This window comes from Salvelinus namaycush, chromosome 27 (assembly GCF_016432855.1).
Source record: "Salvelinus namaycush isolate Seneca chromosome 27, SaNama_1.0, whole genome shotgun sequence".
NCBI classification, from domain to species: domain Eukaryota; kingdom Metazoa; phylum Chordata; class Actinopteri; order Salmoniformes; family Salmonidae; genus Salvelinus; species Salvelinus namaycush.
In genome coordinates, this window is record NC_052333.1 from 32,521,710 (window position 1) to 32,593,798 (window position 72,089).

The window sequence follows — 72,089 nt, forward strand, 5'->3', positions numbered from 1 at the left end:
ATTAAGTCTATGGTTTGATAGAGCAGTCTGACTGAGCAGTGGTAGGCAGCAGCAGGCTCGTAAGCATTCATTCAAACAGCACTTTCGTGCGTTTTGCCAGCAGCTCTTCACTCAGCTTCAAGCATTGCGCTGTTTATGACTTCAAGCCTATCAACTCCCAAGATTAGGCTGGTGTAACCGATGTGAAATGGCTAGCTAGTTAGCGGGGTGCGCGCTAATAGCGTTTCAAACTTCACTCGCTCTGAGACTTGGAGTAGTTGTTCCCCTTGCTCTGCAAGGCCCACGGCTTTTGTGGAGCGATGGGTAACGCTGCTTCGAGGGTGGTTGTTGTCGATGTGTTCCTCGTTCGAGCCCAGGTAGGAGTGAGGAGAGGGACGGAAGCTATACTGTTACACTGGCAATAGTAAAGTGCCTAGTATTGGCACAAAAGTGTTGAAGAAAGTAAAAGTGCAATATGTGCCATGTAAAAAAGCTAACGTTTAAGTTCCTTGCTCAGAACATGAGAACATATGAAAGCTGGTGGTTCCTTTTAACATGAGACTTCAATATTCCAAGGTAAGAGGTTGTAGTTAATATAGTATTTATAGGACTATTTCTCTCTATACCATATGTATTCCATATACCTTTGACTATTGAAGTCTCATGTTAAAAGGAACCACCAGCTTTCATATGTTCTCATGTTCTGAGCAAGGAACGTTAGCTTTTTTACATGGCACATATTGCACTTTTACTTTCTCCTCCAACACTTTGTTTTTGCATTATTTAAACCAAATTGAACATGTTTCATTATTTATTTGAGGCTAAATTGATTTTTATTGATGTATTATATTAAGTTAAAATAAGTGTTCATTCAGTATTGTTGTACCGGTAATTGTCATTATTACAAATAAATAAATAAAAATCGTCCGATTTAATCGGTATCAGTCGACCTCTATACAGTACCAGTCAACATTTTGGACACACCTACTCATTCACAAGTGTTAATTTTACTATGTTCTACATTGTAGAATAATAGTGAAGACATCAAAACTATGAAATAACACATATGGAATCATGTAGTAACCAAATATTTTTGATTCTTCAAAGTAGCCACCCTTTGCCTTGATGACAGCTTTGCACACCCGTGGCATTCTCTCAACCAGTTTCACCTGGAATGCTTTTCCAACAGTCTTGAAGGAGTTCCCACATGTGACCGACCAGCTCAAAATTGGTCTTATATAGGGAAAATTTGAAATTGTGTGTTCTACATTGTAGCTCTGAAGTCTCTACTTTTATCCAAAATGGTATACAATACACTACAGTTTGTGAACAATGGGAAAGTAATTTTGCTTTGAAAGTTAATAAATTTGTAAACTCACTTTTGAGAAAATGGCCTTTTCAATGTTTTGGTACTAAACCCAGCAAAAAAAGAAACGTCCTCTCATTGTCAACTGCATAAATATTTGTATGAATGTAACAAGATTCAACAACTGAGACAAACTGAACAAGTTCCACAGACATGTGACTAACAGAGATGGAACAATGTGTCCCTGAACAAAGGGGTGTGTAAAAATCCAAAGTAACAGTTAGTATCTGGTGTGGCCTCCAGCTGCATTAAGTACTGCAATGCATCTCCTCCTCATGGACTGCACCAGATTTGCCAGTTCTTGCTGTGAGATGTTACCCCACTCCTCCAAGGCACCTGCAAGTTACCGGACATTTCTGGGGGGAATGGCCCTAGCCTTCATCCTCCGATCCAACAGGACCCAGACGTGCTCAATGGGATTGAGATCCGGGCTTTTCGCTGGCCATGGCAGAACACTGACATTCCTGTCTTGCAGGAAATCAGCTATAATGCTCGTTCTGTGTGTGGTGGCATTGTCATGCTGGAGGGTCATGTCAGGATGAGCCTGCAGGAAGGGTACCACATGAGATACGCACAGCATTGAGATTGCCTGCAATGACAACAAGCTCAGTCCGATGATGCTGTGACACACCGCCCCAAACCATGACGAACCCTCCACCTCCAAATCAATCCCACTCCAGAGTACAGGCCTCGGTGTAACACTCATTCCTTCGACGATAAACGCGAATCCGACCATCACCCCTGGTGAGACAAAACCACGACTCGTCAGTGAAGAGCACTTTTTTCCAGTCCTGTCTGGTCAAGCGACGGTGGGTGTGCCCATAGGCGACGTTGTTGCCAGTGATGTCTGGTGAGGACCTGCCTTACAACAGGCCTACAAGCCCTCAGTACAGCCTCTCTCAGCCTATTGCGGACAGTCTGAGCACTGATGGAGGGATTGTGCGTTCCTGGTGTAACTCGGGCACCTGTGCATGTGTTGTTGCACGTGGTCTGCCACTGCGAGGACAATCAGCTGTCCATCCTGTCTCCCTGTAGTGCTGTCTTAGGCGTCTCACAGTACGGACATTGCAATTTATTGCCCTGGCCACATTTGCAGTCCTCATGCCTACTTGCATCATGCCTAAGGCAAGTTCAGGGAGATGAGCAGGGACCCTGGGCATCTTTCTTTTGATGTTTTTCAGAGTCAGTAGAAAGGCCTCTTTAGTGTCCTAAGTTTTCACAACTGTGACCTTAATTGCCTACCGTCTGTAAGCTGTTAGTGTCTTAACGACCGTTCCACAGGTGCATGTTCATTAATTGTTTATGGTTTATTGAACAAGCATGGAAAACAGTGTTTAAACCCTTTACAATGAAGATCTGTGAAGTTATTTGGATTTTTACCAATTAGCTTTGAAAGACATGGTCCTGTTTCTTTTTTTGCTGAGTTTACTATTGGAGAGCTCTTTGTCTACACCCATTCAGCATCGTTCACACCCTCTTTAGCCCCACCCATCTCTTTAACTTCTTATGGATGCAGGGGCAGTATTGAGTAGCTTGGATGAAAGGTGCACAGAGGTGCCCAGAGTAAACGGCATGCTCCTCAGTCATAGTTGCTAATATTTGCATATTATTATTAGTATCGGATAGAAAACACTCTGAAGTTTCTAAAACTGTTTGAATTATGTCTGTGAGTATAACAGAACTCATATGGCAGGCAAAAACCTGAGAAAAAATCCAAACAGGAAGTGGAAATTCTGAGGCTGGTCGAGTTTCAACCAAGATCCCATTGAAATCACAGCAAGATATGAATGAGTATTCACTTCCTACGGCTTCCACTAGATGTCAACAGTCTGTAGAACTTTGTCTGATGACTCTACTGTGAAGGGGGGCCGAATGAGAAGTGAATTAGTCACCACTGCCATGAGGTGACCATTCTTTGACCATGCGCGTTCACATGAGAGGGAGCTCCGTTCCATCGCTCATCTGAAGTCAAATTAATTCTCCGGTTGGAACGTTATTCAAGATGTATGTTAACAACATTCTAAAGATTGATTCAATACATTGTTTGACATGTTTCTACTGACTGTTACGGAACTTTGGACATTTCGTCAGGTTTTAGTGAACGCGCTTTGTGACTTTGGAATTGTTTACCAAATGCGCTAACCAAAGTAGCTAATTGGACATAAATAACGGACATTATCGAACAAATCAAGCATTTATTGTGGACCTGGGATTCCTGGGAGTGCATTCTGATGAAGATCATCAAAGGTAAGGGAATATTGCATGGTTTGCTTTTTCCGTAAAGTTTTTTTAAAATCTGACACAGCGGTTGTATTATCATCTACATTTATGATGAGTATTTCTGTTGAAACGATGTGGCTATGCAAAATCACTGGATGTTTTTGGAACTAGTGAATGTAACGCGCCAATGTAAACTCAGATTTTTTTATATAAATATGAACTTTATCAAACAAAACATACATGTATTGTGTAACATTTACATTTAAGTCATTTAGCAGACGCTCTTATCCAGAGCGACTTACAAACATGAAGTCCTATGAGTGTCATCTGATGAAGATCATCAAAGGTTAGTGATTCATTTTATCTCTATTTGTGCTTTTTGTGACTCCTATCTTTGGCTGGAAAAATGGCTGTGCTTATTGTGGTTTGGTGTGACCTAACAATCGTTTGTGGTGCTTTCGCTGAAAAGCATATTTGAAATCGGACACTTTGGTGGGATTAACAACAAGATTACCTTTAAAATGGTATAACATGCTGACCAGACCGGACAAGTCGCGTGCGTCGCAAAATAAATTTAGAAATCCATGTTATTCAATTATTGCGCCCACACTGCTCGCGCGCACCAACGAGCGTCTGCGACGCCAAGGACTAAAAAAGAAGTCGTTCCTATTTCTGACGCAGATCGCGCTGAAAGTCATCTCCTCATTGGTTTATAGAAGCATGTACCCACGTGCCATCTCTTCATTGGTTATACCCACGTGGGTGATTGAAAGACGTACTTTGTTGCCGGTCGTGGTAATACAATGAAAGTTTAGATGCGATCACCATATAAGTTCAAAGATGAAAAAGCCTGGAAGGAGGAGAGATGACTAGAAACGATTCGGTTGGCAGTTTTATATGTGGATTAATTGTCGGAGTAGAGGTCCTTGTGCATTTCAGGTAAAATAACAACTCAATGTAGGGCACTGCATCGCAGCACTAGCTGTGCCACCAGAGATTCTGGGTTCGCGCCCAGGCTCCACAATTGGCCTAGCGTCGTCCGGGTTAGGGAGGGTTTGGCCGGTAGGGATATCCTTGTCCCATCGCGCACCAGCGACTCCTGTGGCGGGCCGGGCGCAGTGCGCGCTAACCAAGGTTGCCAGGTGCACGGTGTTTCCTCCGACACATTGGTGTGGATGGCTTCCGGGTTGGATGCGCGCTGTGTTATTAAGAAGCAGTGCGGCTTGGTTGGGTTGTGTTTCGGAGGACGCATGGCTTTCGACCTTCGTCTCTCCCGAGCCCGTACGGGAGTTGTAGCGATGAGACAAGATAGTAATTACTAACAATTGGATACCACGAAATTGGGGAGAAAAAGGGGGTAAAATGTAAAAATAATAATTTTAAAAAATAACTCAATGTTTATATCCCAGGACAAATTAGCTAGCAACAGCAAGCTAGCTAAATAGGACAAATGAATGTTAGCTAGCAAGTGCAAGCTAACTAGCTAAATTGCCATACATGTTTAAGTTAGCTAGCTAACTAGCCAAAGCAACGTTGCAATTTGACATTCATACAAGCCCATTATCTAGCTAGCTAGTATTATTAACGTCGTTAATTCCAGCTATGCTAGCTAGCAATATTTAGCAGCCATGCATTTATTTCACTCGACTTTACTGTCTAGCTAATTGTTTAGCTAACGTTAGCTAGCGAATTGTATTGACAAACGAACATACTAACGTAAACGACAGCTAAAGTTAGCTTGCTAACGACAAGACAGGCCGTTCGCGCTGTGTGGTGACTCGCTAAACAATTTCCCCCACATTGTTGTTGCGCAGGCATGTACAATATTATGTTAGGATTGACTTGTCAAACGTTATGTAAATATGGTATACATGTCATTCTTTACCGTGTTTTGGTGAAGTCACTTTAACCTTCTGTGTGGGTCCCCTCACTTTACAGTAGAGCGGCCTAAGCCTGAAATCAGATGGTCGTTTGGCAACCTAGCCTATATTTACGACACTACTGTAAAGATCGTAGGGAAATTTCTTAACCCCAGCTGGACTGAACACATATTTGACTGTAACATTACTATGACCAGTGTTGGGGAAGCTACCAATTACTTCACACTGGAAGAAGTTAAGCTACACTAAAGTTACCTTTAAGAAACTGAAGTTACTTTGAAAAAGTAGTTAACTACATTCAGCCTACGTGATAAATTATATCTAAATCTAAAATGTAATAGACTACAAATTGTAAGAACAGATCACTCTGGAGTCAGATGTATTATAACCTATTAAATGACTAGTTGGACTACAGTACGTGTAGTTCACTACTCCCCAACACTGACTATAACCAAGTATGTTATGCATAAAGACTGATTCATAATTAAAATGTGTGTGTTTCATTCCATTTCCCCAAAAATAACCACAATAAGACAATATTGGTGCAACAGAAAATGTGTTTATTTTCCCAAAATATGTCCACAACGTCTTTAACAGTCCTGTGTGTTCGGCCCCATACAGGGGCTTACAAAACTGTGCCAGGACATACACATTTATATATAATACTTTTATATGACTATTTACAGTATATATTTATAACTATTTTATCCACATCCAGTCATTCAGGGCAGAGCCCCACCTGTTTTGAGCCCCTCCTGTTGTCTGTTTTGCATGTTATTTTGGTATTAATACGTGTCACATATCATTTTTCAAACAATATAAAATCAAAATAAAATCATTGAGTTAATAAAGCCGCATACAAACATGGTCTCTTTTTTGCTTTCTTGAGTAAGGCAGCTCCAAAATGCAGGTGTTTCAGCCTAGCTCAGTGCTTTCTGTGGTGGTGTGGCAGCCAGCGGGAAATACGGAGCGTAGGGGTTGGTAATGTTCTCTAGTTGCGCCGTGACTAGCTCAGTGTTCTGTCACTCATGGGGACACTACGTCAATGCAAAATCTACAGGTAGAGCTAAAAAGATTCAAGCCCCTCGGGTGCGGCCATAGAGTTACATTAGAAGTGCCCATCCAAGAAAGCTCAAGGTCATTGGCCACAGATAAAATTAAGTAAAATCTCGTTATATCTACCGTAGCTTTGATTGGACTGATCATGTCAACATCCTACTTTCAAAATCTTAGCTAGCAAGCTAGACAAACAGTCATCATCATGAATCACATCCACAATCTACTGGCAAATCCTTTTCAATCTTTGTCATATGAAGAGAAATTATAGATAAAACGTATCGGTGCTCATCTGCGATTGGACATAAACATTACACAACAAGTTGGACATCGCAAATTCAACAATGAGTGATTTGGAAGGAAGGCTAACTGCAAGCGTTGCAAAGCAATCACTAGCCTGCTATTCAGTGGAGTGGGTGTGAGGGCCATGTCTGGGTTTAAGGGTCTCTTTTCCAAGATTAAAAGGATAAACATTCATGCTGTCAATCCAGCATGACTTCTGCCACGTTCAAAACAACTGGAAACTCGGAACTGGGAAATCTCAGACTTCAGTGAGTTCAAGACAACTGGGAAAAAACAAGCTCCGACTGGAAAAATATGTTTTGAACGGTCATCCAACTCGGAATTCCAAGTCGGGAACCCAGGCCTCTTTCTAGAGCTCCGACCGGAAGATCACTGAGGTCATGATTCAACCTTGTTTTTTTTTTCCAGAGTTCCCAGTTGTCTTGAAAGCACCATAAATCCAGAGAATGCCAGACTTTGATGATAAAATTTGATGAGGAATGCTGCGCCACCTTCCTTGGTCCCTTTCCCCCTCATAACTTAGCCTACTGTTCTGACTTGGTGGTGCACATATAGCCTATAGCCTGTTTTAGATAAATGTAATCATTGAATATTGTAAGAGCTTTCATTGTCTGCTTATATGCCCCCTTTATTTATCCTACAGTTCTGACTTGGTGTACAGGGAGATTACTGTAAGCATGGCCCCTGTTCTGAATTCTGTCACTGTAGATTTCAAAAGTGCATAACAAATAGATATATATTAGCTCGCTCATCAATGTCTTAATAAAAATTACAGATTGCCTCTTATCTGCTCGTCGTCCACTTATGTCATAGTTTGTACATCTTAATTGTCAGAAGAAACCACATATGTTTAAGCAAGTCAGCCATATCAGCTATGTTTTTTTAAGAGGCTGAATGAACTGTTTCGCTGTCAGACAAGGCTCTGCTGATCGCCAGGTGTAGCGGTGGTAAGGATTCACTCCATGGTGCTGAAAAGAAAGCTATGCTGTTGGGACAGCTTTATATAGGCCTTAACAGTTTGTGGGCATTATTTGTCACTGTTATAGTGCTATTAATGTATTGTTTAGTGTTGTGTAGTAGCTTTGCTGGCATGCATCTAAAAAAAAATTGGGAAGTTTGCCCCACCAAGATTTACATGCTAAAATCTCCACTGTCTACATCTAGGTGTGTTATTAATGGTAAATCCTCCTTTCATATTTAGGAAGTTCTGTTTCAATCTGTGGTACATTCATGTGGTTTCTCATAGGCAGAAATAAGCCAAAACTGAATTACATCAACAGACCATACTAAGCTCTGCCCAATCGTATGATTTGACCCAAAACAGCTTATTTGAAATGAAACAATGTTCCCATACAGAGATTTCTCATGATGTCTATAATAAATGGGGATATCTTTAAGAACTGAAACTGAAGCACATGGTTTGTAAACAGAAAAAATAAGCTCTAGTAATTATTCTTGAAGAAATTAAAATGAGTCTGCAAAATGTTGTTACACTGTAAAAAGGTTTCTGATAATCAACATTTGGCTATGATTGTACAAGTATGATTTTAAGCAATGGACCAAAACTTGACAATGGATAGCAAAAAATATGAATATTTAAATAAAGTGCACAAGTGCTCATTCATAAATTCACTCGATAGTGGGACCAACAAATACAATCACAAGATGTCCTTCCATTCTACTATAATTTTCTACTGAAAATGTATATTGTGTCTTTGTCTTTATAGTCTTTGTGATTGAGTAGCACACACTTTCAATCTCTCATTCACACACACACACACACACACACCATTCGAGTGGGTCAGACAGCTAGCATGTCAGAAAGCCAGTGTTCGTCAGTGAGTGCATCATCACTGTCTAAGGCAGGCAGTCAGTCATTCAAGTGGAACTGTCTGCTGGTTAAGTACTTGTCCATTTTCCGCGGCATCGGATCTCATTAACCCCTAATTTCTTCTTCTCTGTGCAGGTGAGATTCAAGTGCAGATCGCATCTAAAAGTCATGTCTCTGTACAAACTACTGTAAACTCCACCAGTGTATTAGGTACGTATTATGCTTGTAGGCCTATACACCCATACAAAACGCAGTTCATGCAGACTCATGGACACAGCAAATAATTCAATTTCAAGATCATTCAAGATCATTAAATTATAAATAGAAAAAAAAATAGGAAATTAAGCCAATAAAGTCCAGTACAAATGCCACACTCACATCCCTAAAAACATCCCCTTTCCATAGTACAAACCCTATTCCCCACAACCCTTCACTCATTGGTGTGCTTGGTGACATTTCACCTTGTTTCCTATTTCTTTGCAGTGTTTCTTGTGGCAAATTTGTATGTCTTGTTAAAAAAAAAAAGTTTGCTTAAGTAGCCAAGGCATTTTTGCACCAAGAAGTAAACAAAAATTGTTGTATTAAATCTCAGAGAGGTAGAACCCTGCCAATTCTCTGCAAGGAGATCGACATGTTGATAGAAAGACAGACACATGTAGATATGTGTTGTCTGCAGGTCAGATGTTTTGTAAACAAAAAAAGCAGCAAAAAAATTACTGAAACGCTCAATCAATCAATGGAGAAAAGCTAAAACAAAAACATTTTGGATTTGTGCAATCTTTGAGAGCTCTCAAAGTCAGTCGGACTCTTAAACATAGAGGATGACGTTCTCCGGGGGACAGTGCAGGCTGTCGGAGGTGACAAGGGGTCTGCAGGTGGCCTGGGGTTGAGAGGGCCGGCAGCTTTTGAGATGAGGCGAATCACAGTCGTCTGACGTCAGCTCGGCGATATCGTCTGATTGGGTATCGGACATCTCCAGGTCGCTGCGGATGCTCTCGGGCTGGGCCAAAGTGACATCACGAAGCCCCTCCCTGAGCGACGCCCCTGGCGACAGGCCTAGTGCTGAGCCAAACAGAGCCCCGCCCCTTCTGGAGCTGCAGTCCTGAGGCTCCTCCCCCCCTGAGCCGGGGCATGCTCCCATAGCAGCAGGGGGCGTGTTTAGGTCTTCCTCACTGGTCAAGCAGAGGTGGCTGGGTTTAGTCTCGATGTCCACCTGGATCTCCAGGTTAGTACAGTCCCTAGGAGAACAAAGGAGAACAAAGACGTTTAGATTCACTAGTCACCATATTATCTGCTGTATCCAGTGACAACTTATAATGGTAGGCAAGGTAACTCAAAGCTGGTTTTAAAACGTCGGTCGGGAACTAAATCAATGGCAGAAATAAATATTTCTGAACCACAAAGTGCTGCCTGCATACCACACAGACTAAAGACAAGTCAGACTCAAGAGAGATTCAAGGAAATTGAGGAGTTGCATCAGAGACAACAACAACGTCAGACCGACAGAAACAGATTGAGACTTGATGGCAAATCAAGGAGGAGGAGCAGATTTTCTCAAAATCGTGTGTGTATGTAAGAGAGAGGGAGATTGTGACACTCACCTGTCAGGTAGTGTGTAGGAGGAGATAATGGAGCCTGCCATGCCCCGGGTGCTGGCACAGTCACTACCCGCTCCCAGACTACCTGTCTCTCTGTGGGCACCGTCCTTCCCCAGCTCCCCTCCCTGGAGCTCCAACCTGGAACAACACAAAACATGATTATTACATGGTTATACCAACAACAGTTATTACAGTGTTCAACATATGTCACATTACATTTACTCAGCAAAAACATTTACAGCAGAGGTTATAAGAGCAGTCCTCATTCAACCAAGATATATAACTTTCAAAGGGACAACAACAACTGCAGTTATTTTGTCTAAGTCTTACTTGGCCCCTATTTATACCGTCTCCCTGCTTACAATACACATTCCCCGCCATAAGACATACAGAACAGGTTCTCTTCCCTGCTGGGCCCCCTCCATACCTGTTGTATTTGCCAGTCCTGGCTCCAAGGGCGCCCCCGGCCAAAGTGTTAAAGTGGGGGGTGTCCCCCAGGACCCCGGGGGCCACAGAGAGACCATCACTGGGGGAGGTTGTGCTGAGGCCGCTGGCTGCCCCCTCCAGGCTGCTCTCACCCAGGCTGGGGGACTTGAGGGCCCGCCACGCATCAGCCACTGGGGGACAATTATTTGATATTTTTATTTGATGCATGATTAGATATTTATTTAATTACGTTTGTAACATAAAAGAGAGACATACAGTTGAAGTCGGAAGTTTACATATACATTATATATATACATACTGTATATACGTATTTGGCTGTATATACATATACAGCCAAATACATTTTAATTCAGTTTTTCACAATTCCTGACATTTAATCCTAGTAAAAATTCCCTGTTTTAGGATCACCACTTTATTTTAAGAATGTGAAATGTCAGAATAATAGTAGAGAGAATGATTTCTTTCAGCTTTTACATTCCCATTCCCAGTGGGTCAGAAGTTTACATACACTCAATTAGTATTTGGTAGCATTGCCTATAAATTGTTTAACTTGGGTCAAACGTTTCGGGTAGCCTTCCACAAGCTTCCCACAATAAGTTGGGTGAATTTTGGCCCATTCCTCCTGACAGAGCTGGTGTAACTGAGTCAGGTGTGTAGGCCTCCTTGCTCGCACATGCTTTTTCAGTTCTGCCCACAAATGTTCTATGGGATTGAGGTCGGGGCTTTGTGATGGCCACTCCAATACCTTGACTTTGTTGTCCTTAAGCCAAGTATGCTTGGGGTCATTGTCCATTTGGAAGATCCATTTGCGACCAAGCTTTAACTTCCTGACTGATGTATTGAGATGTTGCTTCAGTATATCCACATAATTTTCCTTCGTCATGATGCCATCTATTTTGTGAAGTGCACCAGTCCTTCCTGCAGCAAAGCACCCCCACAACATGATGCTGCCACCCCCGTGCTTCACGGTTGGGATGGTGTTCTTCGGCTTGCAAGCCTCCCCCTTTTTCCTCCAAACATAACAATGGTCATTATGACCAAACAGTTATATTTTTGTTTCATCAGACCAGAGGACATTTCTCCAAAAAGTATGATCTTTGTCCCCATGTACAGTTGAAAACCGTAGTCTGACTTTTTTATGGCGGTTTTGGAGCAGTGGCTTCTTCCTTGCTGAGCGGCCTTTCAGGTTATGTCAATATAGGACTCGTTTTACTGTGGATATAGATACTTTTGTACCCGTTTCCTCCAGCATCTTCACAAGGTCCTTTGCTGTTGTTCTGGGATTGATTTGCACTTTTCGCACCAAAGTACGTTCATCTCTAGGAGACAGAACGCGTCTCCTTCCTGAGCGGTATGCCGGCTGTGTGGTCCCATGGTGTTTATACTTGCGTACGATTGTTTGTACAGATGAACGTGGTACTTTCAGGCATTTGGAAATTGCTCCCAAGGATGAACCAGACTTGTGGAGGTCTACAATTTTTTTTCTGAGGTCTTGGCCGATTTCTTTTGATTTCCCCATGATGTCAAGCAAAGAGGAACTGAGTTTGAAAGTAGGCCTTGAAATACATCCACAGGTACACCTCCAATTGACTCAAATGATGTCAATTAGCCTATCAGAAGCTTCTAAAGCCATGACATCATTTTCTGGAATTTTCTAAGCTGTTTAAAGGCACAGTCAAAAACTTCTGACCCACTGGAATTGTGATACAGTGAATTATAACTTAAATAGTCTGTCTGTAAAACAATTGTTGGAAAAAGTACTTGTGTCATGCACAAAGTAGATGTCCTAACCGACTTGCCAAAACTATAGTTTGTTAACAAGAAATTTGTGGAGTGGTTGAAAAACGAGTTTTAATGACTCCAACATAAGTGTATGTAAACGTCCGACTTCAACTGCACATGTAGGTAAGAGTTGTTGTTGTATTTTACAGTATTAAGTCTATTAAAGCAAAAATTATAGCTATTGATGTCTTGCTCACCTGTGATTGGACCATCGTCCTCGTCAAAGTCGATCCGCATGCCACGCCCCTTTCCTCGGCTTACGCCACAGCCTCCTCCACGGCACAGAGATATGGGCACAACTCCATAGACATACGCCAACATGATGGGCACACCAATACCCACGCTGACGGCTGCAATCACAGGAGCTGTGATGATTGACAGGGCCACTCCCCCTGTGATGGCCAGGTTCCTCCTGTGGCGATTGGTCTTCATCCCGTCATAATGGGCGTGAATCTATCACCAAAAAAAAGATAGATATTAGTGAAGGTGAGGTGAAGTTATACAGTAAATACACATCCTGAACTTTCACAACAGTCTAACAGTGTAGCCTGGTCCCAGATCTGTGTGTGTGCTGTTTTGCACAATGAGTTGGCAAAACAGCACAAACCGATCTGGGACCAGGCTAGCAAAAAAGGGCTGTTGCAGATAAAATGTCTGTACTGTGATTCAGATACAATTATATTATAAAGCACTCGGGAGAAGTAGGTCATATGTCGTGTAAGGGGATTTCTTTATTTTTTCACAGACTTACAGTGCCTTCGGAAAGTATTCAGACCCCTTGACTTTTTACACATTTTGTTACGTTACAGACTTATTCTAAAATGGATTAAATACAAAAAAATCCGAACGGAGCAAAGTACAGAGAGATCCTTGATGAAAATCTGCTCCAGCACACTTAGGACCTCAGACTTGGGCGAAGGATCCCTGCCAACAGGACAACGACCCTAAGCACACAGCCAAGACAACACAGGAGTGGCTTCAGGACAAGTCTCTGAATGTCGTTGAGTGGCCCAGCCAGAGCCTGGACTTGAACCCGATCGAACATCTCTAGAAAGATCTGAAAAAACCTGTGCAGCAACACACCACTTCCAACCTGACAGAGCTTGAGAGGATCTGCAGAGAAAAGTTCGAGAAACTCCTCAAATACAGGTGTGCCAAGCTTGTAGCGTCATACCCAAGAAGACACGAGGCTGTAATCGCTGCCAAAGGTGTTTCAGCAAAGTACTAAGTAAAGGGTCTGAATACTTATGTAAATGTGATATTTCTGTTTTTTTATTTTATAAATGAGCAAAAATGTCTAAACCTGTTTTTGCTTTGTCATTATGGGGTATTGTGTGTAGATTGATGAGGAGAAAAACAATTTAATCAATTTTAGAATAAGGCTGTAACCTAACAAAATGTTGAAAAAGTCATATTAGTACCACCATCTGAGTTACTTTACCTAGGCCTATTACAGCATTACATCTCTGGTTGAGAGTGGATGGTAGGGAGTTGGCTGAGTACAACTGGTAATACTCTGAAAGGTATTTCTACAGCTGGTAAGTCTTAGGTGCCTGGAACAATAAAGTGTGTGTTGGAGGGCTATAGTACATCATTCAAATGAGTTTAAATTCAAACTCGCAGTTATATTGTATTTCCACAAGGGTGCGCTAAAGAGATATCCTTCAAATTAGGTAATTCTGCAATTCTATCATGACACAACATTTCTTCACAATTATGTTGTTTCCGAAGAACAGTTGTAGCATCATACTGAAACTAAAAAATCGTTTCCTATGGTTTGAAAGCTCATCTATTTCAGGAATTGTATTTCTCAATTACTGGAATATAAGGAGGAAATGAAAGTACCCCCGTGAAATTAAACATCATATTGACACTAACTACATTTTTAAGAACAGCACTGACACATTTACTTTCTACAACGGATTGCTTTTCTGTTAAACTTCATGAAAAGTAAATACTTTCATTATTTTCCTTTTAATGTATATGCACTCACAGTAAGCCACTCTAAATAAGAGAATCTGCTAAATGACTGAGTGTAGTCCTAAATGTGAGTGGGGGGGGGGTCAGTAAGGGGTTGCCCACCTTGCGCCCCACATAGACGGGGAGGCCAATGACCATGGCAGGCACAGCGATACCAGCGATGAGGGTGATGCCGACCGGGGCTCCGATCAGTGTGCCCAGCTGCCACAGGATCTTCTTCTTACGAGTCCATGGCTTCTTTCCCCAGAACGTACACCCTGATGGACTGAGGGAAAGAAGAGAGAGAGATGGAGGGTGGGATATGGAGGCAGAGAAAAAGTAAGAAAAAAGAGAAACGATGGAATGGGTAGAAAATACAGAGGGAGCGAGAGAGATTGTGAAAGAGAAAGAAAAAGGAGGAATGAAGAGAAAACATATAGAATGAAAGGGGGAGAAATAGGTGAAGAGCAAGAGCAGAGGGGTAGACAGAAGACTGATTAGTTCTGGGCCCAAGTTCAGGAAAGGGAACGGGAAAGGGGGATACCTAGTCAGTTGTACAACTGAATGCCTTCAACTGAAATGTGTCTTCCGCATTTAACCCAACCCCTCTGAATCAGAGAGGTGCGGGGAGCTGCCTTAACATCCACGTCTTCAGCGCCCGGGGAACAGATACACCACAGCAACAGAGGAGTGGAGGTGAGGTAAGGCTGTGTCATTATGAATTCAGAGCCCTCTGCTAAACGTCACACAGCAGTGAGACATGCATCACTGCCTGTTATCCACTGTTACAGGATGCTCATATGATGAAAGGAAAATCTGTGGAAATGTTCATTCATTTTACTGTATGAATATATACTGAACAAAAATATAAACTCAACATGTAAAGTGTTGGTCCCATGTTTCATGAGCTGAAATGTAAAAAAAACGGATTTCTCTCGAATTTTGTCCACAAATTTGTTTACATCCCTGTTAGTGAACATTTCTCCTTTGCCAAGATAGTCCATCCACCTGACAGGTGTGGCATATCAAGAAGCTGATTAAACAGCATGATCATTACACAAATGTACCTTGTGCTGGGGACAATAAAAGGCCACTCTAAAATGTGCAGTTTTGTCACACAACACAATGCCACAGATTTTGAGGGAGTGTGCAAATGGCATGCTGACTGCAGGAATGTCCACCAGAGCTGTTGACAGAGAACTGTATCTTAATTTCTCTACCATAAGCCACCTCCAACGTCATTTTAGAGAACTTGGCAGTACGTCCAACTGCAGATCACGTGTAACCACGCCAGCCCAGGACCATCACATCGAGCTTATTCACCTGTGGGATCGTCTGAGACCATCCACCCGAACAGCTAATGAAACTGAGGAGCATTTCTGTCTGTATTAAAGCCCTTTTGTGGGGAAAAACTAACTCTGATTAGCTGGGCCTGGCTCCCCAGTGGGATAATACAGTGGGATAATACACCAAATATCAATTTCAACAATTTTACTGAGTTACAGTTTATATAAGAAAATCAGTCAATTGAAATAAATAAATTAGGCCCTAATCTATGGATTTCACATGACTGGGCAGGGGTACAGTTTATTTCAATTGACTGATTTCCTTATATGAATTGTAACTCAATTTAGTGTAGCCTTCTTATCAAAACAATAAAAAATTTAAATCAGTTATGTTTGTCAGTATTTAGTTTGATCTTAATTCCATAAAATGTGTAGGTATTTCTTTTTTTAAAGAATTTCTGGAGGAATGAAAAAAAAGCACTAGTCTAGCCCCAGTAATGACAATCATGCTTTAAAATTGGGTGGATGTCATGTAGGCCTAAACCTAATGTAGCAGGCGTAAAAGAAAACACCTGAGCGGGAGTTCCCACATCCGCTTTTCAACGGAAAAGGAAGCTCAATTGAATTTGCTGTATCCCTAAAAACCGTATGCATCCGGCTGTTGGCAACTCCACTAAGGGAGGGTAGGCCTATACGTATTTTTGGCACATGGAAAGTAGTCTACTACTACGTTACATACTGTGTTGACGTGAACTGCCGTAGTCTTGAGAGTTACCTGAGGTAGTGCAGGTCAGAGATCTCCTTCATGCAGAGCCAGCAGAACTCACAACCACACACTGCACAGGTCATGTGGTTACAGCTGCCGTCGTTCATCTTGATTATGTAGGCGCCACATCGTGGGCAGGGCTTGATGTCATCAGCTAGAGACGAGATTGAGTGGGTAGGTTGATTAGAGGGAGGAGGATTCGGGACAATGTTGATCTGAGGTCAGTTTTATGGTTTCCCGTTAGGATTTGGGGAGGGTAAACTGATTCTAGATCTGTGCCTAAAAGGGACTTCTTCTTTTACCAGAGACAGAGGAGAATTGGTTTAGAGACATTGACTGCCAACAGCTAGTATTAGAGACAGGCTGAGACAGATAAGAGGTTGTGGTAAGGGCTAATTTATACAGACTTTTTGTTCTGTCCTTTGGAACCTGAGAGGTCTGAAAATTGCTTCATGAGAAGAGGGCGACTAATACAGAGACATAATAATAACATTATGAAGAGTCATCAAAGTACTTACCAGGCCCGTGCTCCTGCATGTAGCTGGGTGAGTGGTTGCTATGCGTGTGCAGGAAGAATGCCCTTTGCTGGCGGGCCGAGTCACAGGTCTGGTTGGGGTGCCACGCCTGCTTGCAGTGGTAACAAAACTCAGCCAAGCAGCCCTCTCTACGACACACCAGCCTGGGGCAGCTGGCACAGCCCGAAGCGATCACTGCAAACCTGGCAGAGGGAGAAAGAGGGAGATGTTTGATTTTCAGAAAACCTTTATTGGCACAATTCGGCTAATGCGAAATCAATTGCAAAGTGAAAACTACATCACTGCACTGAAAGAGAGAGAGGGAACACAGCAGCCTTGGAGGAAGTGGGTAAGGTCAAATGTAAATACACTGTAGCTGTACAAATGGTTACATTTACTGAGCCGTGGAGAGAGAGAGCATGTTAGAACAAAGAGTAAGAGTTAAGGAAAAAGAGAGGAAGGAGAAATAGGCAAAAGGTGATTTCAGGCTGTCTAGAGTAACCTAAATAAAGGGCATGAGAGGAAAATGACCAAGAGCTAAACTTCATAGCATATTATCATAATTGCATCTACACAACCTGATCTCAGAGCATTTCGTATTATTCTGTATGTAAATCCGAGAACTCCATTTAGTATGATATGTTACTGTATGTATTATTTTCTGGATGTCCATCACCCATGTCGTACGATATGTTTACGAATTACAATTCTCATGACATATGTTACGAATTTGCAAATCGTACAAAATATTATGAATTTGCAAAGCGTAGTACATGTTACGAACTTGCTAAACATATGATATGTTAAGAATTCTAGCTAGGTGGCTAACGTTAGCTAGCTGGCTCACATTACCTAGGCTAGGGGTTAAGGTTAGGTTAAAGGGTTAAGGTTAGGGGAAGGTTTAGCTAACATGCTAAGTAGTTGCAAAGTAGCTAAAAAGTAGTAAGTAGTTGAAAAGTTGCTAATTATCTAAATGCTAAATGCTAAACGTTATGCTAACGTTGTCTGTGATGAGATTCAAACTCACAACCTTTTGGTTACTAGACGTTCGCGTTATACGCCCACCCATCCACCCCGACCAACTATTCTTTTTAGGGTAGATCGGCTATAATATTACAGATAGATTGTAGCTTCCATCAATGTAATTGTCTGCATCATTTCCAATCCCCCATATATTTTTTTGTAAATATATTTTCCTTTATTATTTTCCCCTAACCCTACCATCCCTCCCCTAATTGGAGTAAACTAATCAACAACAACAGTTAGGCTTCTACTTCCAGCTTATAAATACTACATAAATTGTACCGACACAGTGTATTTTACATTAGTAATCTTGTTGTTTTTAGTCCCACCCTTCAGCTCCACTCAACCCCTCCCATCTATCTCTGAACACCATCTGTCTTATGTAATTATACCAAACGTAACATATCATACTAATTTGAGTGTCCCGGATTTACATTTACTATGTTACGTCTAGTCTATGAGACCAGGCTGATCTACATGATACCATACACAAACATCTCAATACCAGTGGAGGCTGCTAAGGGGAGGACGGCTCATAATAATGGCTGGAACAGAACAAATGGAATGGCATCAAACACATGGAAACCGTGTTTGATGTATTTGATACCATCACACTTATACCGCTCCAGCCATTACCACGAGCGTGTCCTCCCCAATTAAGGTGCTACCAACCTCCTGTGCTCAACACAGGAAGTAGGTTGCCACATCACCATGAGAGGGGAGGCAGGGTTCTTATCTTTTCGACGATGTAACAAGATCCATTAGTACTGTATGTAAAGATGAAATGGTATTTAATCTAATACAACACTACTAGTGAGTGACAGTGTTCAAAGACAGACAGAGCAAAACTGAATTTAATTAGAAAGTTACTCTCTTTCTCATCAGAAAACAATGCTAAAAATGACATACGACCCGTCACACAACTATTGCTTTGAATGTAGGTACTGGTATTCAAGCTGAGCACTCAATCTTATTGACCTCCGCTCTCTTAAAGGCCTCCAGCATTCCACTACACAGGCAAACCAGATGTCAAATACCGAAAACTGTTGAATCCCTACTCTGTCTCTTTCAAAACCTCAAACTAGGGGAAATGTTCCCAGCACTATGGGTTTTCCCCTTTAACACAGTTTCTAGCAGCCCCTTAAATCCAGTTTGAGCTGCTTCCTTTCCCAATGACTTTGTTTGTTTATTCAAACTGGCAACATGTCTTCAAGCCTAAACTCAATGACTTGTTGCAACAGAGCAGAGACACAAGTTGCCAAGGCAGGCTTTTCCCTGTAGGAACATTCCATGTTAACGCTGCATTTGAGTAGTCGGTTCTGCTTGCGGTGGAGCACGATAATGACTGACATCATGGCTTTGACCGGCAGCAATCTGAGGAGTACAACGCTTACAAGCTGCACCTTCGGAGAAAATGCAATCTGACAGCCACATCTAGTGTCCAAGATTTCATTGATTTAAATGGTGTGAAACTGTTTTGTTTTCAACATTACAAATGTAATACAGATACAAAAGTGAGATAGACAGAACCCTCAGAAACACACATACACTGTCTGTGACTCTGTACACACACACACACACAAACTCAGTCCGGTGAGTGTGTAATGATCACTTCAATTATAGAAATTCCAACCTCTCTGTTACCCCTGGTAACACTGGCTACCTCTATGCCACATCACTAGTCACCATAGCAACTGACAGCCTGCGGAGCGACCGGTGGACCTATCGCTGATCTGATTGGTTGTCTCTCACTGTCAATCAAGTAGAGTGAGGTCTGATTGGGGAATGGAAAGGGAACTGACCGATGAGACGAAAGGACAATGAAGCTCAAGAGTTAAAGGAGCCGTTCACAAAAATAATTGATTGAGTCTGTGTGTGTGTGTGTGTGTGTCTTTGTATATGTGTGTATGTGTGTATGTGTGTGATCATTCAAGTGAGAAAGAGATAAGGAGTAAATGGTTTTTGTGACTGTGAAAAACAGATAAAAAAAAAAAAAAAAGGGAAAGACAAAGAAAGAAAGAAAGAAAGAAAGACCAATTGAGACAAATATATCCCAGAGACTCTATTGCCAGAGACAACCCAGGCCAATTTACAATAACCAATGCCACATATTCCTTACATGACAATGTAATTAGTACCATTATAACATACATGTGTATGGAATCTGCACTCTTCAAGTGGGTCAATGATGAGACATATACGCGCGTGCACACACACACACACACACACACACACACACACACACACACACACACACACACACACACACACACACACACACACACACACACACACACACACACACACACACACACACACACACACACACACACACACACACACACACACACACACACACACAGTACTGCTTTGGAAACCTCCACTCTAGGTGGCCCAAACCACACTAGACCTTTCCATGGTAGGACTGTAGGGAGGGAATGATAGCGTATTGAGTCACTCTGGTTTCTTGAGAATGTAGGTCATCTATAGTCCAGCCCACTGTCTAGGTCCTTCCCCTCTGTCTGACAGGATTCACACTATCAAACAGACATGTTTCCTTTGAATATAACCATCATAGAGAATCTGTGCTTTCCCTCCCACAAAAACAAACACACACACAGAGAGAGAGACATACACACACTTGCGTGTGGCACACATACACAAACACACAAAACATGCTCATACCAGCTCATCAGAAATTTCCCCATATCACATTAAACGATCAGCCTCCGAGCATTGTCATTCCCCTTGTAACCACATAATAGTCGGACATTCTAACCTACTTAGAGAATTCTAGGCTATAAACCTTTCCTTTCACCCTCATAGTGCCAACTGTCACCAATAAAGCTTGGTATAATACTGTAGGTCATTCCAGTTTACGACAATCAGCCTCAAACTTATGTCATTGACAGAACACTGCTTTGAAAGCATGAATCTGCTAAAGAAAAAAAAGGTTATGGTTAGTGTTAATGGTAGGGGTTAGGTAAAGGTAAGGTTAAAGTTCGGGGTTAGGGGTTGAAATCCTATTTGTGGTCAGAGAGAGCTTTAAGGTTCTTCCACCCCTTCCTGCATGGCTAGACAGTCATGACTCTATAGAGATAGGCTTAAGGTTCAGGTTTACACCCAGGTTCAGATTAAGGTTAAGGCCAGGAAACAATGAGAGTTGATTCTTACCCGCAGTCGGGCGCGGGACACCAGCGGCAGTCCGGGTCGGAGGCCAGGCAGCGTCGCAGAAGGAACTCCTCATACTTCTCCAGCAGGGCTGCGTCGCCCAAGATGTCCGCCACCTGATGAGGCGCCAGGCGCTCCGAGCACTCGGGGCAGCTGAGGTGGACGCGGCTCTCGGTGATCTCGATGCGCAGGTACTGGCGCAGGCAGCACAGGCAGGAGCGGTGGCTGCAGCCCAGCAACTCGGGGAGCTGTTCGGGGGGCTGGGGCACCAGGCACAGGGGGCACTCCAGGAAGTCTGCTGGAGGAGAGGCGCTGGAGGTGGTGGAGCTGGAGGACTGGGGGGGACCCAGGGAGGTCCGGCTGGAAGAGAGGGGCTCTGCTGGGGTGGAGGTCTGAGCGGTGGCTGGGCACTGGGGAACGTCCGTGGCGGTGTTGGTAGGGGCTGGGTCGGGTGTGGAGGTGGGGGTGGAAGAGACTACGGGGGGAACAAGGGGGGCGAGTTGCTGTTGTTGATGCTGTTGGTTGTGGAGCTGGGATAAAGGGGTGGCTGCTCCTGCTTTGGCGCTCCGGGAACCCCGTTTGCTGTGGAAGAGGCTGTGGAAGGAGATGCGTCCTTGGCGTTTTCCCGGTGCCCGGCATTTGGGGTTGGGAATGCCGCTCACCGAGGAGTGGGGGGATTCCGAGTCCTTTTCCGATCCCATTTTCCCAGAAAGTGACACACAGCAGCTCCTTTCCTTTTCCGCTCTTAATATAGTCTTATATCACCGTGAGGAAGCTTGCCTCATACACACTAACACAAACACACTCCAATTCACACTCACACACGGGAGTACTTGTCCTCGGGTGAAACCAGAACGGAATGTCACTGATACCCAGTTGGAAACCCTTGTTCTCTTCTTCTTAAACCCACAAATGGAACGATAGGCGAGAAGACGAAAGAGAAAGAGAAACAAATAGCCAAAATTCCCCTTCCCTCCCACTGGCTTTCACACCTCTCACACTCAGTTGCTCCAAATCAAGAATAAGAGAAAAGTCACAGGTGTGCTTTCGTCCAAACCGACATAGGGGTCCAAAATTACAGTAAACTGTTACTGTAAACCACAAAGAGGAGAATGAATACAACAGGAAACGTCACTGTCACTCCTTAGTAAATGGTTCTCAATTCAAACGAGGAGGAAAAAAATATAGAGGAACGTTATAAAATGTATAGAACAACTTCTTGGGGGTTATTCAAAATGTCTTAAATCCTTCTTGGTGGTTGCTCCGGTCCGATTTTCTTCTGTAGTCTCTCTTTTTCTTCTCCTCTTCTCTTCTGTGTGTGCCTCTCACGCTCTCAATCAACCGTCTGTGAGGAGGAAGAAGAGAACAGGAAGTTAGCAGAGCAGAGAGCACAGGGAGCATGCTCAGTATGACACACCTCTCCCCTCCTTCCTCATTCTCTCTCTCGCTGTTATTACTTCACAATTAACTCTTGGCGCAGATAGTCAGGAAGAATACATTAATTACACTATGCACACACATACACACCTGGCATAATAACTGATAAAGACATGCTCATTGACTCACACTTCCTCATAAGATACAGCCATTTGGAAAGCGAAATACTTATTTTATTTTTTTACTTACTAATGGTGATGACATAATGTGTCTTGAAGAGGAAGCAAACTTATTCATCAGTCCAATTAGCTCCTATATTATTTATCCTCTCATTCCTTCTCTTTATCGCATCTGCTCTTCTCCTTTGTCTCTCTCCGTCAATATGAAACCCTCTCTCTCTTTCTCTCTCTCTCTCTCTCTCTCACACACATACACACACACACGTAGCAAGCTGCTCTCCACTTCACACTGCGCTTCTACTGCGGTTGCCATGACGATGTGCACTAGGAGCAGAGCAAACAGCGACCCACTCAGTGACTGTGGCACTTATGTATGCACTGACACACACACACACACACACACACAAATAACACATGTACTCTTGTCATTTACTCATATATATAATGCAGACACTGGTAATTATAGCACTGATTAATGTATGTGTGTATTGATACAGTGTTATAGGTGAGAGTGTGTATGCAGAAAGTAATGTTATGCTAAGATAAGAGGAAAGGGCAAGAGAGAATCAGAGGGAGGGTTATGAGGGTTGATATTCAGAATCTGTGCCACTCTCTTTAAGGTAGCCTATATATACCCCCCTTCTAAGCACACACACTGAGTCATAACAGCATCATAACTGTGTCCTGGCCTGTTTTCCTCCTCCTAAAGTATGCCTGGTCTATGACAGGTCTATGACAAGGCAAATCTGATTATGATTCCAGTAGTAGCCTTTGAGTGCAGGAGGCTGAGAGACAGACACAGACAGAGGGCTGGGCTAACATAGATACTGCATATAGCTAGCCATGATTGATTGAAATACTATTGGGTCAGTGATTGACAGATAGCAGCACCAATCGATAAGAGACTTTGGCTGAAAGAACTGGATGTTGTCTGTTTGCTTGCTCTCTTGCCTTGCACAACCCTTAATAACAGCCAATAGCCACAGTTAAGATAGGTTGACCCATAGTGATAGCGTTAGACAAAGGCTACAGGCTATCACCACAGGTTGTGTTGAAAGAAGAACATTGAACTATATTCATGAAACTGGAGTAGATTTCCACCACGTTACAGACGTACACAAACACGCGATGAGGTGGAAATAAACATTCTATGTTATCCCAGCAGCAGTACAGTAACCATGGTGCCTCTTCCCTCCCTGATCTGCTTGGCTGGCGGGTGAAGTGAAAGGGCCACTGTTGAATCATGGATAGCTACGGAGTATAAAAATAATGGCAATTTATATACACTATATATACAAAAGGTATGTGGACACCCCTTCAAATTAGTGGATTTGGCTATTTCGGTCACAGTATAAAATCGAGCACACAGCTGTGCAATCTCCATAGACAAACAGTAGAATGGCTTCACTTTAGCTCACCACTTCCTACAAGCTACTGTAGCAACATGCATGTACATAAACAAACACAGATGCACACACAGTAGTTATGCACTATGGTACTCTATCATCAGCCTTGACTCACTGTTAGATTACTGTGCACTTGTTTTATACTCAAGAATGAGGAGCAGTCAGAACATGCACAATAATATGGGATATACACAATTTATTCAAAAGGTATGTGGACACCCCTTCAAATTAGTGGATCTGGCTTTTTCCAGCCACACCCATTGCTGACAGATGTATAAATTTGAGCACAGAGCCATGCAATCTCCATAGACAAACATTGGCAGTAGAATGACCTTACGGAAGAGCTCAGTGACATTTAATGTTGTACCGTCATAGGATGCCACCTTTTCAACAAGTCAGTTCGTCAAATTTCTGCTCTGCTAGAACTGCCCCGGTCAACTGTAAGTGCTGTTATTGTGAAATGGAAACGTCAAGGAGCAACAACGGCTCAGCCGCGAAGAGGTAGACCACACAAGCTCGCAGAACGGGACCGCCGAAGGCTGAAGCATGTAAAAATTGTCTGTCCTCGGTTGCAACACTCACTACCGAGTTCCAAACTGCACAAAAATGGACCACTTTTATTTTATAAAGACTTCATTTTGGGACCAAAAGAAGTGTATTAATGTATAATAAAGAGAATATCCCAAAATGCACAATAACTGTTCGTCGGGAGCTTCATGAAATGGGTTTCCATGGCCGAGCACCCTCGCACAAGCCTAAGATCACCGTGCACAATGCTGAGCGTCGACTGATGTGGTGTAAAGCCCGTCGCCATTGTACTCTGGAGGAGCGGAAACGCGTTCTTTGGAGTGATGAATCACGCTTTACCATCTGGCAGTCCGAAGTACGAATTTGGGATTGGCTGATGTTAGGAGAACGCTACCTGCCTGAATGCATAGTGCCAACTGTAAAATTTGGTGGAGGAGGAATAATGGTCTGGGGCTGTTTTTCATGATTCGGGCTTGGTCCTTTAGTTCCAGTGAAGGGAAATCTGAGCGCTACAGCATACAATGACATTCTAGACGATTCTGTGCTTCCAACTTTGTGGCGACAGTTTGGGGAAGGCCCTTTCCTGTTTCAGCATGACAATGCCCCCATGCACAAAGTGAGGTCCATACAGAAATGGTTTGTCGAGTTCGGTGTGGAAGAACTTGACTGGCCTGCACAGAGCCCTGACCTCAACACCATCAAACACCTTTGGTATGAATTGGAACACCGACTGCGAGCCAGGCATAATCGCCCAACATCAATGCCTGATCTCACTAATGCTCTTGTGGCTGAATGGAAGCAAGTCCCCACAGCAATGTTCCAACATCTAGTGGAAAGCCTTCCCGTAAGAGTGTTATAGCAGCAAAGGGGGGACCAACTCCATATTAATTCCCATGATTTTGGAATGAGAAATTCAATGAGCAGGTGTCAACATACTTTTGTCATGTAGTCAGCAGAATTGCTAATAGCCCTCTCATCCTACACTCTTAGAAAAAAGGGTTCCAAAAGGGTCTTCGGCTGTCCCAATAGGAGAATCCTTTTCGGTTCCACGTAGAACCCTTTTGGATTCCATGTAGAACCCTCTAGTGACGGTGGAAAAAACAGATAGTTACATATCGGGATATTATTTTTGACGATATATCATACCGTTTTGACAATATCGCAAAATGATTTTTGCTCTAGTTTGCTGTACCTGCAACAAAATTCCAATATTTTTCCTTTATAGCTTGTTCTCCATCTTCTTTTTAAATAGGGAGCCAATTAGCTTTCTGCACATTTATTTCTATGACTCATCAAAACTCGTTTTCTCATGGCTCTCTCCTGGCTCTCTCCTGTCTCTCATGGCTCTCTCCTGGCTCTCTCCTGTCTCTCTCATGGCTCTCATCTGTCTCTCATGGCTCTCTCCTGTCTCTCATGGCTCTCTCCTGTCTCTCTCCTGTCTCTCGTGGCTCTCTCCTGTCTCTCGTGGCTCTCTCCTGTCTCTCGTGGCTCTCTCCTGTCTCTCGTGGCTCTCTCATGGCTCTCTCATGGCTCTCATGGCTCTCTCCTGTCCCTCTGCAGGAACATGTTTGGAACAATGAATCACAAAAAAAAAAATCACAATACTGAATCACAATATACACTGCTCAAAAAAATAAAGGGAACACTTAAACAACACAAAGTAACTCCAAGTCAATCACACTTCTGTGAAATCAAACTGTCCACTTAGGAAGCAACACTGATTGACAATACATTTCACATGCTGTTGTGCAAATGGAATAGACAAAAGGTGGAAATTATAGGCAATTAGCAAGACACCCCCAATAAAGGAGTGGTTCTGCAGGTGGTGACCACAGACCACTTCTCAGTTCCTATGCTTCCTGGCTGATGTTTTGGTCACTTTTGAATGCTGGCGGTGCTTTCACTCTAGTGGTAGCATGAGACGGAGTCTACAACCCACACAAGTGGCTCAGGTAGTGCAGCTCATCCAGGATGGCACATCAATGCGAGCTGTGGCAAGAAGGTTTGCTGTGTCTGTCAGCGTAGTGTCCAGAGCATAGAGGCGCTACCAGGAGACAGGCCAGTACATCAGGAGACGTGGAGGAGGCCGTAGGAGGGCAACAACCCAGCAGCAGGACCGCTACCTCCGCCTTTGTGCAAGGAGGAGCACTGCCAGAGCCCTGCAAAATGACCTCCAGCAGGCCACAAATGTGCATGTGTCTGCTCAAACGGTCAGAAACAGACTCCATGAGGGTGGTATGAGGGCCCGACGTCCACAGGTGGGGGTTGTGCTTACAGCCCAACACCGTGCAGGACGTTTGGCATTTGCCAGAGAACACCAAGATTGGCAAATTCGCCACTGGCGCCCTGTGCTCTTCACAGATGAAAGCAGGTTCACACTGAGCACATGAGCACATGTGACAGACGTGACAGAGTCTGGAGACGCCGTGGAGAACGTTCTGCTGCCTGCAACATCCTCCAGCATGACCAGTTTGGCGGTGGGTCAGTCATGGTGTGGGGTGGCATTTCTTTGTGGGGCCGCACAGCCCTCCATGTGCTCGCCAGAGGTAGCCTGACTGCCATTAAGTACCGAGATGAGATCCTCAGACCCCTTGTGAGACCATATGCTGACACATGCACATTTGTGGCCTGCTGGAGGTCATTTTGCAGGGCTCTGGCAGTGCTCCTCCTTGCACAAAGGCGGAGGTAGCGGTCCTGCTGCTGGGTTGTTGCCCTCCTACGGCCTCTTCCACGTCTCCTGATGTACTGGCCTGTCTCCTGGTAGCGCTTCCATGCTCTGGACACTACGCTGACAGACACAGCAAACCTTCTTGCCACAGCTCGCATTGATGTGCCATCCTGGATGAGCTGCACTACCTGAGCCACTTGTGTGGGTTGTAGACTCCGTCTCATGCTACCACTAGAGTGAAAGCACCGCCAGCATTCAAAAGTGACCAAAACATCAGCCAGGAAGCATAGTGGTCTGTGGTCTGTGGTCACATTTTTTTTTTTTTTTACATTTTAGTAATTTAGCAGACGCTCTTATCCAGAGCGACTTACAGTAGAGTGCATACATTTTATTACATTTTTTTTAATTTTTTTTTTACATATTACATATTACATTTTACATACTGAGACAAGGATATCCCTACCGGCCAAACCCTCCCTAACCAGGACGACGCTATGCCAATTGTGCGTCGCCCCACGGATCACCACCTGCAGAACCACTCCTTTATTGGGGGTGTCTTGCTAATTGACTATAATTTCCACCTTTTGTCTATTCCATTTGCACAACAGCATGTGAAATTTATTGTCAATCAGTGTTGCTTCCTAAGTGGACAGTTTGATTTCACAGAAGTGTGATTGACTTGGAGTTACATTGTGTTGTTTAAGTGTTCCCTTTATTTTTTTGAGCAGTGTATATAGAATCGTGAGAATCACAATACATATCAGATCGGCACCTAAGTATTGTGATAACATTGTATCGTGAGGTCCCTGGCAATTCCCAACCCTAGAACCCTCTGTGGAAAGGGTCCTACAAGGGAACCAAAAATGGTTCTACCTGGAATCAAAAAGGGTTGTTGAAAAGGTTCTCCTATGGGGACAGCTGAAGAACCCTTTTAGGTTCTAGATAGCGCCTTTTTTTCTCCTAACACTGTACCCTCACGTTGGCACGAGCCCCTACTCTCCAATGATGAAACATAATTGCAATCTGTGTGCTGGGTGTAAGTGTAACGGATGTGAAATGGCTAGCTAGTTAACGGGTACGCGCTAATAGCGTTTCAATCAGTTACGTCACTTGCTCTGAAACCTAGAAGTAGGGTTTCCCCTTGCTCTGCAAGGGCCGCGGCCTTTGTGGAGCGATGGGTAACGACGCTTCGTGGGTGTCAGTTGTTGATGTGTGCAGAGGGTCCCTGGTTCGCGCCCGTGTCGGGTCGAGGGGACGGTCTAAAGTTATACTGTTACATTGATGCTGTTGACCCGGATCACTGGTTGCTGCGGAAAAGGAGGAGGTTGAAAAGGGGGTGAGTGTAACGGATGTGAAATGGCTAGCTAGTTAGCGGGTACGCGCTAATAGCGTTTCAATCAGTTACGTCACTTGCTCTGAAACCTAGAAGTAGTGTTGCCCCTTGCTCTGCAAGGGCCGCGGCCTTTGTGGAGCGATGGGTAACGATGCTTCGTGGGCGACCGTTGTTGATGTGTGCAGAAGGTCCCTGGTTCGCGAGGGGACGGTCTAAAGTTATACTGTTACATAAGGTTGTGTGTGTGTGTGTGTGTGTGTGTGTGTGTGTGTGTGTGCGTGCGTGCGGATGATAGCTTTCTATAGCCCTGCGTGAGTGCCTTTTTATGTCTACATGACTCTGTGAGAGTTGCCATACACCCAAGTGTGTGTGTGTGCGTGCGTTCGTGTCACTTCAAGCTGAACTTGATGACAAAATAGATTGTCCCTGGAAACTGTGTAAAAGTGTACTACACTGACTGTCAGAAAATAATTCTGTTCATATGTCTCCTATGAGATTCCTTTTCAGAGGTAAAGGAAAATGTGTGATTCTGTAAAAGGCTTTCAAGAGAAAAAGCTCTTATGAAAATGCCCTTTTTCCCCTTTGGTAACACATTTAAATGTTAAAAAGCATAAAGAAATTCCTCTTCTGGTTCAAAAACTCTCCTTCAATATATACTGAACAAAAATATAAACGCAACATGCAACAATTTCAAATATTTGACTGAGTTACAGTTCATATAAGAAAATCAGTCAATTGAAATGAGGTCCTAATCTATGCATTTCACATGACTGGGAATACAGATATGAGTCTGTTGGTCACAGATAACTTTTTTTTAAAGTAGGGGCGTGGATCAGAAAACCAGTCAGTATCTGGTGTGACCACCATTTGCCTCATGCAACGCGACACATCTGCTTCATATAGAGTTGATCAGGCGGTTGATTGTGGCTTGTGGAACGTTGTCCCACTCCTCTTCAATGGCTGTGTGAAGTTGCTGGATATTGGCGGGAACTAGAACATGCTATCGTACACGTCGATCCAGAGCATCCCACACGTGCTCAATGGGTGACATGTCTGGTGAGTATGCAGGCCATGGAAGAACTGGGACACTTTCAGCTTCTAAGAATTGTGTCCAGATCCTTGCGACATGGGGCCGTGCATTATCATGCTGAAACATGAGGTGATGGCAGCGGATGAATGGCACGACAACGGGACTCCGGATATCATCACGGCATCTCTGTGCATTCACATTGCCATCAATAAAATGCAATTGTGTTCGTTGTCCATAGTTTATCCTGCCCATACCATAACCACACCGCCACCATGGGGCACTCTGTTCACAAGTTGACATCAGCAAACCACTCGCCCACATGACGCCATACACGTGGTCTGCGTTTGTGAAGCCGGTTGGACGTGTTGCCAAATTCTCTAAAAAGACGGAGGCGGCTTATGGTAGATAAATGAACATTAAATTATCTGGCAACAGGTCTGGTGGACATTCCTGCAGTCAGCATGCCAATTTCCCCCCAGGTGGATGGATTATCCTGGCAAAAGGAGAAATGCTCATTAACAGGGATGTGAAGAAATGTGTCCACAAAATTTGAGAGAAATAAGCTTTTTGTGCATATTTGGAACATTTCTGGGATATTTTATTTCAGCTCATGAAACATGGGACCAACACTTTACATGCTGCGTTTATATTTTTGTTCAGTGTGGGTATTAGAGCCAGTTACTGTTCTGTGTAAATGGCATAATATAACTTTCATTACATTAACAAATGTGTCATCTCTGGCATTAAGAAAGTATTCTTGTCAAGTAACAACATATTTTGAAGGGTTTTGATAGTTTAAGCATCTAGTATCCAAAGTTAGACCTTTTCGGATAATTTTAGTGGGATATAAAATGAATGTAGCCCCTACATGACTTGGGAGAGAGAGAGAGAGAGACAGACAGAGAGACATAAATAGAAAGAGGGATGAGTGTGAGTGAGGAGGCATGGCAGATGGGCATGAACAGGCTGAAGACTCAACGGTCTAGGTTCTGTGATCGGCACACGCTTTTTCCCTCACTTGTCCTCCCACTCGACTGCTGCTCGCTCGCACGCACGCACACACACAATCGCTCGCTGTGATGTACAATTACACTAATGACATCTTATTTAGCCTCTAAGCAGCTCTCGTTTCTTGTCTTCTGAATTAAAAACCTCTCAGACATGTGGGATATTGTTATGCTTGCTGCTGCAAGGTGAGTCAACTGTATGCAGAGCCTCTTGACAGAGACATTACTCTTCTTGGACATTAAGTGGGACCAGTTTGTGCTTTCAGTTTGATTGGCCTAGTCTCAGCAATTCTATTTGCGGAAGACACTGAAACTGTACAGTCTAAGTACTGTAGGATCCTCCATCCTTCCCAGGAACCCTATGAACCTACATACTGCATCTACGCACGCATGCACGCACGCACACACAAACTTACTGTAAGTCAATTTGATATAATACCGGTGTGCCACTGAAAGACCCGATAGTTGTTATACAAGCCGCTGAGTCAGAGCTGAATTGCTGCTGTTGCAGAGCTGTTTTGGGGTTACACTGTTTTGGGGTTAGACAATAAAAGCATGGGTCTATTTTTGACCAGGGACTTCCAACCAAAGTAAAAGGGAAGACTGGGGATGTCCCTATTATACTGTTGTGCTATATTTCACTTGGGCAACTTTGATTATGCTTTATGAAATAAATATGTTTTGTGTGTGTGTAAATGTCATATTATTCAGGGATATAGTTGATATTCAGAGATATGGTTGACACAAACTAACACAAAGGGGGCATAGTAGGCTTCTGATACAGTACTATACTCCAGTAGGCTACTGATACAGTACGATACTCCAGTAGGCTTCTGATACAGTACTATACTCCAGTAGGCTTCTGATACAGTACTATACTCCAGTAGGCTACTGATACAGTACTATACTCCGGTAGGCTTCTGATACAGTACGATACTCCAGTAGGCTACTGATACAGTACGATACCCCAGTAGGCTACTGATACAGTACTATACCCCAGTAGGCTACTGATACAGTACTATACCCCAGTAGGCTACTGATACAGTACTATACCCCAGTAGGCTACTGATACAGTACTATACCCCAGTAGGCTACTGATACAGTACTATACCCCAGTAGGCTACCGATACAGTACTATACTCCAGTAGGCTACCGATACAGTACTATACTCCAGTAAGCCTAAGTAATTAAAGCTCACCGTCACACAAACAAGCCGATTCGTGTCACTGTGTGGTTGTTTCCAAAGACTGACAGACAGCGGGGTAGGCAGACGAGCTGGTAAGCTAATTAGCTGCTTTGTAGCGATACTACCTAAACTCTCTGTAAGCCCTGAGCTCTAACTGAGGACTGAGGCCTGTGTCTCTGGGCTGAGTCTCTGGGTAGAGCAGGTGGTCTCTGTGAACTCAGGTTTACTGGTTTAATAGACTAAATTCATTAGAGCAGAAGGGCGCAATAACAGGTTAATAAAGGGCCTCCCGAGTGGCGCAGCGGTCTAAGGAAATGCATCTCAGTGCTAGAGGCGTCACTACAGACCCTGGTTCAATTCCAGGCTGTATCACAACCGGCCGTGAGTGGGAGTCCCATAGGGCGGCGCACAATTGGCGGCCAGCGTTGTCCGGGTTAGGGTTTGGCCGGGGTAGGACGTAACTGTAAATAATAATTTGTTCTTAACTGACTTGCCTAGTTAAATAACGCACCCACATACTTATACACCCAGTCATCCACACATTGGCACATCGTCAAACCAAAACACACACACGCACACACACACACTTATGTATTGCATAAGAGATACACACGTATGAATGCCCCTCTGATTCAGTGAGATAAAAGGGAGAGTCAGGCTACGAGGTTCTATAATTAGAGGAGCATTCAGGAGGCAAACTGCTGAGTTGTTGAATGTTTAATGTGAAGCCTGGAGGCGTCACAGGGGCAGAGAATAGGCCCAGGTCCCAGCCCCACAGCCCCCTGAGCCCCAATCCACCAACACAGACCAGGGCCTACCAACCAACCAGTGGGTATGAAAGACAGGGAGGGGCCGGGTAGTTTGAGGGAGAAAGAGAATGAGGTGAGACGTGTCAATGAGGACAGTGCATGTGAGTGGAGATAGATACAGTATGTCACATAGGCCTAGTATGGTTGACTGTTAGGCTGACTTCCAGTGGACTGTAACCTGAAGCGGCCTTAACAAACTATGATTACAATAATAGTTCTAGTATGTGGGACCAGAGACTACAAATGAAGTCAGTGTTTCCAATAAATAGAGGTAATATAGTTGTGGGGTAGTGAGTGTTGACTTCCCTATTAGTTGTTGAGGACAGACGGTAACTAGAGCAAGCAGCTGGATACCAGGCTTTCATGGTTGCATGTCGTCACCTCTTTCCTCTCTCTCTCTCAATGGAATGATATTAATATCCTGGCCTCAATAATGCTTTCGGGACAAACAGCGGAGTGGTGGGACAAGGAACGAATGAGTGAGAGGGGAGAGGAGGAAATTGAGAATGAGAGGGCATTCGACATGACGGGCATTTTGGAATACAGATGTCAAAGAATGCTCAGAGGTGTTAAACAGTAGCTCACCACTTCCTACAGGGTACTGTAGCAACATGCATGTACATAAACAAACACAGATGCACACACAGTAGTTATGTACTATGGTACTCTATCATCAGCCTTGACTCACTGTTAGATTACTGTGCACTTGTTTTATACTCAAGAATGAGGAGCAGTCAGAACATGCACAATAATATGGGATATATACACAATTTATTCAAAGGTATGTGGACACCCCTTCAAATTAGTGGATTTTGCTTTTTCCAGCCACACCCATTGCTGACAGGTGTATAAATGTGAGCACAGAGCCATGCAATCTCCACAGACAAACATTGGCAGTAGAATGACCTTAATGAAGAGCTCAGTGACTTTCAATGTTGCACCGTCATAGGATGCCACCTTTCCAACAAGTCAGTTCATCACATTTCTGCCCTGCTTGAGCTGCCCCGGTCAACTGTAAATGCTGTTATTGTGAAGTGGAAACGTCTAGGAGCAACAACGGCTCTGCCGTGAAGTGGTAGGCCACACAAGCTCACAGAACGGGACCGCCGAAGGCTGAAGCGAGTAGCGCATAAAAATTGTCTGTCCTCAGTTGAAACACTCACTACAGAGTTCCAAACTTCCTTCGGAAGCAACATCAGCACAATAACTGTTCGTCGGGAGCTTCATGAAATGGGTTTCCATGGCCGAACATCAAATCTAATTTTATTTGTCACATGCGCCGAATACAACAGGTAAAGTAAAAAATTATAAAAAGTAACACAATAAAATAACAATAGCGAGGCTATATACAGGGGGTACCGGTACAGAGTCAATGTGCGGGGGTACAGGTTAGTTGAGGTAATTTGTACATGTAGGTATGGGTAAAGTGACTATGCATAGATAAGACAGCACGTAGGCCAGTGGCACCGCCAAGGGGTGGCCAGGGTGGGCCACGGCCACCCTGATTCAATCTGAGCCCCCTCGCGAGTCACATATGCATAATATGCTTCTATCTGATATTTTACTTTAGGTACTATTCATTTAAATCAATAATGTATATTTTTCAAAATAGTTCATGTAAAATAAAATAACAAATGCATAGCCAGCCAGACGCTTTTGACTGTCCGAAACTGCGTCACACTCCGACCCTTCACCCCTTCCCGGCCTGCTACTGCACAGTGCACTGCCAGATGACAGTCTGCCTCATGGATAGCAGCAGCTGAGCTCAGCCTCGTGTCTCTGGTGGCATAATCGGAAGCTAGGCTAGCTGGCAGATGCCTGCAGAGTTGAGACCACCAGACTACGTGTAAGTAAGTCATACAATACTAGTTATAGTAAAAAAATGTATGCACTCAGTAAACTGTTTGTTTTTGACGGTGTCGAATTACCTAGCTAGCTAGCTAGCTAGCATATGTTAGTTAGCTAGCTAGTTAAGTTAGCTAGTTAAATTAGGTATTGGGGAGGCTTAGCTAGCTAGTTTATGCCTTAAGGTTACTCTGCAGCATAGAGTGTTAGCTAACTATAGTCAGAGTTATCGTAGCTTTCTAGAACGATTTTCAAACTACTTGATGAACTTAGGACTGCCACAGCATCTAGCTAGCTGACGTTATGGGCTGGTATAGCGTTAGCTTACTAGCTACGATTAGTCACTGTAACTATGTCAATTTGCAGACAATGAAGAGAAAGTCCACGAATATCTCTTCTTTCTTTTAGAAGAAAAGTAGTACAGAGGAGACACAGCCGACAGGGGAGCAGCAGCAGAGGGTTAACGTTAGTGAGGATGCAGTCGAAGATGATGATAACATCATTGAGCAAGCCAATGAACAGGCAGAGGCAGCGAGAGAGCATGGCAGAACATGACAGCGACGAACTGGCACAGGCAGCATCAGTGACAGAGCACAGTGAAGAACACCAGACGGCAGCACGGCACGAAAGTGCGGAACAGGCAGCAACAACAGTCCCAGAGGTCGACAACCAAGCGAGGCAGGACCCAGCTAGAGTTATTCAACCCATTCCTGGACCAACAGGTGACGTTATGACAGTGTGACAGTGCCCCCGATAATGAAATGGATGGCTAGAGAGTAATGTTACCTGGGTCATGACATAATCACATAAAGCCTTCTGATTCATGTTTATTGGTAGTTGAGTTTGAATAGTCTGAATTGTCTGTAGGCTGATATTACAAATTATCCCAAATAGATCTACAGTGTGCCGGCCTCCTTGTAACATTCACCAATGTTTTTGGTGAGATAAAACATCTGTCAGATATCATCAGATATTTTACAATCCCCACAACTCAATTTGGGCATGGCTGTTACCCTTGTTGATTCTCTTGTTGACACATTGAACAGTTATAGAGAGGGCTCTCGCTTGAATGAGATTTGGGACAATACTGTGACCTCCAGGCCGTCCAGGGCGTCAGATCACAGGAGTCATTTCGGGCAGGTTCATTCATTCCAATTGTTGATGTGCTTCTATCTGAGATGAAGAGAAGATGTTCTAAAGAAAATGGTGTCACAATGCAAGGGATACAAAGCCTTGAATCCCTGCAGTCCTACATTTTGTGTGAAAAATTAAGTGTTTCCATCTGCCTCACAATACAACTGCAGCACTGAGGATCTAGAATATGAGATCCCTCAGCTTAAGTGAATTCTTGATAGGAAGCAAACTAGTGGCTTGGAAACACCAACCAGTTTAATAGAGCTCGCAGTCTTCCTTCAGCCATATAGGGAGGTGTTCCACGGGATGTTTAAACTTTGCAAAATTGCACTTGCATTACCTGTGAGCACTGCAGCATTTGAGCACAGTTTTTCTGTGCTAAAGTTAATCATCATCATCTTGAGAAATACAATGAGTGATGAGCGATTGCTCAATTTGGGGGTGTGAAGAGTAGCGTCAAGAAGGGCGAGGGCCATAAATCTTGATTTTGCGGATGTGTTTGCCAAAAGACACAGCAACAGGCGAATAAAGCTGTATTGAAAAGAATGTAGCCCTTAAAGCAGGGATAAGAATAGGTTGTCAGTAGTCTATAGTAAAATGTACATTGTACATGATAATGCTTTTTATGTTTTGTTTTTCATTTTTGGACATATAGTTGAAGTCAGAAGTTTACATACACTTATGTTGGAGTATTTAAAACTCATTTTTCAACCACTCCACAAATTTCTAGTTAACAAACTATAGTTTTGGCAAGTCGGTTAGGACATCTACTTTGTGCATGACAAGTAATTTTTCCAACAATTGTTTATAGACAGATTATTTCACTTATAATTGACTGTCTCACAATTCCAGTGGGTCAGAAGTTAATATACACTAAGTTGACTGTGCCTTTAAACAGCTTGGAAAATTCCAGAAAATGATGTCATGGCTTTAGAAGCTTCTGATAGGCTAATTGACATCATTTGAGTCAATTGGGGGTGTACCTGTGGATGTATTTCAAGGCCTACCTTCAAACTCAGTGCCTCTTTGCTTGACATCATAGGAAAATCAAAAGAAATCAGCCAAGACCTCAGAAAAAAAATTGTAGACCTCCTCAAGTCTGGTTTATCCTTGGGAGCAATTTCCAAATGCCTGAAGGTACCACGTTCATCTGTACAAACAATAGTACGCAAGTATAAACACCATGGGACCACGCAGCCGTCATACCGCTCAGGAAGGAGACGCGTTCTGTCTCCTAGAGATGAACGTACTTTGGTGCGAAAAGTGCAAATCAATCTCAGAACAGCAGCAAAGGACCTTGTGAAGATGCTGGAGGAAACAGGTACAAACGTATCTATATCCACAGTAAAACAAGTCCTATATCGAAATAACCTGAAAGGCCGCTCAGCAAGGAAGAAACCACTGCTCCAAAACCGCCATAAAAAAGCCAGACTACGGTTTACAACTTCACATGGGGACAAAGATCGTACTTTTTGGAGAAATGTCCTCTCGTTTGATGAAACAAAAATAGAACTGTTCGGCCATAATGACCATCGATATGTTTGGAGGAAAAAGGGGGACGCTTGCAAGCTGAAGAACACCATCCGAACCGTGAAACACAGGGGTGGCAGCATCATGTTGTGGGGGTGCTTTGCTGCAGGAGGGACTGGTGCACTTCACAAAATAGATGGCATAATAACGAAGGAAAATTATGTGGATATATTGAAGCAACATCTCAAGACATCAGTCAGGAAGTTAAAGCTTGGTCGCAAATGGGTCTTCCAAATGGACAATGACCCCAAGCATACTTCCAAAGTTGTGGCAAAATGGCTTAAGGACAACAAAGTCAAGGTATTGGAGTGGCCATCACAAAGCCCTGACCTCAATCCTATAGAAAATTTGTGGGCAGAAATAAATCATTCTCTCTACTATTATTCTGACATTTCACATTCTTAAAATAAAGTGGTGATCCTAACTGACCTAAGACAGGGAATTTTTACTAGGATTAAATGTCAGGAATAGCCAAATACATTTAAACTCAGTTTATGTAAACTTCCGACTTCAACTGTATAATATTTTTGTTTACAAAAAGACACAGCAACAGCCAAATAAAGCTGTATTGAAAATAATTGGAGGCCTCTGTGTGATGTTTTTAAACTTGAGTATGCTTGTTCCCAGTAAATGTTTTGTTCCTTACAATCAATGTGCTCCTTCAAATTAAAGCTATATATGTGTATTTTTAAGGAAAAGGACAACTAGCCTATTTGAAGAACAATGAATCGCCTAAAACATTTATACAGATAAATAACACATTAAAACAGGATTGTCGCGGAACTCAAAATGTTAACTGTTAATGTTAACTATGTTATGTTAACTATTAGTCTATGCACATCAGATAAATAGTAACATTAACTGTAAAATAAGAAACCTAAGTATATCAGTATGTGATTCCTTAACTCTCATATTGACATAGTTTTCAACTAGCCTATATACTACAACAGCATAACAGAATTCCTGAAATTCAGTTATGGCTTTTGGTTTTGGTGTGCCACCCCAAGATTTTCTGCCCCAATGCGTAGTGCCAACTGTAAAGTTTTGTGGAGGAGGAATAATGGTCTGGGGCTGTTTTTCATAGTTCAGGCTAGTCCCCTTAGTTCCAGTGAAGGGAAATCTGAATGCTACAGCATACAATGACACTCTAGACGATTCTGTGCTTCCAACTTTGTAGCAACAGTTTGGAGAAGGCCCTTTCCTGTTTCAGCATGACAATGCCCCCGTGCACAAAGCGAGGTCCATACAGGAAATGGTTTGTCAAGATCGGTGTGGAAGAACTTGACTGGCCTGCACAGAGCCCGACCTCAACCCCATCGAATACCTTTGGGATGAATTGGAACGCCAACTGCAAGCCCGGCCTAATCGCCAAACATCACTAATGCTCTTGGCTGAATGGAAGCAAGTCCCTGCAGCAATGTTCCAACATCTAGTGGAAGGCCTTCCCAGAAGACTGGAGGCTGTTATAGCAGCAAAGGGGGGGACCAGCTCCATATTAATGCCCATGATTTTGGAATGAGATGTTCGACGAGCATGTGTCCACATACATTTGGTCATGTAGTGTACCTTTGGCAGTTCATATACACTGACCAGGTAGCAAACTAACATTCCAAACTACAAGACGCATGATGAAATGCGTAAAAATCGAACTCTTGGACATGTTGCCATTTTTGTCAAGGCCCAATACGGCAGACTTTTCTTACCTCGGGGTGGTGAGACCGTTTTCTGGTACCCGTTGTGAGTCTTCTCCCGTGAGTGGCGATGCGCAGTGATCGATTGCTTTGGGCGTGTTGAAGTCCTCGTTATGTCTAGGCTATTTCATCTCAGCCTCCAATACAGGACCTGACACCATTCCTAAAATATCAATGGACTATATATATATATATATATATATAGGCGTATAGACTGAATATAAAATACAGCTGGGACTCCGTCCCCTATTTGGAGCGCAACAGAATAATCTTCGCAGTTTGCTTCTTTGCTTTCTGACGGAGGAAAACCCTAGTCTGTGCCGCTACCAACATAGAACACGGAAACCCCACCCGTCCGTAGTGACGTCACCGTTGGAAGCTCAAAAAGCACTTACTGGTGGGTCTTGACGAAGGGAAACTGATGTCAATATTTTGTTTGTGGAATGAAAACCTGGAACTTGAACATTATTTTGTGTAAGAGATCCCAGAAATAAGTCAAATCCTAAAGAGTGCTCACCACAGTCGATGACGAATTTCATCCAACTTTAGATATATTTTTGTACCTTTATTGAACTAGTCGAGTCAGTTAATATCAAATTCCTCTTTTCAATGGACAGCCTAGGAACAGTGGGTAAACTGCCTTGTTCAGGGGCCTCGGGGAGTCGATCTTGCAACCTTTCAGTTACAAGTCCAACGCTCTGGCTTTTGGCTACCTGCCGCCCCCGAACAAGGCAGTTGATTGAGTGCTGGCGCAATGTACTTGGATTCATGTCCTCAAAGTACATCGTTCAGTGTCTATAATAATTTAGAGAATTTCCTGACCAGGTAACCTGATTACACATTTGACAAGTATGAACATTACCCACTCTACAGGCTAATGCATTAAGTTCCATAGACATACACCCAATATGCAAAGTAAACCATGACTAAATTCACATTGAGATAATGGCAGTTGAGTGTTACACTAGTAGCAAGTAATATTATAGTAGTAATCAGCACAAAGGGAGGCTACAAAATGATTGTCGAACAGCGGCTTCATTTTATTAGAAGGGTAACATAATCAAAGTCAATTTCAAGATGGCTCCACGTGTTCCTTGTAGAATGCAGTACATTACACTCGCTCATCCTCCAGCAAGATTCCAAAATTAAGTGCTACAGTACAACAGTTCCTCCTTCCCCTCCCTCGTTTCCGTTGCCAGGATTGGACAAGCAGGGATTCAAACAGCTGGGGGGAAAAAAAGAAAGAGTCTCAGGTGAATTTAAAGACTTGCGCACAAACATTTTAACAAAATACTGAGTTTTGGGTCATTCAAAGCTGCATGAGGCAGAACGTATAGCTACAGTCTCAAGTTGCTCCCTTGGACAGCTACAGGTCCTTCTTCAACTTAACAATCCTGTCCATCTATAGTGCAATTAGGCTTCCAACATCCATTTTAAAACTTAGTGCATCAACATTTAACAATCAAAAGCATCAGCCGTTAGGCTTCGCATAAGTTTAAAGTAACGCTGAACTACAATGGTGACAGCAGTAGATTAACAATAATTTTGCAAGTAGAAAACTTGACTACATGAACTAAAGCAGCATTCAATGCAGTGGTGTCATTGTTTTGATACTTTTAACATTATCTAGTCAAGCTAGAAAAATTCAAACCGCAAGCCTACTGGCCAATATAGTGTCACATAATACAACCGCTCTCGTTTTCTGACTACCCTGAGAACATCATGCATTCAGAGGAGAGAAGTCAGTCTACAGAGAGGGGACAAGACAGGATAAAGGAAAGGGCAAAGGAGTCAACTGGTAGCCTAGTCATAGTGTGGAATATAAATCACATCAATAGGAACAAAAACAAGTGTTGGTTAACAGGAACTAAATGTACATTGTATGACAGGTACTTTGACTATACTCTAGAAAAGTAGCATGCTTTCACTAACCAAAGCACACAAGGTGTCAAAGTAGAAGAGGCAATAGATTCATAATGAATTCCTGAGTAGACTTCTGACATTGTACGACATTAGCTGTCCCTGTCATCTAGCCCAGGACTCATTATATTCAGATGAAGTGTAATTCATTCTTAATCACATCCCTATTCCCAACTGCTTCCTCAATTTAATCCAAGGACAGGGACCATCACTGAAGCTACATTATATAGACATGTGTATATAGCCACGTTATCGTTAGTAATTGTGTATTTAGTCCTTGTGTTATTATTCATCTTTTTTTTCCTCTGCATTATTGGGAAGCGCCCGTAAGTAAGCATTTCACTGTTAGTCTACACCTGTTTACAAAGAATGTGACAAAGAAACATGCCTTTGATTACCACTGATATGTATACCTGGCCCAAGGGGAAAATACACTCCATTATAACCAGCTAGTCCAGTCTCTGTAGTTTCCAGGAGAAGTCTATTCAAGTCCCAGTAGTGGAGAGCATTCAAGTACAAGGTAGAGACACCCCACCACAGAATGAAGAAAGTGGAGAGCAGAGAGACGAAGAGGGGCAGGAGAGCGGAGCACAGACTAGTCCCGAGAGAGAAAGATTCAAAAAGGAGAGTTGGAAAGCTAGACGACAGGAGCGTGAAGGAGAGACAGAAAAGGAAGAGGGAGCTTAGACGAAGAGCACCGGGTCTTTACAGGTGGCGGCTGCGGCCGAGGAGAAGGCGGCGAGGATGGAGGCGAAGACGACGTCGGGGGACTGGCCGGCGTCGACTGCCTTGTGCAGGCCGCGGGCACTGTAGTATTTGACCAGGGGCACCGTCTGCCCGTGGTAGGCCTCCAGCCGTGAGCGCAGCGTCGACGCATTGTCGTCGCTGCGGCGCATCAGCGGCTCCCCTGTCACCTGATGGGGACAGAGAGATTAAACCTTTCATGGGTGAAAAGGGCAATTTTGGTTTCTTTCTCTGGTCAGGTCTTTTTCCCCACCCCTTTGAGTTGACAGATCTGAAAGACTTGGATCAATGTAGGAAATATGGTGATGGCGCCCCCTAGATCTCAAGTTGGGCAAATGCATCTGCCATATTAAATTCTCTCCTATCCAGTCTTGTCAGAGCTATGATGAACACAGAAGGGCTTGTGAAGGTTTGGAGCTGTGTCAAATTGTTTCCCCAGCCAGTAGCACTGAGCTACATCTCTGGGTACACCACACACACATTACAACCCCTCGTGTGTGTTGAAAGCCATCTGTGCTGAGCATCTGAAACGGTCCCACGTGGCTCAGTTGGTAGAGCATTGCAACGATAGGGTTGTGGGTTCAATTCCCACGTGGGACCAGTACAGAGAAGGGGGGAATAGTATGAGATGTAGGCACTCACTACTGTAAGTCGCTCTGGATAAACTCATCTGCTAAATGAAACAAGAGCTCAGAGCCATAAGCACAGAAGCTCCTAGCCAAGGGGTTTCACAACACTTGAGAAAGACTGTGTGCAAATGAGCCACTGCTTTGTCATATTACAAGCATAGACACTTGTTAAGTGCATGTTTGACCAAACTTGAACACACACACACTTTTAAAGTGCAAGTTGACCAAGAAACGCATTTGAACACGAGTTAGCAGATTGGGATCTACAATAGAAGTAGGATTTCCAGACTCAGGAAGGGCGACGTCCGTCGACAAAATACTTACGTCGTCCTTCATTGGCTCTTTGGGTGGGTTGAACTCCTCGTGGTAGGAGCGACCGCTAGGCTGGTGAATTAGTCTGAGGGGGAGAGGAGAAGGTTAGTCCTCCACCCACACTGCCCTTGGCCCACTTCAAAGGCTTACACTATATCCCACCATGGCCACACAAAGAAGCCCTTTTTGACATGCTGATGTGACCATTTCAATGGACTACAGGTACATCACTTCCGCTCTTGGAAGCTGTGTCTTCAATACAGAGCATTGTTTGTCGTGGATGAGGTGGTGTTGCTCTGCAACATTATTTGGCCAACAAATGGTCGATAATAACTTGCTCAGACCACAGGGCACCGCAGAATATTTGGTCCTACCTGCCACAGATCCTGCGCACCAGTAGGGAGTCGTCGACTGAGAACTCGATCACAGAGTCCAGCTTCTCTGTGCGCTTCTCCAGCAAGTCATCCAGCTAGGAGACAGAGGGAGTCATGAAACATGGGAGCAGGGAGGTAACAGGTTCATATGCTCAGTGGTAAATTTGAGGGTAAACGTAGTTCACACCCCCCGCATTCATTTTGTGTGATGTTTACCACTGCTTATGCTTGACTAACAGAAAGACAAACTTTTGCTCTGGGGGATTGACAGCAAAATGGAGTCAGGCACCAACCAATCCTCACCATCTCTGCTTGTTTCACTGTGCGGGGGAATCCATCCAATAGGAACCCCTTCTTACAGGGAGGCGTGTTCAGGTTCTTTTCTATGAGTTCTACCACCATCTCATCACTGACCTATGAGTCATTTGACAGGAGTAAGTTCACAGAGTGATGAGCAGTGAAAATAAATGCATGAGAACACACAATTAGGACAAAGGCCCAAGTAAACCGGTCTCTGATTACCACTAAGTTACAGCACCAGTGACACAAAAGATTAATTCCCATTTCAAAAATGCACGCAGAAACATGTTCAGAACTAACATGAAAACACACTACACATCTTACCAGTTTCCCAGCATCCATGGTCTCCTTGAGCCTCTTGCCGAGCCCAGAGCCAGACGCCACCATGGCCCTCAGCATGTCCCCCGTGGCCAGATGACACACACAGTACTGCTCTGCCAACCGAGGAGCCTTGGAGGAGAGAGGGAGAGCGTGGGTATTGGCATCAAGCCTCATGTTATAAGGGCAAAAGGTGTAGCATTTATGTAGTCACGTCTCAATTTCAACTTGACAACTCTGAGGAGAAGAGTATGGCCAAGCATATGTACATCGCAACCTGGCAAACTACTACAACAGGTTGGAGCCCGTCAAAGGATTAAAGTCGTGCTGAATCGTAAAATGGCTGGCTGTTATCCATATTTTTAGCACAGTCGAAGTGCAAAATTCCTTCAGCTACAGAACATAGCCTCCACACATGACATGAGTCTGAATGTGTGTGGGGAAGGCACAAAGTAAGTGTTGAATAATTAACTTCATAGCACATGCATTACTGTAGTTTCAAAGACACAATCATGTTGCCATTTTGTTTTTACATTTCAGTGGGATGTTCAGGTTGTGCCACAACAGAAAAAAAGACCAAACCCTCAGGGGACTGACTACATACTTGGGATATTCAAAGCATGTGTCTGAAAGCCCCCTACAGTACTTTTACCAGCCTGTGCAAAAAATAAAAATGTATTCAGTACGTGTGTGTGTATTTACAATGCTGTGCAGCTACTATAGCCATGAAAGACATATGGATACAGGACTGCAAGGAAATACAGCAGTCCCCAACTCTGGTCGTGGGAAGCTGCAGGGTGTACCAGCTTCTGTTCCAGATCTGCCTAAACACACCTGACATACTTACCTAACAAAACCCTGCACAAGCGGTTGCTCTCCTGGACCACATACGCCCAGAAATTAAATAAGAACTTCATTGAGCTTATTGACAGGGAAGTCAAGAGGTAACACGTTAACTGAACCTGGTTAGATCAAGTGAAAGCAGTTGGCTCTGGCCAGCTGGAGAGTATGATTCGCATACAGTCACCTAATGTGACGTTGAAAGGGCCCTCTTATCTTTAGGACTCGTCACACAAACGGTTGTCATGCGACTCCAGAGACGAGTACCACATTGTGATCTTGCAACACCTTGGCACACAGTCAAACTTGCCAGCACCAGATAGTGGGAGCCAAGAGGGAATTAGTTACATTCCACTTGACAGACGCTCATAACTGGTTAGCGAGCTAGATACAACTTTTATGATACTTCCTTATTCGTCTGATCTAGCTACCCAATTCATTACACGCGACTTAGTCAAGCGAGCAGAGATGGCCATCTATGCAAGCCAATTCAGAATGAACTTCAGGACAGGGTGTATAAAGTTAGTCGGCAGTGTGGGCCAAGATGTTTCCCATTCCTACACTTCCTTAGCAAGTTAGCATAACTCACTCACCTGTGTTCCTTTCCCAGCACCAGGGGGTCCGAGCAGGATTGCCCGAATTCCCTTTTTTACGTCGGACACAACTTCATTCCGTTGCGTGCTGGGGGCCATGTTCACTTCAGTCGTCCTTGTACCACTTTTCTTATCTGCCAACTCGCCCAAGAAAGGAAGTGTCACCGCCTTCTTCCTGGATGACCCTCTCTTTATCAGAAAATACTTCCATCTCATTGGCCATTAGATGGCTCAGTCAAGCATCCTACACACTGATTTGCTGAAATAGTACGTTTCTTGATATAACATCCGGGTTTTGCATATGCAATTATGAATCTTCTTTGGTCAGGGACCATCAAAATGAAAATGAACATTGTTATTAGTTACATAATCATCTATCATTATTATTATTATTATTATTTGTTAATTGTTATTATAATTATAATTATGAATGCATAATTAGTATTATTATTATTATTATTTCATCTGTCGGGAAGAATTACAAGTACTGCATGATGTGTCCAGAGATGGCAGAAGAGACTCGTTCTTAACCACTGCCAAGATGTAGTTGCTTTTTGTGGGATTTTCAGCGGCGATGGTTTCACATAGGTGGGTGCTACATGTTCGGCAATGGAGGACCAGTACCCACGGAGAGGCACTGACCGTCGGAGAAGCAGATGTGGTGCACCGACGAAGCGTTCTGGGCCTGTTTGTCAGACTGTCTTTATTTCAGCGTAGCCTAGTGGTTAGAGCGTTGGACAAGTAACCGAAAGATTGTAAAATCGAATCCCTGAGCTGACAAGGTACAAATCTGTCGTTCTGCCTTTAAACAAGGCAGTTAACACACTACGCTGTCATTGAAAATAAGAATGTGTTCTTAACTGACTTGCCCAGTTAAGTAAAGGTAAAATAAATTCACCCTGGCTGTAAGGTCAAAGCCCCCATCACTGAAGCTACACTGCCTCTCTAATCCAAACTGCCTCAACTCCCAGCCTTACATCTGCAACTATAGACATTCAATCTCCATTTAAATTGTTTGTTTGTTTTGCTTTTTATGTGCTTTGATATTATTTTCTGTAATGAAAAGCGGTATACAAGTTAAATAAATTATTATTATTAACATTGTTATTTGTGTCTATATTTAGGCGTTTGTTGGAAGCTCACTCTATAATGAAATGAATGAGTAGTCAAATGGTAGGAAACTATTAGCTGTGGAAATTATTCAATCGTGTTCAATGCCCCATCTTGCTACTGCAGTTTAAAAGTCTAAACGGGATCATTGGGACGTCCCAACTCTGATGTCACCCCATTAAAAATTACATTTAAATGGTTATGTTAAGGCTTAGGGTTAAGTAAGTGTTATGGTTAAGGGTAGGGTTAGGGTAGGGTAGGGTAGGGGTTAAGCTTAGAGTTTAGGGTTTAGGGTAGGGATGTCCCAAGGATCCCTGATAACATGAACACTGTTTATGCACACTACACTGGGAGATCAGTCATTACATTATCAAATTCATATCCAATTAAGACAGGGCTGATTAGATGGTAAAGATGGAATGACGGATGAGATGGAAAGACTGAGAGTTGTCATAATGTCCACACAGTGTATCTTCATCATGTCATCGATGTACCAGTCCAGGACATTTGACTTGAGGAAATGCCAAACACCAAACTTCAACTCTTATTTTGTTTCTAATGAGCAAGCATTAATGTAGATACTTTTAACGCTGTAATAAAATATAAATGGCACATCTGTCTTTGTAGGCAAACCCCTAATTAAAGATTGTTCAAATAATACTTTTCCAACTAACAAGAAAACCAACAGACTTCTAATAAAACCACAGTAGTTATCTAAACTAAGAGCTTTTAGAAGCAAACAAGAGAAACATACTATTAATCAAACTAATACGATTCCAATGTCTCATGTAGTTCAGCTACATGTCAATGAGAGATTGAACTGTGTGGATGTAATGGATGACCAATGATAGGAGTAGGCCTACCATTTATTAATTAATAGTGATAGCTAACATATTAGTTTGTTAGTTGAGAATGAATGCCCGAAACAGAGAAAAGAGAAGTGTCATTGCGAAACTTTTTTTCTGCTGTTTTCAACATCTTCTTTCCCTCAGTTCCCATCATATAGAAGACATTTCTATTTTGGGTTGATGTGATATGTGCCTGGTAGCAGTGTTTAGGATCAGTAACCATCTCGACTCACTGAAAGACAGACAATTGCAATAGCTAATTATGTCTGAAGGAATAGTCTATGCTGATGTAAAGTTCAAAAAGCAACAAAGGACTGAAGGAAAAAATTGTGGTACATTCTAAACTAAAATATGTCACTAAAAAATGCTTTTTTATAGACATGCTGTATGCTCAGGATGTGAAGAATGTTCAACAAAAAGCTTCTACCTGCATAAATATCTATCTAATGTTAAAGAGGCAATCTGCGATTGGTAAATACATTTTAAGACTTTTATATGAATGATATATAGATATTGATTCTTGAAGAATATTACTTATAAATGCCTCATGAGCTTAGTTCAACTGTATTATCCCATCAGAACGCCAAATGTAAATTTGTTGTACTACATTGTTTGTACACAACGTAATTGTAAACAAACACTGTATAGCTTCAAAACATGGTTAAAGCTATCATTTTGATCTCATGGTCATCCAGCCCCACCTCTCAGAGACGAGTACCACATTCTCAATTTCCAGATTATTCTGAAATTATATTAATACTGTATTGACTTTATTTGACAATGCATATTGTTAACTATTTCAAAACAAAATGACTTCCCACTGGGCACAGAGGACAGTTCAACGTCTAGTTTTGATTTGCATTTGGTTTAGTTGTCAACCAACCACGTCATTGGATTTAGGTTAAAAGTTGGTTAAAAAAAGACAAAATACCCTCACGTTGATGACTTTTTGCAAATTCAATCGGTTTTCCACATTAATTTAATGTCATCACACTGACTTTTTTGGTTGAAATGACATGGAAACAACGTTGATTCAACCTGTTTTTGCCCAGTGGGTTACATCACAAAGAGATTTTAGGGATTTCAATTAGTACTTTGTAGGTATATTAAAAGGGTTTTCAAGAAACCTATATTTAGCCGGTTGGCATAAACATTTTTAAGCAGGCCTCATGCTTTATCGGTGATCTATGCCGATTTTTTTTACATTAACAAATTGAGTGTCAAAAATGCTTGTTCTTGAACAGCCAATGTGATGAGAGGAGTTTTGTCCTATTCTCACACTTTCATGATTACATTTCAGCAACAGCATCCACAGTGAATGATACCACACACTCTGAAATCTCCATTTCCAGAACCGGATGCAACCAGCCATCTATCGACCCTAATGGTAAGTGTGTGTGTGTGTGTGTGGGTGAGTGCCTGCGTGTGTGGTTACGTGTGCGTGTGTGAGTGTGGTTGTGTGGGTCAGATGAAGTCAGTGCAAATTGCAAGCAAGGCAAAACAATGAGAACATTTGCTTTCAGCAAACTGAAAATATCTCAACCACATATGGGTGAGAAAAAAAGTTTTCAGCATGCAGAACAGAATCTAATTGAGATTTTGCATCATCCTTGTCTCCATAGCCTCAAAAACCATGTTCCTTGTTCCACGAATCATACATTTTCTTCATGTTTTGATGATTTCATGTATTAACATACAATAAAACTAAGTAGAAAGTTGATGGGAGTCTGATTCATATTCTCTCTCTGTCCCCTCAGCTGGTGACCCTGATTCTCAGGAGGGGTCAAAGGTCAAACCAAGTGGATATGACCCTGTCAGAGTTGTTCTGGTGACTCTCTGTGTTCTTCTGATGGGTGCTGTCATTGGACTTGGGGTTCTCTGTAAGTACTATAGAGTAGACCCATGGTGGAGTCTAGAGTAGGATTAGGAGTCCCAAACTGGCTGTTCACATATGAGGCGGGATAGGATAGCTACAGGAAAGTTGGGTCAAACTCATTACTGTACGTTTCAAATGTGTCTTTTTCACACTGATACAATTAGCCCACAAACCCAGTGCAGCACTCTTCAAAATCTCAAAGATTTGATTGAAAATAATCTTACAGCAGGTGAATTTTGGATCATGTGACACATGCTAAGATGAATACTAAACAGTACATTTCCAGTGACATTTTCATCCCGATAGAAAGTGTATAGTATATGGGCTTTACCCTCTCAGTTATGAGGAAATGATTGATGTCACGATGCAAAAATGTAACATGTTTTAACCAGAAGAGAGAAGGGGAAGTCTGAGTACAAAATGTGACTCGTTTTTTTCTTTTTTCTCAACAGTTTTGAAACATAATCAAGAGTTGATTGAACAGAGAACTTGCTGTACAATCACAGGTACTATGCGAGAATGTCCAAATTAATAGTGGCACAAGATCCAGTCATTCCAAAAAGTGCTTTGTTACATAGGCCTATGTTTTATATCATAGAAGGATCTCCATTAAGGAATTGGAATTACTCTAAGAAATTCCATGGTAAAAAAAGAAAATGGAAGTCACTTCAAACCTAATTTTATTGCTTCGGTTTCAGTCTATTTCTGCTTTTTTCTTATCCCACTTAGGCTGAGGCTAAGTATATGCATAGTAAATCAATGTGTTTTCATGTCAGTATGGATCTTACACAATCAGTGAGATTTAAAAAAAGTAACTATTCATATAGTATGTTACAAATACTGGATTTTGATAAGGGACTATAGACAAAGACATATATATCACCAGGTTATTTCTGTTCCCTCCCTCCACAGAGCATGAGCGTCCAATGTGTGCTCATGATTGGATGTGTCAGGGGAAAAAGTGTTATTATTTTTCCAATGATAGTCTGACCTGGGTTGAGAGTCAGGGCAAATGTGTCTCCATGGGAGGACAGCTGGTCATCATAGACAGCGATTATGAGCAGGTAGTTATCACGACTATTGAATGGGAATTAAATAACACATTGCATCTGTCCTTCCATATTATCTTTCATTAATTAAGGCTGTGGTCGGGCAATAGATTTTGTATCCACAAATTACAGATTGAGCCAATGGGTTTATAAGATTTAAAAGTGCTTTACATTTTATTATGAGGGCTTAGTACCATGTCAGTCTAATGAGAAAAAAAACAACTATAAAGCACATGCAATTAAACATGCAATCTACAAAAATTCAAGTACACCATGTTTGAAGGATAATTCAACCAATTACATAATTTTGTATTTTTTACCTTATAAGGCTAAACTGAAATTTGTCTACGGACAAGGAGAGACTGCAAAGCACACTTTTCTTTTGTATACCTCGCTTTTAGTGGTTACAGCGTTGGGCCAGTAACCGAATGGTTGCTGGATCGAATCCCTGAGCTGACAAAGTAAACATCTGTCATTCCGCCCCTGAGCAAGGCAGTTAACCCACTGTTAGCCGGGCGGCGACGACGTGGATGTCGATTAAGGCAGCCCCCCGCACCTCACTGATTCAGAGGGGTTGGGTTAAATGCGGAAGACACATTTCAGTTGAATGCATCCAGTTGTACAACTGACTAGTTATCCCCCTTTCCCTGTTGTCACCAACCGCTAATTTTAGCATTTCATAACCAAAACCAATAAAATGAAAACACTTTTTAGTCATTGAGCTTTAGGTTCCACAAAAGCGTGGATTACTGTTCTTGGGTGTACTCGTCTAGTCCATAGACTGCTATCAATCAGTGTAAGGCAACATTTGGGTGAACTATCCATTTAACCCATTGTAGCACTCTAATATAATTTGTCAATCAATGTTCCTGGTGAAGACAATCTTAGATAAGAAAGTTGGTGCTATAATGAGTGAGGGTGAAGACAAGTTCTGGATCGGACTGACAGACCAAAAAGAAGAGGGAAAGTGGTTATGGGTGGACGACACACCTCTTGAATCAAATAACAGGTCAGAAGTTATTTTGAATAGGAATACATTTACGAAAGCATGATCATTCAGTATTGCTTCTACAGCATTAGAGTATTGTGATGTGTTCTCATAATTGACTAAACACAAAAATACAGGTGAAATGATGATTCCCAAACAATGCAGTTAATATGAGGACATGGATGGCTGAATTAATTATAATGTAATTCCTCTGTAGCTTCTGGTTTGTTTCCCAAAATGGCAAGAAAGAGCCTGACAACTGGCAAGGAAACAAGGAAAGAAACAATCCAGACGGTGAAGACTGTGCTAGAATGGGAGAAAAACATGGTACTCATAATGGCAAGAGTTGGTTTGATGTCAACTGTGGTTTGTCTCACAGAAGAATATGTGAGAAAATGTTATTCTGAAATGTCATTTTTGTCCCCCCCAGTTTTATCATTGGAATGTGATACAAAACACGCAACGGTGTGCTTTAGGACCGTGGATGCCTCCGAGCAGTCGGGTAGGCTGTTTGAAGTGTTTATCCGACTGGGTAAAATAAAATAAAAAATACCTTATGTCCCTCCCACTTCTAAAACCAAAGTTGCACCCCTGTGATACAGTATCTGTGTGAAACTAAAAAAAAGTATTCAATTTTGCTATGAACACAAAAGTATCTTTACGTATCTTTTTGCTGACATTTATAATAAGAAGTGAGGATAAACTGTATTGGTAAATGTATTACAGTAGCTTACTGCTGATGTTTACAGACTGCTTGTTATCAAGAATACGTTTATGCTTTTTGCGTTTTATGCTATAATGTAAAACAAGCCAAATCTACAACTGAGCCTAACAAAAAACATGTCAGATATCTTCAGTTCAGCATTTTCTTTATTAAAGAAAAACTCCACCCAAAAACTATCTTTTGGTATTTATTTCATTAGTCCATTGTTGATAGAAGTTAGGTTTCCGTCCAATTGGTGACAGATGTTCATGCGAATTTAAAAAAAATGGGCATAAAAATAGAATGCGCATTTTCCCACCAGAGATGTTTCCATCAAATTAACATGTTGTGGATAAAGGGATGTGGGTGATGACCTAGTGCACATAAAATAACTTTTGTGGTTAAATTCCCATTCCCAAATAAAAATACAAGTTAAATGGGGTTCCGTAGTACTTTCACCTCTACTGATGGTTTTGTGAAGAAAAAAAATGTGTTTTAGCGAATGTGCCCACTCTAGTTTTGGCGTGTGCACTATATAGCCAATTATTATGGACAAAAGAGTGAGATATTTTTTATTTGTCAAATGACAGCCAAGCATCGATCATCATGCCGCCAAAATAAGACCCTCGATATTTTTTCTGTAGGAGCATCAAGCGATTCACCTTGAACTTTCACCACCCTGTGAAGTTCTTTATAATTTATTTTGCTAAGACTTCATTTTAAGAGGTCCATATTACAGTGTAATAAATGTGTAATTACACTAACAAATATTGTAGTTAATTTGTAATAACTCATAGTTACACTGTAGTAACAACATGTAATTGATGGTAATTGCAGTCTGTAATTACAGAGGTTTTACAACAAATGCTTGTTACCATGTTTGTTACTAAACTCACAAATTTAGTGTTTAGTTTCTTCTCAGCTACATCCGATTTAGTATAAACTGTCAAAAGGTTGTAATCTCTTGGACAGATGAGCTGGGTGTCCGAGATAACTAAGGTTGTAAGCTCAACAGGCTCTTACCTACCCGTGAATGGTACACTTCAAAATCTCCACTCAATGTTGTTAATAGCGCTTGCTCCCAAAAAGTGTAACATCTTTATTTGTACTATTTTCTACATTCCACATTTCTGAAAAAGGCACCGAAGAGGATGGCTGACACATGCTCCTAACCAACTGTGCTATTTTGATCATTTTTTTTGCGTTGTTTGTAACTTATTTTTTTACTTATTTTGTCCATAATGTTGCTGCTACCGTCTCTTATGACCGAAAAAAACTTCTGGACATCATAACAGCGATTACTCACCTTGAACTGGAAGAAGCTTTTTCCTTTAACGAGTCCGACGAGAAGGATATACTGCTCTCCCGGGAGCAGGCCCAAATCCCCGTCATTTGCGTAAAGAAAAGACTAAGGAAAAGGGGGCACAGGTCAGGCTGCCATCTGAGAATCCGGAGGCGAGCGAGTGAACTCCCACTGCCATCCGTTCTACTGGCTAACATGCAATCAATGAAAAATAAAATTGATGACCTACGATTATGATTATCCCACCCACGGGACATTAAAAACTGTTTCACCGAGTCGTGGCTGAACGACGACACGGATAATATAGAACTGGCGAGATTTTCCATCCACCGGCAGAACAGAGAAGCTACATCTGGTAAGACGAGGGGTGGGGGTGTGTGTCTATTTGTCAATAACATCTGGTGCCCGATGTCTAATATTAAAGAAGTCTTGAGGTATTGCTCACCAGAGGCAGACTACCGTATGATAAGCTGTAGACAACACCATCTACCAAGAGAGTTCTCATCTAAACTCAGCAAAAAAAGAAACGTCCCTTTTTCAGGACCCTGTCTTTCAAAGATAATTGGTAAAAATCCAAATAACTTTACAGATCTTCATTGTAAAGGCTTTAAACACTGTTTCCCATGCTTGTTCAATAAACCATAAACAATTAATGAACATGCACCTGTGGAACGGTCGTTAAGACACTAACAGCTTACAGACGGTAGGCAATTAAGGTCACAGTTGTGAAAACTTAGGACACTAAAGAGGCCTTTCTACTGACTCTGAAAAACACCAAAAGAAAGATGCCCAGGGTCCCTGCTCATCTGCCTGAACGTGCCTTAGGCATGCTGCAAGGAGGCATGAGAACTGCAGATGTGGCCAGGGCAATAAATTGCCATGTCCGTACTGTGAGATGCCTAAGACAGCACTACAGGGAGACAGGATGGACAGCTGATTTTCCTCGCAGTGGTAGACCACGTGCAACAACACATGCACAGGTGCCCGAGTCACACCAGGAACGCACAATCCCTCCATCAATGCTCAGACTGTCCGCAATAGGCTGAGAGAGGCTGGACTGAGGGCTTGTAGGCCTGTTGTAAGGCAGGTCCTCACCAGACATCACCGGCAAAAACGTCGCCTATGGGCACAAACCCACCGTCGCTGGACCAGACAGGACTGGCAAAAAGTGCTCTTCACTGACGAGTTGCGGTTTTGTCTCACCAGGAGTGATGGTCGAATTTGCGTTTATCGTTGAAGGAATGAGCGTTACACTGAGGCCTGTACTCTGGAGCGGGATCGATTTGGAGGTGGAGGGTTCGTCATGGTTTGGGGCGGTGTGTCACAGCATCATCGGACTGAGCTTGTTGTCATTGCAGGCAATCTCAATGCTGTGCGTTACAGGGAAGACATCCTCCTCCCTCATGTGGTACCCTTCCTGCAGGCTCATCTTGACATGACCCTCCAGCATGACAATGCCACTAGCCATACTGCTCATTCTGTGCGTGATTTCCTGCAAGACAGGAATGTCAGTGTTCTGCTATGGCCAACGAAAAGCCCAGATCTCAATCCCATTGAGCACGTCTGGACCTGTTGGATCGGAGGGTGAGGGCTAGGGCCATTCCCCCCAGAAATGTCCGGGAATTTGCAGGTGCCTTGGTGGAAGAGTGGGGTAACATCTCACAGCAAGAACTGGCAAATCTGGTGCGGTCCATGAGGAGGAGATGCACTGCAGTACTTAATGCAGCTGGTGGCCACACCAGATACTGACTGTTACTTTTGATTTTGACCCCCCCCCCCTTTGTTCAGGGACACATTGTTCCATTTCTGTTTGTCATATGTCTGTGGAACTTGTTCAGTTTATGTCTCAGTTGTTGAATCTTGTTATGTTCATACAAATATTTACACATGTTAAGTTTGCTGAAAATAAACGCAGTTGACAGTGAGAGGACGTTTATTTTTTTGCTGAGTTTATATTATTCGTAGCCGTCTATTTACCACCACAGACCGATGCTGGCACTGAGACCACACTCAACCAACTCTATAAGGCCATAAGCAAACAGGAAAATGCTTATCCAGAAGCGGCGCTCCTAGTGGCTGGGGACTTTAATGCAGGCAAACTTAAATCAGTTTTACAAATTTTTTACCAGCATGTCACATGTGCAACCAGAGGAAAGAAAACTCTAGACCAACTTAACTCCACACACAGAGATGCATACAAAGCTTTCCCCCGCCCTCCATTTGGAAAATCTGACCACAATTATATCCTCCAGATTCCTGCTTACAAGGAAAAACTAAAGCAGGAAGTACCAGTGACTCGCTCAATACAGAAGTGGTCAGATGACGTGGATGCTACTCTACAGGACTGTTTTGCTAGCACAAACTGGAATATGTTCCGGGATTCATCCAATGGCATTGAGGACCAAACCACCTCGGTCATCGTATAGGCGGTGTCAGAGGAAAGCCCATAAAATTGTCATAGACTCCAGTCACCCAAGTCATAGACTGTTTTCTCTGTTACCGCATGGCAAGTGGTACCGGAACGCCAAGTCTAGGACCAAAAGGCTCCATAACAGCTTCAACTGCTGAACAATTAACCACACGGCCACCCGGACTATTCCCTCCATTTGTTTTGTACACTGCTGCTACTCGCTGTATAATATCTATGCATAGTCACTTCACCCCTACCTACATGTACAAATTACCTCAACTAACCTGTACCTCCGCACACTGACTCGGTACCGGTACCCCTGTATATAGCCTCATTATTGTTATTTTATTGTGTTACTTTTTATTATTTTTTACTTTAGTTTATTTGGTAAATATTTTATTAACTCTTCTTGTACTGCACTGTTGGTTAAGGGCTTGTAAGTAAGCATTCCACGGTAAGGTCTACACTTGTTGTTTTCTGCACATGTGACAAATAAAGTTTGATTAGATTTGTAGAATTATAGTGAAGACATGAAATAACACATCTGGAATCATATAGTAACTAAAAAAGTATTAAACAAATCAAAATATATTTTTGATTTTTCAAAGTAGCCACCCTTTGCCTTGATGACAGCTTTGCACACTCTTGGCATTCTCTCAACCAGCTTCACCTGGTGTGCTTTTCCAACAGTCTTGAAGAAGTTCCCACAAATGCTGAGCACTTGTTGGCTGCTTTTCCTTTTCCACATCCCAAACAATCTCAATTGGGTTGAGGTCGGGTAATTGTGAAGGTCATCTGATGCAGCACTCCATCACTCTCCTTCTTGGTCAAATAGCCCTTACACAGCCTGGAGGTATGTTGGGTCATTGTCCTGTTGAAAAACAAATGATAGTCCCACTAAGCGCAAACCAGATGGGATGGCGTATCTGTCACAATTTGTGTGTATAGGTGGCAGGGAAGTCAGGTGCAGGAGAATTAAACTTGGTAAAATGGAGTAATTTAATAAAACAAAACATAACTCCAAAACCATAAATACAAATGAAACAAATTGGGTACGAGGACCCGTCGCGCACCAAATACAAACAACACGACACTGAACATAAAACAATCTCTGACAAAGACATGATGGGAAACAGAGAGTTAAATACACAACAGGTAATGAATGTGATTGGAACCAGGTGTGTAGGAAGACGAGACAAAACCAACAGAAAATGAAAAATGGATCAATGATTGCTAGAAGACCGGTGACGTCGACCGCCGAGCACCACCCGAACAAGGAGAGGCATCGACTTCGGCAGAAGTCGTGACAGTATCGCTTCAGAATGCTGTGGTAGCCATGCTGGTTAAGTGTGCCTTGATTTCTAAATAAATCACTGACAGTGTCACTAGCAAAGCACACCCTCACCATCACACCTCCTCCTCCATGCTTCACGGTGGGAACCACACATGCGCAGATCATCCGTTCACCTACTCTGCGTCTCACAAAGACACTCTGCTTGGAAGCAAAAATCTCAAATTTGGACTCATCAGACCAAAAGACAGATTTCCACCGGTCTAATGTCCATTGCTCGTGTTTCTTGGCCCAAGCAAGTCTCTTATTCTTATTGGTGTCCTTTAATAGTCGTTTCTTGCCTGATTCACGCAGTCTCCTCTGAACAGTTGATGTTGAGATTTGTCAGTTACTTGAACTCTGTGAAGCATTTATTTGGGTTGCAATTTCTGAGGCTGGTAACTCTAATGAACTTATCCTCTGCAGCAGAGGTAACTATGGGTCTTCCTTTCCTGTTGCGGTCCTCATGAGAGCTAGTTTCATCATAGCCCTTGATGGTTTTTGCGACTGCACTTGAAGAAAGTGTCAAAGTTCTTGAAATTCTCCGTATTGACTGACCTTTATGTTTCAAAGTAATAATGGACTGTAATTTCTCTTTGCTTATTTGAGCTGTTCTTGCCCTAATATGGACTTGGTCTTTTACCAAATAAGGTTATCTTCTGTATACCACCCCTACCCTGTCACAACTCAACTGATTGGCTCAAGCACATTAAGAAGGAAAGAAATTACATAAATTAACTTTTAACAAGGCACACCTGTCAAATGAAATGCATTCCAGGTGACTACCTCATGAAGGTGGTTGAGAGAATGCCAAGAGTGTGCAAAGCTGTCATCAAGGCTACTTTGAAAAATCTCAAATATATACTTTTTTGGTTACTACATGATTCCATATGTGTTATTTCATAGTTTTGATGGGTTATAAACTGACATATAGAATTGTTTTAAGGTTGGAATAGTGCCAAATCTAAAGTTTTGTGGAGGAGGAATAATGGACCGGCGCTGTTTTCATGGTTCGGGCTAGACCTCTTAGTTCCAGTGAAGGGAAATCTTAACGCTACAGCATACAATGACATTCTAGACAATTCTTTGTAAAAATAATATAGGTGTTCACGTACTTTTGGTCATGTAGTGTATAGGAAAGCTCAGGAAATATTTTTGTTCGTTTTTTACACTTATTTAACCCCATTTTTTGTGTTAGCACAAAACTACCTCCATACTTCCATACATTTTTTATACCGGAGACAAACATTGTGTTTGTGAGAATCTCCCCTTTCCACAGTGGGGTTACATTAATTTGTGGCCCATGGTACCGACTTCAGATGAGTCCCGTTGGGCACTGCAGCCGTGTTTGTGTGAAGACTGATTTTTGAGATGTCTCATGGTCTGACAAACACTGCTGTAGCTCGACCACCTTCCACCGCAGATGCGGAAGGCTGCCTAGGCGGATGTGGTGGATTGAGACGCAGCACATGCTGGATTGAGACGCAGCACAAATTGATCTCTCTAGCTTAAACTGACGGACTTTGATGTGGATTTTTATATTATGTTACTTAGATTGACACACCGGTGCATCAATAGACTCCAGGCTAGGGGGTTAAAATGAAATGTATCTTGGTGTACTAACTTGTAATTATTGTGTACCTACAAAGTACATTACCCATTCTGACAATCTAATCGTCAGCTTCTCAAAGCGCCACCCAAGTGAGAAAATAAACACACTAATACACCACAGAGTACGTAACATCTACATAAGTACAAGGTTGTCGTTAGTTGTTACACAGGATTTACAGTGCATGCAGAAAGTATTCACATCCACTGACCTTTTCCACATTTTGTTGTGTTACAACCTGAATTTAAAATGGATTCAATTTAGATGTGTTTTGGTCACTGGCCTACACACAATACCCCATAACGTCAAAGTGAAATTATGTTTTTTGACATGTTTAAAAACGTATTAAAAATGAAAATCTGAAATTTCTTGAGTCAAGTATTCAGCCCATTAGGCAAGTCTAAATAAGTTCAGGAGTAACAATTCACTGAACAAGCCACATAATAAGTTGCATGGACTCACTCTGTGTGCAATAATGGTGTTTAACAAGATTTTTGAATGAATACCTCATCTCTGTACCCCACACATACATTTTCTGTATGGTCCCTCAGTCGAGCAGTGAATTTAAAACACAGATTCAACCACAAAGACCAGGGAGGTTTTCCAATGCCTTGGAAAGAAGGGCACCTATTGGTAGATGGGTAAAATAAATAAAAGAAGCAGACAATGAATATCCCATTGAGCATGGTTAAGTTATGATTACACTTTGGATGGTGTAGCAATACACCGTCACTACAAAGGTAAAGGCGCCCTTCCTAACTCAGTTGCCGGAGAGGAAGGAAACTGCTTAGGGATTTCACTATGGGTCCAATTGTGACTTTAAAACAGTTACAGAGTTTAATGGCCGTGATAGGAGAAACTTGAAGATGGATCCACAAGATATACACGGCAAGGCAGGGCTTAACGTAACCACGTCCTCGAGTAGAGTACGACCATAGGGTACTCCCGTTACTCCTATGATAAATTGCGTACTTTACTCATAACCCGAAAACATAAACATTTTGGATATACTTGGTTGGTCATTTTTAATAAACTTTTATGTCTTCTTAATCAACAAGCTACATCATACCTAAAAACACTTTCATTATAAACGTAAACATTTTAGTATGAACAGATAGTGTTACGGCTCTCGTTGGTGGTAGGAAGAGTGGACCAAAGCGCAGCGTGGAAAGTGTTCATGATTCTTTTACTTCAAAAACACTCAAACAAAATAGCAAACGTGAAAACGAAAGCGCACAGTTCTGTCAGGCAGAAAACACGAAACAGAAAACAAGATACCACAAAACCCAAAAGGAAAATGACAACTTATGTATGATCCCCAATCAGAGACAACGATAGACAGCTGCCTCTGATTGGGAAACACACACGGCCAAAAACAAAGAAATAGAAAACATAGACTTTCCCACCCGAGTCACACACTGACCTAACCAAACATAGAAAATAATAAGGAACTCTAAGGTCAGGGCGTGACAGATTGGCTGTTAATCATGAAGTACATTCCATGTGACAGTCTATGAGACGACTTCAACTGTATACACAACTTACAGTTGAAGTCGGAAGTTTACATACACCTTTGCCAAATACATTTAAACTCAGTTTTTCACAATTCCTGACATTTAATCAGAGTTAAGCTTCTCTGTCTTAGGTCAGTTAGGATCTGCACTTTATTTTAAGAATGTGAAATGACAGAATAATAGTAGAGAGAATGATTTATTTCAGCTTTTATTTCTTTCATCACATTCCCAGTGGGTCAGAAGTTTACATACACTCAATTAGTATTTGGTAGTGTTGCCTTTAAATTAACTTGGGTCAAAACGTTTCGGGTAGCCTTCCACAAGCTTCCCACAATAAGTTGGGTGATTTTTGGCCCATTCGTCCTGACAGAGCTGGTGTAACTGAGTCAGGTTTGTAGGCCTCCTTGCTCACACACGCTTTTTCAGTTCTGCCCACAAATGTTTTATAGAATTGAGGTCAGGGCTTTGTGATGGCCACTCCAATACCTTGACTTTGTTGTCCTTAAGTAATTTTGCCACAACTTTGGAAGTATGCTTGAGGTCATTGTCCATTTGGAAGACCCATTTGCGACCAAGCTTTAACTTCCTGACTGATGTCTTGAGATGTTGCTTCAATATATTCACATAATTTTCCTGCATCATGATGCCATCTATTTTGTGAAGTGCACCAGTCCCTCCTGCAGCAAAGCACCCCCACAACATGATGCTGCCAGCCCCGTGTCACGCGGGACTAGGTGGGTGAAGGAATCAGACGCAGAGAGTTCCAATACTATAGCACACAAAAAATGAATAAGCCCAAACATACAGGGCGCAGCGAACAACTTGAATAACCCAAAACACAGGGTGTCAAGTAATTAGAAAAATAAATACACCTCTACCTAAAACACACACACGTAACATAAAGACAATCCCGCACAAAACAAGGGCGGGTCTACCTACTACATATAGGGAAGCTCATTAACCGAAAACAGAAACACAGGTGAAACTAATAAGACAAAACAAACAGACAAACGAAAAAGGGATCAGTAGGACGGTGACGACGACCGCCGAGCACCGCCCGAACAGGCAGGGGAGCCAACTTCGGCGGAAGTCGTGACACCCCGTGCTTCACGGTTCGGATAGTGTTCTTCGGCTTGCAAGCCTCCCACTTTTTCCTCCAAACATAACGAAGGTCATTATGGCCAAACAGTTCTATTTTTGTTTCATCAGACCAGAGGACATTCTCCAAAAAGTGCGATCATTGTCCCCATGTGCAGTTGCAAACCGTAGTCTGACTTTTTTATGGCGGTTTTGGAGAAGTGGCTTCTTCCTTGTTGAGCGGCCTTTCAGGTTATGTCGACATAGGACTTGTTTTACTGTGGATATAGATACTTTTGTACCTGTTTCCTCCAGCAGGTCCTTTGCTGTTGTTCTGGGATTGATTTGCACTTTTCGCACCAAAGTTCGCACCAAATGTATAACACTTAATGATGTATACAGTAACTAGTAATTAACTGGCCAGTGGGGGAGTTGGCTAGTGAGACTACAATGATGATGGCTGGATTAGTCTGCATGGGAGATTGATCAGACATGCTCGTAGCAGTGGTAGTAGTGGAGGGGGATGGAGCGATGGAGATCGCCAATGTAAGGGCGAGAGGGGAACGAGAGAGAGTAGGTAGCTAAATGTTGAGAGTAGTTCTTACATGTGTGATTCTTTACCACTCAAGAACAGTGTTATATTGTCTTTTCTTTAGCATGTCTTCACTGTGGTATACAGGGGATGTAAGCTAGTCAGAACGGAACAGGAAGTTCTAGTTGAGGTTTTTTAAAAACCTATAAATAACTGTGAGGTAAAAACTAGGCCATTTTCTTCAGACACAATCTCAAGTAATTCCTTTTTTTACCAGTAGAAGGTTTCAGGGGGAAATCCAAGTCGTTATGACTTTATGTCTACCTCTCTTATCAAAACATTGGCTGTGACAGGACACATCACAATGTGCAGTGCAATGTGCAGTGCAATGTGCAATGTGCAGTGCAATGTGCAATGTGCAGTGCAATGTGCAATGTGCAATGTGCAGTGCAATGCAATGTGCAGGCTGCAGAACTGGAGCAGACACTGGAGGTTGCAGAAGTGCTTCACCTCGCCCAGCATCGGCAGGGTCTCAATCAGCTTCCCCTGGCGCTCGCCCGCGTCACACTTAGCCACCTGAGTGAGGAGACAAGCATGATGTAGAAATACCAGTTAAAGCGTACCTCATAGAATAAGAACTCACATAACAGCTAAGGGCTGGCACAATTACAGTATAACCCTGTGACCGACGGTTATGGATGAAGGCCGCCACTAAAATATCAAGAGGAAGTTCTGTTAAGAATATGAGGGGATTTCTCAGCAGACCAAATGTAGACTAAACTTAAATAGCACATAGTGTAGAGTCTAATGAGGAAACCTGACAGGATGGGATACAGGAGCTGCGTTAATGCGCAGCAAACAGTATAAGCCAGAGGATTTTTATCAAACCAGTATAAAAGAAATCATGGTCTTTGCTCCCTTGACTTTACAGTGCAGAATGGGGAGATTAAAGGTATGCAGTATTTGTGTACGTGTCACTCACCACTCACCACAGGTAGAACTCGTACAATCGGACAGGACAGCGGAGGGGATTCTCACTGTTCTCCCGCACCTCCTCTTTCTCCTCGTCCTCCCTCTTCCTCTTCCTCTTCGCTGCCACACCGTCTGCATCTGCTACACACACAGGTCCACGATTACATATGAATCAAATTTGATCTATATCATTTTACTAAATGCATTAGTAAAAACAGCAACCCACACTTAAATCCCCGTTGCCAAGGCAACAGTGGCAAGGGAATAACTCCCTAGAAACATAAGCAAAACACAGTATTAGAAAGCACAAAAAATGCAAGAATGAGACAAGACAAAGATTTTTCTTTTAATGAGTCGGACGGGAAGGATATAATCCAAACACCCCTACAGGCCCTCATCCCCGTCATTCGCTGGAGAAACAGAGATTTCGCAGAAAGAGATCGGAGTGCCTTGTGAGGCTCAGGTGACAAGTGGCTAATCTTCCTTTGCCATCCGTACAGTTAGCTAACGTTTATTCGCTGGAAAATAAATGAGACAAACTGAAAGCATGTATATCCTACCAACGGAACATTAAACTAATATCTTATGTTTCACAGAGTCGTGGCTGAACGACGACATTAATAGCATAAAGCTGGCGGGTTATACACCCTATCCGCAGGATAGAACAGCAGCCTCTGGTAAGACATGGGGGGCCTATGCATATTTGTAAACAACAGCTGGTGCATGATATCTAAGGACGTTTCGATGTTTTGCCCGCACGAGGTAGAGTATCTCATGATAAGCTGTAGAGCACACTATCTACCTAGAGAGTTGTCATCTGTATTTTTCGTAGCTGTCTACATACCACCACAGACTGATGCGGGCACTAAAACCGCACTCAATGAGCTGTATACCGCCATAAGCAAACAGGAAAATTCTCATTCAGAGGTGGCGCTCCTAGTGGCCAGGGACTTTAATGCAGGGAAACTTAAATCCTGTTTACCTAATTTCTATCAGCATGTTAAATGTGCAACCAGAGGGGAAAAAAACTCTAGACCACCTTTACTCCACACAGAGACGCGTACAAAGCTCTCCCTCGCTCTCCATTTGGCAAATCTGACCATAATTCTATTCTCCTGATTCCTGCTTACAAACAAAAATTAAAGCAGGAAGCACCAGTGACTAGGTCTATAAAAAAAGTGGTCAGACTAAGCAGATGCTAAACCACAGGACTGTTTTGCTAGCACAGACTGGAATATGTTCTGGGATTCTTCTGATGGCATTGAGGATTACACCACATCAGTCACTGGCTTCATCAATAAGTGCATCGATGACGTCGTCCCCACAGTGACTGTACGTACATACCCCAACCAGAAGCCATGGATTACAGGCAACATTCGCACTGAGCTAAAGGATAGATCTGTCGCTTTCAAGGAGCGGGACTCTAACCCGGAAGCTTATAAGAAATCCCGCTATCCCAACGAACCATCAAACAGGCAAAGAGTCAATACAGGACTAAGATCGAATCATGCTACACCGGCTCCAACGCACGTTGGATGTGGCAGGGCTTGTAAACTATTACAGATTAAAGGGAAGGACAGCTGAGAGCTATCCAGTGACACGAGCCTACCAGATGAGCTAAATAACTTCTGTGCTCGCTTCGAGGCAAATAACACTGAAACATGCATGAGAGCATCAGCTGTTCTGGGCGACTGTGATCACACTCTCCGCAGCCGATGTGAGTAAGACCTTTAAACAGGTCAACATTCACAAGGCCGCAGGGCCAGACGAATTACCAGGATGTGTACTCTGAGCATGCGCTGACCAACTGGCAAGTGTCTTCACTGACATGTTCAACCTCTCCCTGACCGAGTCTGTAATACCAACATGTTTCAAGCAGACCACCATAGTCCCTGTGCCCAAAAACACTGAGGTAACCTGCATAAATGACTACCGACCCTTAGCACTCACATCTGTAGCCATGAAATGCTTTGAAAGGCTGATCATGGCTCACATCAACACCATTATCCCATTATCCCAGAAACCCTAGACCCACTCCAATTTGCATACCGCCCCAACAGATCCAAAGACGATGCAATCTCTATTGCATTCCACACTGCCCTTTCACACCTGGACAAAAGGAACACATATGTGAGAATGCTATTTATTGGCTACAGCTCAGCGTTCAACACCATAGTGCCCTCAAAGCTCATCACTAAGCTAAGGACCCTGGGACTAAACACCTACCTCTGCAATTGGATCCTGAACTTCCTGAAGGTCCACCCCCAGGTGGTAAGGGTAGGTAACAACACAATCGCCACGCTAATCTTCAACACGGCAGCCCCTTAGGGGTGCGTGCTCATGACACAACAGTGGTAGGCCTGATCACTGACAACAATGAGACAGCCTACAGGGAGGAGGTCAGAGACCTGACCGTGTGGTGCCAGGACAACAACCTCTCCCTCAACGTGATCAAGACAATGGAGATTATTGTGGACTACAGGAAAAGGAGGGCCGAGCACAGGCCCCCATTCACATCAACAAGGCTGTAGTGGAGCAGGTTGAGAGCTTCGGGTTCCTCGGTGTCCACATCACTAAGGAATTATCATGGTCTAAGCACACCAAGACAGTCATGAAGAGGGCACAACAAAACCTATTCCCCCTCAGGGAATTTAAAAGATTTGGCATGGGTCCCCAGATGCTCAAAAAGTTTAACAGCTGCACCATCAAGAGCATCCTGACAGGTTGCATCACTGCCTGGTATGTCAACTGCTCGGACTCCGAACGCAAGGCACTACAGAGGGTAATGCGTACGGCCCAGTACATCACCGGGGCCAAGCTTCCTGCCATCCAGGACCTCTATACCAGGCGGTGTCAGAGGAAGGCCGTAAAAATTGTCCAAGACTCCAGCCACCCTAGTGATAGACTGTCTCTGCTACCGCACGGCAAGTGGTACAGGAGTGCCGAGCCTAGGTACAAGAGGCTTCTAAACAGCTTCTACCACCAAGCCATAAGACTCCTGAAGTATCAAAAGCCTTCAATAAGTCAATAAAGAGGGCAGCACAGTGCTTCCTCCTGTCCATACCCTTTACCACATCATTTAACACCAAAGTTGCAGCAGAGATGGTGCTATGACTCGCCCTGAAACCAGACTGGTGAACAATTAGAATACATCTCGTTATCACGGCCGTTTAAAGGAGTGGACCAAGGCACAGCGTTTTGAGCGTACATACTTATTTACCAATGTCGCCAACAAACACAATAAATATCAACCTACACTTGACGCCAACGTAGTGCATCCAGGCAACTAACAAGGACAACTACCCACAAAACCAACTTGGAAAATGGCAACCTAAATAGGCTCCCCAATCAGAGACAACGATAAACAGCTGTCTCTGATTGGGAACCCATCCAGGCCACCATCAACCTAATTACCCCTAGACAATACAAAATCCCCATAGATAACAAAAACCCTAGACAAGACAAAAACCCATAGACAATACAAAAACTAAACAAACCACCCTTGTCACACCCTGACCTAACCAAATAATAAAGAAACCAAATATAACTAAAGTCAGGGCGTGACACTCGTAGCTAGGAAGATTCTAAGGTGACAGTTGATTAATGATTTTACCATTTTTACTAAGCAAGACAATTTCAAGATAGGGCGATAATTATTTCGGTCGGGGGGGTCACCACCTTTGTGGAGAAGGAGCACATGAGCTGCCTTCCAAACCCTGGGGATAGCACCCGAGATAATCGTCAGATAGAAAATGTGTCAATGACTCAGCTGCAGCAAGAAAGAATCCAGCAAATGAGCCCCAGTTGATTTTTTCTGAAGCAAGGCATCTAGCACATCACAAGTAAAATGTTGTTGAAATGAAAAATATAAAAAAATCCCTAGAAGTTGGCTGATCTTCCATCCAGCCAAGTAAAGGCTGAGAGAGGAAAGAGCAGTCGACTCAATGACCTGTGTCAAATAAACCACAATGTCTTTCAAATAAAAAGCTTGCAAAGATAAAATGCTGATTAAAAGCATCATAAAATGCTGATTTAAAGAGTCAGACACGACTTGCTTAGGCCACGCTTCAGTGCATTAACTATTTTCCAACATGTTGACAGATCACCAGCAGACTCTGAGATAGAACTTAGAAAGTAGCTTGAGTTAGCTTTCTTCATTGAGGAAGTACATCTACAGCATTCCACAATAGCCTGAAACACTGCCAATCAGTTACCGAGTCAGTTTTTCGAGCGTTATCCCAGGTCTGATTTCTCATCATAATGACATCTGAAAGTTCTATAGGGAACCAAGGATTTGTTCTATTTTGAACTCTAAGGCGTTTAAAGGGAGTGTGATTGTCTACCAGAGATATAAAAATAGATGAGAAAAGTTCTAGAGCCAATTCAGTGTCAGGCAGGAAAGCTCTATCAGCTGTGTGTGTGTGCGTCTGCGTGTGCGTGTGTGTGTGTGTCACTTGCTGTTATGGTAGGTTTACAACAATAACGTCTTTCAGCAGCTTGGTGATTTCCAGTGTGAAATACAAGGTCGCTACGTGTTGGGTTAAGGTCTTTACAATATAAATATGCCTAGCAATTATTAATTAGTACTTGTAGTAATAACTGATTTTAGTTAAATTAATGCTGCAAAGAGAGAAAAGAGAAGTCCTGTCATTGAGCAACTGTTTTTTTTTCAACACATAGTCCCTCCCTCAGTCCCCATCATATAAAATAAGTGTCTATTTGGGTTGATGTTATAGGTGTCTATTTGGGTTGATGTTATAAGTGTCTGGTATGAGTGTTTAGATCAGTATGTCTGAAGGAATAGTCTACGCTGATGTGAAGTTCAAAAAACACCAAAGGACTGAAGGAAAAGATGGTGGTATGTTCTAAACTAAAATCTATTTTTATAGACATGCTATATGCTCAGGATGTGCAGTGTGTTCAACAAAAAGCTTCCTCTATCTGCCAATACATATCTATACTCTAGGGCAATTTAGGGAAATTACTTTATTTGACAACACATATTGACACCCTATTTTAAAACATGTTCCCAAGGACAAAAATGACCCACATCACAGAGATTTTAGAGATTACAATTCAAAGGGTTTGCAGGAAACATATTTGTTTGCTGGTTTGCATGCAACACTTCATGCACGCTTCATGCCTTATCAGTGATCTGTGCTGATAATTTTACATTACAGTTTTACTTTGTCGCTTTGGTCAAATTTTCACAAGTATCTAGTACATTTTCACAACTCTTAGTACAATACTCTAAACTGGTCACACTTGTAACTCAGCCAGTCTTTCACTCAACCTGTCATTGTGCATTCATTTGGATTGTAAACATCTCTCACCACACAACCACTGATTCAAAATATGTTTCTTGTAAAATGTAATGAGAACATTGGTTTAATCACCGTAACATATTAACATATTTTCTATTTAGTTGTTTTAACTACCAGTTAATCCAATAGAAAACAATGCAAGATGCGTGTTTCAAATCGCCCTTAGAAGTGCTGAAAGTAAAATGCTACAGTACTGTAAATTACAGTAGATTACAGTTTTCACATTAGGCAATAGACTTAAATGACCCAACAAAATTGACAGAAATTCTATATTTTCCATAATATCTATCCAATGTGTAATCAAAGGTGTGATCAATGAAGACATCCTCTACAATCATTCATTAAATGAATGAAAATAAAAGATAAGGTTTAGCACGCATTAGTTTGCATGAAGCCTGTCTTGAGCATTTGGCCATAAATTCTCATCCACGTCACAGTGAATGTCCTCATTATTCATGCACCGCAGGAAAAACCTTTTGACCTGGCTAATCCAAGCTTGACATTGGTCTGCATTGATGTCGTCGAATGCCTCATTCATGGCTAGAAGTAGGTTGGCTCGCTCATGGGGATGGCGATCGTACAGCTTCCACCTCCATGCTGAAAAAGATTCCTCAATAGGGTTGAGGAAAGATGAGTATAGGGTCACGAATTGGGGATGGGCCCAAAACCATGCCTGAACCACCTCTGCAGGGTGGAACCTGACATTGTCACACTCAGTGACATAGGTACCCCTTCACCTTGACAGGCCTGCTCAATTTCATTGAGAAACATAATGAGATGTGCAGCGTTGTAGGATCCAAGTAATGCCCTACATCCTACCACACCATCCTCAGAAATAGCTGCGTACACGGAGAAGTAAAGCATAGTGCATATCCTCAAGACTTACCGTGTTTTCCTGGTGAAATTTTCTCAGGATCAAATTGACAGTTTCAGATTGGGGTGAACTAATCTGTCAGCTCTGCCATGGTAAGGCCTCTGTTCAACACATGTTCAACGACGATGGCCCTGATTTCATTAGAAACAACAGTTCCCTGCCGTCTGCCTCCCTCTCTCTGATGTCCACCTCTTTGACGGGGCCCATGCCCAACGCTTTGACCTCTTTGATGGGGCCCATGCCCAACGCTTTGACCTCTTTGATGGGGCCCATGCCCACCTCTCTAACAAGCTCCTTGTCCACGAGCTCTTTGATTTCCACCTCTCCCTTGCTGTCTTTCCTGCTCCATGTTGAAATCAATTAGCATTAACTAGTAGTCATTATGTATGGTTATCATGCATCATACATGTCATTTAGATGTTTATACTTTACAAACGCAACATTTTATTTTTGTAGTTCTCAAAATACATATATAGTGGACAAACCAGTTTAAAATCTATAGGTTTACCAAACAGTGAAGTGTTTAGTTAAAGTTTTTGAAACAACAGCCTTTTACATGATCTGTTTTGAGTTTGTACAGAATTTTACCGCATACTTGTGAAAACAGGACCAAAGTGCTAAAAACAAAAACGAATAAACTGAGTGTTAAAAATGCTGGTTCAGGAACAACCAATGTGATGAGAGGAGTTTTGTCTTGTGCTCACACTTTCATGGTTGCATTCCATCAACAGCATCCACAGCAAATGATGCCACGTACTCTGAAATCTCAATTCCCAAAGCCGGACGCAACCAGCCATCTACCGACACTAATGGTATGTGTGTGTGTATTGTGTGTGTGGGTAGGTGCGTGCGTGGGTGAATATGCGCAGGATTGTGTTGGTCAGATGAAGTCAGTGCAAAGTGCAATATAGGCAAAACAATGAGGAAGTTTCCTACATATGGGTGGAAAAAACGTTTACAAGATGCAGAACAGATTCAACACTGCTCAAAAAAATAAAGGGAACACTTAAACAACACAATGTAACTCCAAGTCAATCACACTTCTGTGAAATCAAACTGTCCACTTAGGAAGCAACACTGATTGACAATAAATTTCACATGCTGTTGTGCAAATGGAATAGACAAAAGGTGGAAATTATAGGCAATTAGCAAGACACCCCCAAAAAAGGAGTGATTCTGCAGGTGGTGACCACAGACCACTTCTCAGTTCCTATGCTTCCTGGCTGATGTTTTGGTCACTTTTGAATGCTGGCGGTGCTCTCACTCTAGTGGTAGCATGAGACGGAGTCTACAACCCACACAAGTGGCTCAGGTAGTGCAGTTCATCCAGGATGGCACATCAATGCGAGCTGTGGCAAAAAGGTTTGCTGTGTCTGTCAGCGTAGAGTCCAGAGCATGGAGGCGATACCAGGAGACAGGCCAGTACATCAGGAGACGTGGAGGAGGCCGTAGGAGGGCAACAACCCAGCAGCAGGACCGCTACCTCCGCCTTTGTGCAAGGAGGTGCACTGCCAGAGCCCTGCAAAATGACCTCCAGCAGGCCACAAATGTGCATGTGTCTGCTCAAACGGTCAGAAACAGACTCCATGAGGGTGGTATGAGGGCCCGACGTCCACAGGTGGGGGTTGTGCTTACAGCCCAGCACCGTGCAGGACGTTTGGCATTTGCCAGAGAACACCAAGATTGGCACATTCGCCACTGGCGCCCTGTGCTCTTCACAGATGAAAGCAGGTTCACACTGAGCACACGAGCACATGTGACAGACGTGACAGAGTCTTGAGACGCCGTGGAGAACGTTCTGCTGCCTGCAACATCCTCCAGCATGACCGGTTTGGCGATGGGTCAGTCATGGTGTGGGGTGGCATTTCTTTGTGGGGCCCCACAGCCCTCCATGTGCTCGCCAGAGGTAGTCTGACTGCCAATAGGTACCGAGATGAGATCCTCAGACCCCTTGTGAGACCATATGCTGACACATGCACATTTGTGGCCTGCTGGAGGTCATTTTGCAGGGCTCTGGCAGTGCACCTCCTTGCACAAAGGCGGAGGTAGCGGTCCTGCTGCTGGGTTGTTGCCCTCCTACGGCCTCCTCCACGTCTCCTGATGTACTGGCCTGTCTCCTGGTAGCGCCTCCATGCTCTGGACACTACGCTGACAGACACAGCAAACCTTTTTGCCACAGCTCGCATTGATGTGCCATCCTGGATGAACTGCACTACCTGAGCCACTTGTGTGGGTTGTAGACTCCGTCTCATGCTACCACTAGAGTGAGAGCACCGCCAGCATTCAAAAGTGACCAAAACATCAGCCAGGAAGCATAGGAACTGAGAAGTGGTCTGTGGTCACCACCTGCAGAATCACTCCTTTTTTGGGGGTGTCTTGCTAATTGCCTATAATTTCCACCTTTTGTCTATTCCATTTGCACAACAGCATGTGACATTTTTTGTCAATCAGTGTTGCTTCCTAAGTGGACAGTTTGATTTCACAGAAGTGTGATTGACTTGGAGTTACATTGTGTTGTTTAAGTGTTCCCTTTATTTTTTTGAGCAGTGTATTTTAGCATTTGTCAAAAACCATGTTCCTTGTTCCTACGAGTCATACACTGAGTGTCCAAAACATTAGGAACACCTTCCTAATATTAAGGTGCACCCCCCTTTTACCATCAGAACTGCCCCAATTTGTCGGTACATGGACTCTACAAGGTGTTGAAAACTTTCCACAGGGATGCTGGCCCATGTTGACTCCAATGTAGTGTCAAGTTGGCTGGATGTCCTTCGGGTGGTGGGCCATTCTCAATACACACAAGAAACTGTTGAGCTTGAAAAACCCAGCAGTGTTGCAGTTCTTGAAACACTCAAACCGTTGCGCCTGGCACCTACGACCATACCCCGTTCAAAGGAACTTAAATCTTTTGTCTTGCCCATTCACCCTCTGAATGACACACACAATCCATGTCACAATTGTCTCAAGGCTTAAAAATCCTTCTTTAACCTGTCTCCTCCCCTTCATCTACACTGATTGGTGGATTTAACAAGTGACAGCAATACTGGGTCATAGCTTTCACCTGGATTCACCTGGTCAGTCTATGTCATAGAAAGAGCAGGTGAGCAATCCCAAGTACTTATCTGCCGCTGCCGCTGCCACTACAGCTATTTTCTGTTACTTTCAATTCATTTCTGCGGTACAATTAACAACCATGGCAATAAATGCTAAAAAGCCCACCGTACTGAAGGAACTATTCTTCCCATCACTCTTGATCTCCGCCTACTCCCAGGAATGCTCCCACCCTGTACCCATCTTCCTCTACCACTCTCTTCACTGCTTAGGCATACAACACTTTCTGTTCTATTCTAACCCTGGCAACCTCAATCTGCCTTTCTCTCACCGGACGCCTCCGATCTCCATCCCCATGATCATCCTCACAACTAACACAACTTTCTCCACCGATACCACACATTCCTTCGTCTCATGCCCTCCTGCACACTTCTCACATCTGGGCATGTCCCTCCTACACACTGCTGCAATATGCCCATAAACATGACAGCTAAAACACAGTAATATTTTCGTAACAAACTCTAACGTGATAACTGACACTTCCTACATTTACCTTATCTGGTAACGACTCTGCATCAAAACTC

The 72,089-nt window shown here is 42.9% G+C and overlaps 3 protein-coding genes and 1 long non-coding RNA gene across 7 annotated transcripts in view; 1 reads left to right on the top strand and 3 right to left on the bottom strand.

The window, feature by feature from the left end:
• Positions 1-5,561, bottom strand: part of LOC120022186 (NADH dehydrogenase [ubiquinone] iron-sulfur protein 5-like) — a 10,361-nt gene extending 4,800 nt beyond the window's left edge. For all 3 annotated transcript variants that reach the window (XR_005472591.1, XM_038966069.1, XM_038966068.1), the window contains exon 1: positions 5,451-5,561. The gene's annotated coding sequence lies outside the window, so the exon portion shown is untranslated. The remainder of the gene's footprint in view (positions 1-5,450) is intronic.
• Positions 5,562-8,381: 2,820 nt separating this feature from the next.
• LOC120022165 (E3 ubiquitin-protein ligase RNF19B-like) lies at positions 8,382-39,212 on the bottom strand. Its single transcript, XM_038966036.1, has 9 exons — positions 38,918-39,212; positions 21,186-22,527; positions 16,992-17,191; positions 16,483-16,627; positions 14,545-14,707; positions 12,660-12,915; positions 10,661-10,850; positions 10,237-10,371; positions 8,382-9,873 (listed from the first exon to the last, which is right to left on the bottom strand). The coding sequence occupies exons 2-9, from the start codon at positions 21,881-21,883 to the stop codon at positions 9,444-9,446; spliced, it is 2,217 nt and encodes a 738-aa protein (XP_038821964.1). The 5' UTR covers positions 21,884-22,527; positions 38,918-39,212; the 3' UTR covers positions 8,382-9,443.
• A 712-nt stretch (positions 39,213-39,924) lies between these two features.
• LOC120022179 (adenylate kinase 2, mitochondrial) lies at positions 39,925-45,088 on the bottom strand. Of its 2 annotated transcripts, XM_038966060.1 has the most exons (7): positions 44,936-45,088; positions 43,509-43,634; positions 43,188-43,298; positions 42,885-42,979; positions 42,523-42,595; positions 41,535-41,739; positions 39,925-40,130 (listed from the first exon to the last, which is right to left on the bottom strand). In XM_038966060.1, exons 1-7 carry the CDS (start codon positions 45,032-45,034, stop codon positions 40,123-40,125), a joined length of 717 nt encoding a protein of 238 aa, XP_038821988.1. In that variant the 5' UTR covers positions 45,035-45,088; the 3' UTR covers positions 39,925-40,122. The 2 variants fall into 2 exon arrangements, with proteins under 2 accessions (XP_038821988.1, XP_038821987.1); XM_038966059.1 differs by lacking the exon at positions 39,925-40,130 and having other exon boundaries at positions 40,996-41,739.
• Positions 45,089-47,083: 1,995 nt separating this feature from the next.
• LOC120022187 lies at positions 47,084-48,767 on the top strand. Its single transcript, XR_005472592.1, has 3 exons — positions 47,084-47,225; positions 48,194-48,280; positions 48,651-48,767. It is a non-coding gene; the product is annotated as an uncharacterized LOC120022187 (long non-coding RNA).
• The last annotated feature ends 23,322 nt before the right edge of the window (positions 48,768-72,089 follow it).

Excerpts from the sequence above, each read along its gene's own strand:
- LOC120022165 (XM_038966036.1), bottom strand. The coding sequence starts at position 21,883 with ATGGGATCGGAAAAGGACTCGGAATCCCCCCACTCCTCGGTGAGCGGC. Across the intron at positions 14,708-16,482 it reads TCTGACCTGCACTACCTCAG|TCCATCAGGGTGTACGTTCT; the intron begins GTAACTCTCAAG and ends TCTTTCCCTCAG. Across the intron at positions 10,372-10,660 it reads AGGACTGGCAAATACAACAG|GTTGGAGCTCCAGGGAGGGG; the intron begins GTATGGAGGGGG and ends GTGTTGTTCCAG.
- LOC120022179 (XM_038966059.1), bottom strand. The coding sequence starts at position 45,034 with ATGGCCCCCAGCACGCAACGGAATGAAGTTGTGTCCGACGTAAAAAAG. Across the intron at positions 43,299-43,508 it reads CCATGGATGCTGGGAAACTG|GTCAGTGATGAGATGGTGGT; the intron begins GTAAGATGTGTA and ends AATGACTCATAG. Across the intron at positions 41,740-42,522 it reads AAGAGCCAATGAAGGACGAC|GTGACAGGGGAGCCGCTGAT; the intron begins GTAAGTATTTTG and ends TGTCCCCATCAG.